Below are 63,295 nucleotides of genomic sequence, written 5' to 3' on the forward strand. Positions count from 1 at the left end.
AGACAATCCCTAAGCCAACGGAGTAATGCAACTGGGAACAGTGAAGAGTGAAATATGAATGTGAGGTTTTTATTAACTAAAAGACAGACTGGAGTTGTACATGACCATCTTCTCTCTTGCCCTCCTCTCACTCTCTCTCTGTTCACTGTTCTCCCTTTCTTTCTACCCAACCCTCCTGAACCCCCTTCCTCCACACACACACACTCACGCACACACGTCCCATCCCCCACCAGCAGCCCCCCCCTCTTGGTGTGGTGTGAAGGGCTGGGGAGGTACGTCGTGTGGCCAGTTGTTTGTTGTCACAGTCAATTATGGTGACGCACTGGAGCAGTGACAGCTCTCACTGGGTGGGAGAGGAGAAGGTCTCATAACCTAGGAGGAGGGATGAGGGAGAAGAAAGGAGGGAGGAGGGACGAGGAGGGAGAGAGTGGGGAGAATAGAAAGAGAATGCAGGGAGCGGTGGGGCAGGGAGGGGTGGTTGAAGTATGTAGATACAAATGTATGTATCTGTTGTCATGTTGATTTTAGCACTCTGTATAGCACATTGGTCAACGAAAGTTGTGTTTACTTGTGATCTCCGGTCCAGTTCAGAGATATTTCCTTAAAAACCTAAATCATTCACCGTATTTTGTCTTGAAGAGTGTTGAGAAGACTTCAGTCAAGTTTTCCCCTCCTGGTTTATAAATACATTAACAAGCACTTGGTGGTTGTGGTTTCTGCTCTCCTGCCCCGTCCAGGTTCTCCTGGAGAGAGGAGGTGCTGTAGACCAGGTTCTCCTGGAGAGGGGGTGCTGTAGACCAGATTCTCCTGGAGAGAGGAGGTGCTGTAGACCAGGTTCTCCTGGAGAGAGGAGGAGCTGTAGACCAGGTTCTCCTGGAGAGAGGCGGTGCTGTAGACCAGGAGAGGCGGTGCTGTTTGGGCCACACGTTGAGGGACAGGTCGTCCACAAGCTGCCGTTGTGCAACCGGCTAATTTACCAGCATGAGTGCAGAACGGCAGACAACAATGTAAATCTGTCAGTCTGGGCTCTCGAGGTATGCAAGCCACAACACAGGGTGGAGCGCCAAGCCAACCTGCTCACAAACCCTCCTCTGTTATCCTGTCAGAGCAGGAAACCTCAACACACACATACACACGCAAAACCACACACACAACCACACACAGTCACACACATTCTCACACACATACACACACACACACACACAACCACACAGACACCTTCACACACAAATGTAGAGTAGAGTTTATGATGTAATGGACACGGGGTAGGGTGAGGTGTTGGGTAATGTATACGGTGATGTGTTGTGAGTTTATACTTAAGATACAATGTTGTTGCACTGTGTCATTCAACACAAACTGTTCCTTAGCCTTAACCCCTGTAAGACTCTTAGAACTATGAACAAGTCCTGATTATCTCCTAAACATACTGCATGGGTTAGGTTCGGGGTTAGGGTTGGGCACGTTTGTACATTGCTTTGGATAAAAGAAAAAGAAGTGTATGTAAATGTGGGGCTGATCATGAGCAGGGAATGGAGACCACAGGCATGCCAAGGTCAGGGCTTTAAACTGGTGGTTTGGGGCGAGGGGTGATTTAGGTGCTGGGGTGGGGAGGGAGGTGTTGAGCGCTCTGCTGTTAATGACAACAGGACACAGTGTAAAGTCTCTAGCCTGGGCTTGGGGGGGGGGTCAAAGGTGAGACAGCACATTTACTGACCCTGTGATTTATTCCCTGCCCCCCCCCCACTATAAACACAAGGAGAGCAGTGCATGATGGGAAAGCAGTGAACCTCCAGCTCTGTCCTCTTGTTGTTCCAGATTCCAGAAGGTTCTGTGAGCCATTCTGATATGCAGGCAACTTACTGATATGTCTAGCAACCAGCATAAATTGTCTTATAGGTTAACTTTTGTTAACAAGAAGTACTTGGGCCTGACTTTCCGCAGGACCTGTAAACAGGAAGTACTTGGGCCTGACTTTCCGCAGGGCCTGTAAACAGGAAGTGCTTGGGCCTGACTTTCCGCAGGGCCTGTAAACAGGAAGTGCTTGGGCCTGACTTTCCGCAGGGCCTGTAAACAGGAAGTGCTTGGGCCTGACCTTCTGCTGGGTCTGTAAACAGGAAGTACTTGATCCTGACCTTCTGCTGGGCCTGTAAACAGGAAGTGCTTGGGCCTTGCTGCGAGGGTGAGCTAACCAGACCCAGTGCTGTGACTCAGCAGCCATGTCGAGGACTGAACAATGTTTAACTGTTCTTCCTGCTGCTCCAGACAGAATGACTCTGCAGACTGCCAAAGTCAGCACTAATGGATAACCTCTACCAAACTCCACTGAGATCTCACCACTGCATCAAACTTTGTGTCACTGCTGGCTAATGAATTTGTGGGACGTGACTACACTCCAGTATAGGACATGCCAAACTCAAGTTTGGGGAGGAATCTGCATATCTCAGCTGACAGGATCATCTTCACTGCAAAACAAGCAGACCATTTTACGTATGGCACTGGACTAAAACCACATTCAAATAATTCACATCTGAAAACAACAGGGTGTTGCTCACTAATGTTGGTTTCTGGGTCATCTCTGTTGGAACTGAATAACATACAGTGTCTAAAGAGGGGCCAAGCTATCTATGCCAAGTTCACTGTCAGGGCGTGGATTGTCAAACCATTAAAAACCACCATATAAAGGCTGCTTAACTCCAGCTGGAGCCAGCAGCTAGAAGCTCTGATAATCATAGCAATGATACTGTCCTTGTAGGATTCCAAACACGCTCTATACTTCTGCAAGCAGCACCTTCACGTGAGCATTGGACCCTTCACAATTCTGAAATGTCTGCTTCCCTTTCCATCTTCTAACCTCCTCCTGAGAGGAGTGTCTGTTTATAAACTCAAACAGAACACAATCAGACTGGTATCATGTGAGGATGACCAGTACATGGTGGCTGGCGGATGTGAATCAGTTTTCCGGCCCCTCAGGAAGGAGAGGTAGCTGCCAGTTGTTGATTGGCTCGTTTCAGCAGCTCCTCATTAGCATAGCAGCACAGTGTCCTCGCTGATGATGGAGAGGGAGAGCTCATATATTGACTAAAACCTCCAAGCATAGTTACTATGCTAGTAGCATAGCATAGGTTCTGCAATTCCTATTTATAACCTTTAAAAACTATTATTGGATAGTAAAAGTGTTCGTTTGAAATACAGATGAGTTGTTTGTCAGGGTTATCTCTTCTTCCATCCCCCGCTGGCAGGAGGGGGGGTAAAAGATGTGGGAGAGAGGGAAGACAACAGCAGGCTGTGTAGTGTTCCCTGCTCTGCTGCCTGGAGCCTGGAGCAGTGCTGGGCAGAAGCTAAGCATGATGAGGTTTCTCCTGGACTGTAAACCAAGGTGCCTGGATGGGAGAAGACTTGAACGTCCCTCTTGTGTTTAACACAAAAGAAGAAAACATCTCTCTCTCTCCCTTCCTCTGTTTCAACCCTGCTGCCACCTCCTCACTGGTGGCTTCACTGCTGGAGCCAAACACTGATGAAGCAAGAGAGAGCCATTCACATACCCCTGCCTTTCACTAACAGCCTTATTAGTTGCCCTCTTTAGAAAGAGTAGGAGAAGCCCCCTCCCTGGACTTCCATACTGGAAGAGAGAGAAAAAAGTTAGGGGAGATTAGCCTCTCTACCCTCTCTCCCTCTGTTCAACTCTGCTCTCTCTTTCAGAGCCCTTTAGAAGCCCAGAGCCAATGAGAGAGCCAGTTTGGAGTGGACTGCAGGGGCCTACTGCTGAGAAGAGCCTGGGGCCATTGTTGTCGGGGTCCCAGGAATGATCTTAACATTCACAGTGAGAGTCTGAGAGTCTACTGGGAGGGATCAACACATGTTTTCTTGAATCCGTATCTTTGCTCATCTGCAGTAACAACTGCTGTTCAGAGTGGCTTAGAGTAATTTGGTGTAGATACAAGAAATTCTGGCTGAAGTGAATTTGGTAGGCAAATGCTCAGAAGCTAGTTGATCCCAAATATGAATTAGTAAAACACCTCCTACTATGCGCTTATCGGTGTAACATTGATTCTGACCACGGGGCGGCGTTGTTACTGCGGGTTGCTCGTGGCCGAAAGGGAGAGGAGGGCGATACACGCATCGGACCAAGTTTGTAGTGAGCGCCGTAAGTTGAGCCGTCACCGCGGGCGTACGGAGCAAGGTTCGTCATTTCTTTGAGGCAGAAGCGTACAACGGGAGACACTGAGTTTTGATTGGCGGAGGAAGGCAGAGCCAAAATCACTCTCGCCAGGAAACGGGTCGAATTTCAGGGGGGAGTGACACCCACTGGAGTGAGGGAGGGGGGCAGTGTGTGGGGACGTAAGGAGGAGAAAAAATCTAGCTAGTAAACCTGACAAAGCGTCTGAGAACAGAACGAGGATTGTCGGGGGAGAAGACGCCGAGCCGCGAGGGACCGTATATTGATGGATTCTATGTACTTGGATAGTAGATCATCGTTCATTTCCGCGCTCTAGTTCTCACATTGTGAGATTTACATTTACAGTGCACTACTTTTGGAACACTGACATAAATGCCTGTAAAAGAAACTTGCTGAGGAAGTGAAGTTTCGGAAACCTATGTTTTTCTCTCTGTTTTCGGAGGATATATGCATTGAAACGCGGATTTCTTCAAGTGCAGTGGACTACTTAATATTTTGGAATACATGAACCAAATGTTTTCTGTTATTTGAGTCGGTTCTTTTGGGTTCTGCTGCTTTAAGCTTTGCATTTTTTGGTGCAGTGGGGAGTAAGAGGTACACATTCCTCTCTCGTTCCGGCCCGTGCATTCGGCTCTGTGCATGCAAACAGGAGATCTTAAACACTTTAGTCCGTCTTGGTGAGTATTTCAGAGTACTTTCCAACCGCCAGAATGTGTGAATATGTCGCGTAACGTCATGGCTTGGCTACCCTCTACCCTCTGACAGTCTGGTCCAGATGCAGACTAGTCACCGCGCATCTCCCGTCATGTCTGAGAAAGTTGAGCTGGTAGCTTAGCTTAACGTTGCAGTAGCTTTGCAGATTTTCGTAAATGTTTTTGTAAAAAAAAGAGAGAAAAAAAGCTAATGGTAGGCCTATAATATAGAATCTTTATCACACTTATTGTAATAAGCGTCAATGTAGGCCTTTACTTTTTCGTCTTCGACGTGTAGATTCTATGACTGTATTGTGTTTGAGAGAAAAAAGGCTACAAATGATGTATATTGAGCAAATCATAATTCAAGCAGACGAAAAATGGTATCACAGTATGCGCGCGGATATTTTCTTCTGGAGATCATAGATTTCATTGTAAGTAAGTTTCAGTCTTTAAAACATTGAAATACTTTCCCCTGGCTGGCATCATTCACTGTACACTCCTTAACAACTATTAACGTAATTTTTCTTGTAAAATGTTCTCCATTTCGTTTATGGTGCCAATAATGTCAGTTAATAATTTATTGTTAAATTGTTTACGTTAGCCTCCATTAATGGTGCCAATTATCCCGTGACCACAGTTGTTATTTCACTGCATTGAGATGGACCCCTAAATCACTGAGCGCTCTAAATGAGCCTTCATTGTAAAAAGAAAAAGCCAACTGATTTAAATTTCAATAGGAATTCAATCAGTGCCAAGAAATGTAATTCAGAAGCCCTGGTTTAAAGGGGGGATATGGAAACCTGTGGACTTGCATAGTACTCCAAGCCCTCAGGGATCCAAACCTGTTCGCCACCGAACTGCAGAATCCAGAATGAAACGTTTACAACCCAAGATAGCCTATGTTATGTAATGAAACAAACGTGCACACAAATGAAAAACTCCTTAAAGCCGAGGGAGGCTGTAACTGTAGCCTTTGTTTAACCTTGCTTGCGGTCTACATCTATTGTATATAAATATAATATTTGAGTCGTCAATGTGTCCCACGTCTTAACCAAGTTAACCAGGTTACTACAACATTTAGTCAGCCAAGACACGAGCTCTACATGCTGTCTCCAGCACGTGCATAAATCTGGCCTCCGTGATGTGATGCGCTTGTTCGGTCTTTTTTGAGGCCCATGATCGGTTTTCTCGAGGGTCACTAGAGATGAAACGGAGCCTCTTGACACCTTGGCGGTTTGCTCCCGTCAAATGACATGCATCTTTCGGGGTAAACTAATCAATACCTCGCAGCTGGAACAGAAGGCGCTCAAGGAAGCGTGACTTGGGTGCCGGTGCAGCAGGCTTCAACCCTCCCGAGACTCTTCAACCGGATTGAACCGCAGATGTCTAGCCAATACACTGTCGTAATCCTTAATGTCTTGTACTGAACGTGCTATTTAACGGTTTCCATTGATAAAATATTAATCTAAATTAATCGAAAGCAACAGGATTGATTAATCTGTGGTGCACTGGAAAAGTGGGACAAATATAGGCCGACCGGTGTTTAGGTGTAATCTGTGATCAGAAATATCATGGAATATATAATAAACGTTGACTGTTTAAGAATTAATTGTGTTTTCTCAAATAAGATGCTTGTAGACATATGCGGAATCTAAATGAAAATACAATTCAAGTTATAAAATAAAAGTTGAAAACAAAAAATACTCACCGCCAAAAAAACAAGTCATCGATTTTGGGTCTCATTGTAATTATGCAATTTAGCTTATAGTTGCATATACAAACAATTACTAAAAGTATTCTCAGCACGCCGTTTAGTCACTGGTCCTTCAGTGGAGTACATTGTTACAGGGAACAGCTGTCACAGTAATTAAGAGACAGTAGGAACGGTAGGTAGCTGTATTGTAGTTGACTGTGTGTGCATGTATTGTAGTTGTGTGTTGAGAGTGCATCAGAGTTTCGGTATGTCTGTGGCGAGGCTCGTTCGACAGCATTTCGAGAAACTAACCCTATCTCCTGCTTTCTAACAGTCGCTCGCTCTTATTCTTTCTCCTTTCGTATACAGAATATATATATATATACCTCTCTTTTGTTTCTCTTTTGTCTCTGTCACTTATTATTCTGTATGGGTGAAGTGAGAGGATGCCAGCACAATGTTTAGCAGAAGGTTATTGTACTGATTCTGTGTGGGTTGACATTATTTATCAAGTAATTAATTAATGTTTCTCCTTTTTCCTCACCAAATGCTTACCCAACCCTCCTCCATACTAAACCTGTCCTCTCCTCCATACTAACCCTGTCCTCTCCTCCATACTAACCCTGTCCTCTCCTTCATACTAACCCTGTCCTCTCCTTCATACTAACCCTGTCCTCTCCTCCATACTAACCCTGTCCTCTCCTTCATACTAACCCTGTCCTCTCCTCCATACTAACCCTGTCCTCTCCTCCATACTAACCCTGTCCTCTCCTTCATACTAACCCTGTCCTCTCCTCCATACTAACCCTGTCCTCTCCTTCATACTAACCCTGTCCTCTCCTTCATACTAACCCTGTCCTCTCCTCCATACTAACCCTGTCCTCTCCTCCATACTAACCCTGTCCTCTCCTTCATACTAACCCTGTCCTCTCCTCCATACTAACCCTGTCCTCTCCTTCATACTAACCCTGTCCTCTCCTTCATACTAACCCTGTCCTCTCCTCCATACTAACCCTGTCCTCTTCTTCATACTAACCCTGTCCTCTCCTTTATACTAACTCTGGTCTCCTTCATACTAACCCTGTCCTCTCCTCCATACTAACCCTGTCCTCTCCTTTATACTAACCCTGTCCTCTCCTTCATACTAACCCTGGTCTACTTCATACTGACTCTGGTCTCCTTCATCCTTTCATCCCAACACCCCTATCTCCCCTCTCCTCTGCCCTGCAGCCCAGGTGATTGCTGGGACTTCCAGTGGGTGACAGGCCAGACAGCCTGCAGTTGATGGTTGGGTGGAGCCCCTCAGATGGGATCCGTGTCCAGGGGGAGGCGAAGGAGGGGGCCATGGCGGGACCTGCGCCCCAGTAGAGGCATGGCCTCGTGGACATGGCTTATGGCAGCTGTCCTGCTGTCGCTGCTGACGGCCACCCTGGCCAGACCACCGTTCACTGCTACTGAGGAGGAGGAGGAAGGGGGGGCCACAACAGAGCCTGAAGGTACGACTCTGGGGGGGGGGGGGGGTGTTTGACTTGTTGACCTGACCAAAGAGTGGTGGCTTGGAGTTATAAAGGGTAGGTTGGAGTGGTGGCTTATGGTTGGGTAGATCTGGCTAATATAATTACACAGAAATGAAGTAGTTAAGGCTATGTTTTGGGGGGAAAGAGAGGGGAAAAAAATTTACTCACCTTTGGTATGTCCAAAATATTTACCACATGGCACACAGCTTAGTCTTAGTCATTGCCTGGCAAGTTAGCTCTGTCAGAGGCAGGGGCTGTGATACTGTGTGTGGTAGAAGAGGAGGAGGAGTGCGTAATGGGGCTGGGACAGTCTCTTCAGCCGCTTCTTTCTATTGCCCTGCTGCCCCAGAAAGAGAGAAATAAAAGAGAGATTAAATAAGGAGAACAGACACAAAAAGAGAGAGGGAGATAGAAAGAGAGACAGAAAGACATAAAAGGAGATAGAAAAAGAGAGAGAGGGAGATTGAAAGAGAGAGAGAGAGATAGGGGGCGAGAAAGAGTGCGTATGGTGGCACATGTGTTTTTTGAACTCTGCTCATAGTTTACGCCTGCCTAGCATGTCGAAACCTTTTTAGGTAGGAAAATATTTTCTTTATGTTTATGTCTCTGTGATGTTTAGCTGTTCAGTGTCTCATTGTCTCAGCTGAGACAATCACAGAGGAGTGATTTCAGAAGGAAACATTTTCTTCCTTTTGTTTTTTTTCCTATCAAACCCTGGGGCATGGTTTAGTTTTTTAGGCCTAGCTTCTTAGTTCTGTCAACTAGTAACACTTTCAGGGGCTATTTTGAAATGAATTTGGAACTGCTGGAAAAAGATTAAAACACCTTCTAGAAGTTTCTGTCCCTCTGATGGACACACACGTAGCCAGCAGCGTGTTTATCTATTGTGGGAAAATCTGTCCTCCTGGTCTGGGCTCTGAGGTCATTATTGTTGTTGTGATGGATACTACATCACATCCCTCTGTCTTTTTTCCACACTGTAATCAACCTGGACAACCAAACGCTTCCTCCCCCACCCAACCTCCACCCAACCTCCACACACTCTCACCTCCACCCAGCCTCCACCCAACCTCCACCCAGCCTCCACACACTCTCACCTCCACCCAACCTCCACCCAGCCTCCACCCAGCCTCCACACACTCTCACCTCCACCCAACCTCCACCCAGCCTCCACCCAGCCTCCACACACTCTCACCTCCACCCAACCTCCACCCAACCTCCACCCACCTCCACCCACCTCCACCCAGCCTCCACACACTCTCACCTCCACCCAACCTCCACCCAACCTCCACCCACCTCCACCCACCTCCACCCAGCCTCCACACACTCTCACCTCCACCCAGCCTCCACACACTCTCACCTCCACCCAGCCTCCACACACTCTCACCTCCACCCAACCTCCACCCACCTCCACCCAGCCTCCACACACTCTCACCTCCACCCTACTTCCACACACTCTCACCTCCACCCTCTAACACCTCGTCACACTCTCACCTCCACCCTCTAACACCTCCACACACTCTCACCCCCACACCTCCACCCATAAGTGAATTTACACAGATTTGCCTTCAGATAGGAGATTAGGGAGACTGCAGTCTAGAAGTCATGTGATTGAGGATTAAGCGGCTGGACCTGGGTCACATGATGAGGGCTGCATCAAAACTTGCCCTCAGCCTACCAACACACACGCACACACACACAAGACACACACATGCACACACACACACACACACGCGCACACACACACCAGACACACACATGCACACACACACGCACACTAGAGGAGGAGAGAGAGAGAGAGGGAGAGAGAGAGGGAGAGAGAGAGGGAGAGAGAGAGAGAGAGAGACGGAGAGAGAGAAGGAGAGAGAGAAGGAGAGAGAGAGGGAGAGAGAGAGGGGGAGAGAGAGAGAGAGAGAGAGGGAGAGAGAGAAGGAGAGAGAGAGGGAGAGAGAGAGGGAGAGAGAGAGGGAGAGAGAGAGAGAGAGGGAGAGAGAGAGAGAGAGAGAGAGAGAGAGATAGAGATAGAGATAGAGATGGAGATGGAGATGGAGATGGAGATGGAGATGGAGATGGAGATGGAGATAGAGGGAGAGAGAGAGGGAGAGAGAGAGAGAGAGAGGGAGAGAGAGAGAGAGAGAGAGAGAGAGGAAGAAGGATAGAAATAGAGTGTGAGAGAGATAGGTTGTACAAGTTAGGTATTGTTGTCAGTCCCTGCCTGGTCTGTATGGTCTGCTGTGTTTACCTTGTCCAGTATCTAGATGTATCTAGACCCTGTGATTAAAATACAGAGTGGGCTGAATAACAATGACATGGAGCCGGACAGCTGAACAGAGGTGTCTGTGTGTGAACTGTGATACACCACTGTGTGCCTGGGTTCTGCTATGGGCTCTTGTGAGTTAATGTGCACTGTGAACTATGTGTCAGGGGAACTGACAACACAGACATAAAGAAGGCAAGCTAACAATGGTTTAGCTGGAGCCAAGCTGGGATCAAACTTGTCAGGTCAGTAGAGCAAACGTGAACAGACAGACAACCTGTTCAATAGTCTCAGCTCTGGTGTTTTCTAACAAGATAAATAGATCGATTCGATCAATTAGGATGGACAAATGTACCTTGTGTTACTGGATGGCAGGGTGTGGACGAGGCTTGAGGCTGGGGTTCTTCTGGGATCTCTACAGTAGGATCACGGTTCTTCTGGGATCTCTACAGTAGGATCACGGTTCTTCTGGGATCTCTACAGTAGGATCACGGTTCTTCTGGGATCTCTACAGGATCAGGGTTGTAAAAGTATAAAGGTGTCAGACTGCAGCTGGCTTGTTAATGACAGGGTTTGTGTGTTGTGTGTGGCTTAGTGGCAATGAAACTGAACTCTCCCACTGAATAAACGCTGTGTGTCTGGCTCAGTGGGCAGTTAGCCTGCGCTACACAGAAAGGTTAAATATACTAGCCTCTAACGTTAGCCTGCGCTATACAGGAAGGTTAAATATACTAGCCTCTAACGTTAGCCTGCGCTAAACCGGAAGGTTGTATATACTAGCCTCTAACGTTAGCCTGCGCTACACAGGGCGGTTATATATACTAGCTTCTAGCGTTAGCCTGCTCTACACAGGGAGGTTATATATACTAGCACCTCCAGCCCTGAGGTGTGCTGGAGGTGTGACCTGCTCTTTGCTTTCTTTGGCTGCAGAGTCCAGGACACACCTTGTTCCCCTCTGCTCCTCCTGCAGAATCCAGGACACACCTTGTTCCCCCTCTGCTCCTCCTGCAGGACAGGAGGCCTGGAAGGAGCAGGCAGGACTGGAACCAGGAAGAGACCAAGTTTGAAATGTTCAGGTTTTCAGTGCAGCAGTGTGGTGCCCTGGCTGCCAAGAGGTCTGAGGGGGTAGCTGACCCCCACAGACCCCCCCAGCTCTGGGGATGATGTGTGACTAGTGGGGTGGCTGGACACAGGGCTTTTACCAAGGACACCACTGAGAGGCAGTTGACACAGCCGCCCTATTGTCATGACAATAAAGCTGTTTGGGATTTGAATTTGAAAGGGGAAGCGTAAGAATGGAGAGAGAGACAATAAGGAAGAGCCCTGGGATTTGACTGTGAGGATTGGGGAAGAGCGGGAAGAGGACAGTGAGAAGATGAAAGAAGAGAGAGGATATGAGGAAAGGGATGATAGGGTTGGAGTTAGCATGTATAATGAGCTGTATCTGTTTGTGTGGGTGAGTTGGGGCGGGGGTCATTGTAAATGTGTGTACTTATGGATATAGGTTTTAATCAGTATTCCTCTTCCGTAACCTAACCTACAGAACAGGAGATTCAGTTTAAAGCCAGGCTGGCATGATGGCTAGGAGGATCTCTCACGTGTTCCACTCCAGGAACACCTTTATGGAGCTTTCGGAGGAGACAGAGAGAGGAGACAGACAGACAGAGAGAAACACAGACCGAATTGTGTGGTGTGAGAACTGGTTGCTGCGTCTTACTGTGGTCAGAGATCCTTATTACTCCAGACAGGATGGTGTGAATGTGGAGAGGAGAGACAAATAAAGAGACAGGAAGGGAGAGAGAGACAGAAGGAGAGAGAGAGAGGTGTGAGATTGAGCCTGGCGAACTCTCACCTAATGGACACAACAATAATAACTGTCACTGACGAGGAAGAGGAGGCAGGGAGGAGGCAGGTAGGGCTGCAGAAAGAGAATGTCTGTCTCCCTCTCTCTCTCTCTTTCAGTCTGTGTGGAGTGAGAATTGAGAGAGGGAGAACTCAATGTATGGAAGGAAGACTGCAAGATAGGGAGGGAGGCTGTAGGCTGTTTGATTGGAACTGAGCGAGCTGTCTGACGAGGGGAGATGAGCCCCCCCTGCAGAGGGGGAGACAACACAGCCATGATGAGTTTCACCTTTTCACCTCACCATCCCACAGAGACAGAGGCTGGGGGCTGGAGGCTAGAGGCTGGAGGCTGGGGGCTGGAGGCTGGGGGCTGGTGTGTGTGTGCAGGTCCCCCAGGTTCCCATGAATAATCAGGCATGTTGGGGGTGTCAGCAGGGTGGGACGCGGTCGGGGTCAGGTCAGCAGGTCAAGGGGGGAGGGGGAGGGAGGGGGTGAATGAGGGAGAAGAGGGGCAGTGAAGGAGAAGACACAGGAGACAGATGGACCCAGAGGCAAAGAGCATCCAGAAGTATTGAGTGTGTGTATGTGGGTGTATGTGTGTGCGCGCTCACCTGCCAGGGTTAACTTTAGTGCTCCCTCCTCTATTGTGTGTGTATAGTGTACATTTAGTTTAATTTAGTTATATACATACATGTGTGTGTGAGAGAGAGAGAGTGCCATGGTGTCATCCTAGATGGGGTTCCTCTCCCAGCCCATATCAGCTTTCAGTGCTGGGCCTCAGAACTAGTCTTCTCTCCTAGCTATGTTGACAGACAGAGAGAGGGAGAGTGTGTGTGTGTGTGAGAAATTCCAGGTGTTTCTTAGCCGGGGGGGGGGCTCATATTGGGGCCCTAGGTGGCTGTATCTGCTGTCTCCCTATAGCGGAGGCCTGGGCTGCATCAGCAGAGACACATCTCAGCTCAGCATTAACAGGAAGCCCATCAGTAATAATGACATGGAAGCACAGTCATGAGGGCTCCCTGATCTGAAATTGGAACACTGCTTCCCCAGTCAACACTGCTACTCCTCCCAGGACGACACCCTCAGGCTGGGGGGATCTGGGGGAGGATTGAGGCTGGGTAGGATGGGGGTGGAGGGTAGGTGGGTTCTATATTTCCGGAGCGCTGGAAGTAAAGACTAGAGCTGAACCTGTTTAAAGGCTGGACACACTGCCTGCTGCCTGCCTGTAATGACTTTCACTGGACTTTCCCTTCCTGCTGAGGACTGGGGATGGGGAAACACACACACACACGCACACACACACACACACACACACACACACACACACACACACACACACATAAAGGGGGAGGAATGTTTAGGGAGAGGTGAGCGGAGATACAGGAAAGCTTGGGAGCATTTCTCCCTCTCTAATTGTCCCTATCACCCTCACCGTGAGGGCCTCACATGACTGCAGGTTCACTCCACTTCACTCCTCTCTCAGCTCCACCTCTTTCCTGAGTGAGAACACACACACGCACACACACACACACCCATGGATTATCTGACACACACACATGCACACAGAAAGACACACACACATACACAACAGTTTTGTAAAGGTTTTTGTTCAGCAATAAACAAAACTTAGACTGTCCCCAAACATTCTTATAAGGTTTTGAGATATGCAGACTAAGCTTATCCAGAGAGTCCTGAGTGTATGTGTGTGTGTGTGTGTGTGTGTGTACTGTACTATGCATGTGTAAGTATGTATCCATATGTCTGTATGTGTATGTGTATGTGCAGTTGTGTGTGTGTGTGTGTGTATTCCTGTGTCAGGGTCTGCATGAACTGGAGGGGGACACTGGGCCTGGCTTCAATATATACTACATGATCCAACATACTTTTCTGGCATAGTTACAGTGTCTAAATCAAAGCTGTTGCTGCATGTTCTGTCCTAACACCTGGACTTCCAGCCTCCAAGTGTGTTAGCTAGTACTGGATCTCCAGCCTCCAGGTGTGGTGGCTGGTACTGGACCTCCAGTTTCAAGGTGTGGTAGCTGGTACGGTTCTCCTGCTCCCCAGCCCTGCTCCTGGGCCATGTTGAGTACAGAGGAGCTGCAGATGATCTCAGATCCCAGAAAGACTTTGTTGCTCTCTGGAGTTCAGAAGTTTGTCGCTTTGGCGTGTGGAGAGATTTTAAACCAGATTCTCTGTGGCTGAGATACAGAGAGAGAGAGATACAGAGAGAGATGCAGAGAGAAGTCAGACCACTTTGAGGTCAAGGTTTTGCTGTCATAAACAAGGAAAAGAGAGAGAAGAGGTTCCCGCATAAACGCTTAATCTTTCAGACCTTTCCTGGCTGCCTAACCTTCTGACAGACATAGTTTTATATCTTTTTATTTAGTAGAGAACAGTTTTTCCTGCTGTACTCACTCACACACACACCTTGACTGTCTGTCTTGTGTGCTGAGAGGAGGCTGGGTCTTGTTCCCGGCCCTCTTCTGCTTGGGCTTACTTGCATGCTTCAGAAACAGGATCGTAAAACGAGACACTTGATATCCAGTGAAGGGGCATATATAGGGTGATTTGAAACTCTGGATTCATCAGTATTTACATTCGGTTTAACTTCTTTTTCTTTCAGTTGCTCTTGCTGAAGTTGAGTTCAGTGCATCCATGGGGTTATGTGGTGTTTTTTTATTTCTTACACTATTGCTTGTTTCTTTCCTCTCCCACCTTCCTTTCTGTCTCTCACTCATTCTTCGCACCCTGTCACCCTTCCTCGCCCTCTTCCCTCCTCCCTCCTCCCTCCATCGCTGCGCAGAACCTCCCACCAAATACCAGATCTCTAAGCCCAGGCTCTGCTCTCTCCTGCCGGGGGAGGTGCTGAAGCTGAGCTGCCCTCTGCCCCAGGGCAGCATCACCTGGACCAAAGATGGCACCTCCCTGGGGGCCAACAACCGCACCCTGATAGAGCAGGCGGTGCTACAGATCCGGGATGCCACGCCCCGGGACTCGGGGCTGTACGTGTGCAGCAGTGGCCTGGCTGGGGCCCCGGGTTCCGAGAGCCTTCAGCTCTGCTTCATAGTCAACATTACAGGTGAGTCAGGCCAGGCTAGGCCCAGGGCAGGCTAGGCCTGGGGCAGGCTAGGCCCAGGGCAGGCTAGGCCCGGGGCAGGCTAGGCCCAGGGCAGGCTAGGACCATAACAGGCTAGGCCCAGGGCAGGCTAGGCCCATGACAGGCTAGGCCCAGGGCAGGCTAGGCCCAGGGCAGGCTAGGCCCATGACAGGCTAGGCCCAGGGCAGGCTAGGCCCAGGGCAGGCTAGGCCCAGGGCAGGCTAAGCCCAACATGGAGCAACCTCCTCCTGTATGAAGATAGCTGAGGAGCTGAGCATAGCCGCTCTTCTGCCCCTGCTGTGTGAGAGACCTGCTGTGGGTGAGTGTGGCCGGAAGGGGAGGGGCCAGGAGGGGAGGGGCCAGGAGCCCTTGGCTGGAGCTGCTGGCTGGGGCCATGACTCACTGAAACACTCTTTACTGTGACAACATGTGTGTGTTTAGGGCTGTATCTACTCTATGTAGGCATGGGTTCTGCATATGCACTTGTGTGTACGGGGATGGGCACTTGTGGATTTGTATGTATCTGTCTATATGTGTATGTATGTGTATGTATATGTATGCACACGTGTGTTTGTATGCTTGTACACATATGTGTGTGTGTCCTGGAGGGAGGGGAGCTGGCAGTAATGGTGGTGCTCTCTGCAGATGCCATCTCGTCTGGGGATGATGAAGATGACAGCGAGCGCTCGGAGGACGTGGGGGCAGATGCAGCCGACCAGATGAGTGAGTATGGGGGCAGGGCTTCTCCTGTGGCCCAGATGAGACACACTGAAGCCCCAGAGCCACAGAGTCAGCCAAGTTGAGCAGTCGTGTGGTTCTGCTGTCTGTGGATGGGGAGGGCCCGTCCTGGCCGGGTAATCTGAGAGAGTTACTGTGCTGTGGCGGCCCTGTCTAAACTCTGACTGGGAGAGTGTGTTTGTAGGAGTCTGGAGCGCGTCTCCCAGCAAGGCTCCAGGGAACAGGAATCCTTCACATTCCTCTAGTCTGGTCAGTCAGCTGGACTGGGTTAGCGACCTGATGGGAGATGGCCTGGTGTGTGTGTTAGAGAGTGTGTGTGTGTGTTCGAGTGAGAGAGTGTGTGTTAGAGATAGAGCGTGTTTGTTAGAAAGAGCGTGTGTGTTAGAGAGTGTGTGTGTGTATGCTAGAGAGAGAGAGAGAGAGTGTGTGTGTGTGTGTGTGTGTGTGTGTGAATGTTAGAGAGAGAGTGTGTTTTAGAGAGATCGGTGTGTGTGTGTGTATGTTAGAGAGAGTGTGTGTTGGAGAGAGAGTGTGTGTGTGTGTATTTTAGAGAGAGAGTGTGTGTGTGTGTGAGTCACATGGCGCTGAAGTGAAGATGAGGGTTTCCACATATTGTTGAAATTCTCCACACGCACTGCTAGGCCCGCACTGCCTGAAAACCATGACATCTGGGGAAGAGGAACTGGAGGACGCAGAGCGGCTAAGAAAGAGTTAATGGTGGAAATAAGCTGCTCTGGCAGCTTGGTCAGAGTTTCATCTTGTGTATTTTGTCCTTGAAACAAAAAACAACAACATAATATTAAAGAAGGCGTGGAGCGGTGGTGGGGGGGGGGGCCTGTTAACTGGAGAGCTCTGGTTTGGATCAGCACCGTGGCTTTCTGTGTTCGCTGCTGAGTTTTGGCTGCAGGCCTAGTCTGGAGGTGGAGGAGAGGAGAGGAGAGTTTGTGTAGCGTTTAAGACCCACTGGGCTGGGTCTCTGTAGAGACAGGCTGGGCAATAACAGCCAAGAGGAGTTTGCAGGAGGTGGTCCTGCAAGGACGATCTTAGGGAAGGTGGAGGCCTGGGGCAGGGGGGGCCAGAGACAGGGGTACAGGGGTCAGGTGGGTTTGTGTCCTTTGAAGTTGTGCAACTCCGAACAAGGATCCTGGGAAACCCTCTGACACAGCTGCCAGGCTGGGGTCAGAGTTCACCCGGGGGAGACAGGCTCTGGATGGGCCAGTCCTCACCTCATCTGTCTCTCTGTCGGCTCCAGGAAGTGTGGACACAGTGAGTGGATGGAGGGGAAGAACGATGGGAGAGTGCACAGATAGTGAGAGTGAAGATCACTTAAGGAAGCCGCATCATAGTATGCATGCTGTGTCTGTGTCCTCCCTCTCCCCCATCTCCTTCCTCCATCCCCCTATCCCTCTCTGCTGTCTCTCCAGCTACATGGAGAGGACCTGAAGGAGGGCTGGACAGTAATGTTGCTCTCTTCGGTCTCTCCAGCCCTGCTGGGATCTGCATCTGCTTCTGCAATCACTGTCCCAGGTGGACAGAAAGGGAGGGAGGGAGGGGGAAAAGGAGGGAGAGGGGGCGGGAGAGGAGGAGGGAGAGGGAGAGGGAGAAAGGGGTAGAGGGAGAGAGAGAGGGGGAAAAGGGAGGGAGGGAGGGAGAGGGAGGGAGAGAAAGAGAGGGGTAGAGGGAGGGAGGGAGGGAGGGAGGGAGGGAGGGAGGGAGGGAGGGAGGGAGGGAGGGAGGGAGAGGGGCAGGGAGAGAAAGAAAGGGGTAGAAGGAGAGAGAGGTAGAAAAGGGAGGGAGAGGGAGAAAGGGGTAGAGGCGGAGGGAGAAAGGGGTAGAGGGAGAGAGAGACGGGGAAAAGGGAGAGAAAGAGAGGGGTAGAGGGAGGGGGAGGGAGAGGGGAGGGGGAGGGAGAGAAAGAAAGAAAGGGGTGGAAGGAGAGAGAGAGGAGGGGGAAAAGGGAGGGAGGGAACCACAGTTTACTGAGAGATCTCTAATTGAGACTGAGGGAGGGGGAGAAGGGATAGTAAGCGGAAGAAGAAGATAGTTGGAGGAGGAGCATTAGATAGTTGGGGGAGGAGCATAAGATAGTTGGGGGAGGAGCATAAGATAGTTGGGGGAGGAGCATTTCAGCGTGGTGTTGGGTATACAGTTAGAGGACAGCTGTGATGACAGAGTGCAGGTGAAGATGTGGGTGAGCTGGCCAGACAGTTTTCCCAGCGGAACATTATTATTATCCAAGTGTGATAAATATTACATGCTCCAACCTCTAAATAAACCAGACAGCCGTATAAACATAGATAACATGGTAACTGAAAAAAGTTGAAGAAGTCAGTTAGCCAAGTCAAGTAAAGTACAAAGGGGAAGTGAGGAGGGCTGTGGTGTAGGGGGAAGTGAGGAGGGCTGTGGTGTAGGTGGAAGTGAGGAGGGCTGTGGTGTAGTGGAAGTGAGGAGGGCTGTGGTGTAGGGGGAAGTGAGGAGGGCTGTGGTGTAGGGGGAAGTGAGGAGGGCTGTGGTGTAGGGGGAAGTGAGGAGGGCTGTGGTGTAGGTGGAAGTGAGGAGGGCTGTGGTGTAGTGGAAGTGAGGAGGGCTGTGGTGTAGGGGGAAGTGAGGAGGGCTGTGGTGTAGTGGAAGTGAGGAGGGCTGTGGTGTAGGGGGAAGTGAAGAGGGCTGTGGTATAGGGGGAAGTGAGGAGGGCTGTGGTGTAGGGGGAAGTGAGGAGGGCTGTGGTGTAGGGGGAAGTGAAGAGGGCTGTGGTGTAGGGGGAAGTGAGAAGGGCTTTGGTGTAGGGGGAAGTGAGGAGGGCTGTGGTGTAGGGGGAAGTGAGGAGGGCTGTGGTGTAGGGGGAAGTGAGGAGGGCTGTGGTTCTTATTCTCTTAGCTGTCTGTTTTCTCCATGCTCCATGCTACCTTGTTAACCTCATGCTAATGCTAACAATGGTAAAATAATAAATGGGCTGTAAATCTATCATGTACTGTTTACAGTATGGTTCTATGTCAAGATAAAAACGAAAATACTTTTTGTCAGTTGTGGTTATGAAGTTTGAGCATGTGTTGACTCAGCACTGTGTGTGTGTGTGTGTGTGTCTCCAGGGACACCCTACTGGACTTCTCCAGAGAAGATGGAAAAGAAGCTGCATGCTGTTCCTGCTGCCAACACCGTCAAGTTCAAGTGTGCGGCAGGAGGGCACCCGCGCCCACGTCTGCGCTGGCTGAAGAACAGCCGTCCCTTCCGCCAGGAGGACCGCATGGGCGGGTACAAGGTATTAGCACAGAGCATGCTGGGACCTTTAAACAAGACAGTCAGAGTTATCTCTTGTGGCAGCATCCTCCGAGAGTCTGGTCATTCTGGTTCCTGTGTTTTGGAATCCTGCTCCTCGGAGCAGCAAGGATGGAGGTATGCTGGCGGGGATTTGGACCTGCTCGCCCTTGTGTCTGTTGCTTCACTCAGGCTCTCACCAAAACTCTCACAGAGCAAGTTGGGTAGTGTCATAGTCGAAGGGAGTCAAGAAGAGAAATACTGAAGTCATTAAATTTTCAGGGAAAACTGGTCCTGCAAGCTTTGGCATCAAGAGAGTGTGATTCCTTTGTTCTGAAATGAGTTCAGTGATTAGATGAGTAGCTTCTGCTGCACTGGTTAAAGGTTAGGTGTAGGGTTAGGCTCACTGCACATTTGCACAAGATTTGAGAGGAGTCAGATGGCTGAGAGGTTAGGGAATCGGGCTAGTAATCTTAAGGTTGCCAGTTCGATTCTCGGCCGTGCCAAAATTGTCCTTGGGCAAGGCACTTCACCCTACTACTGTCTCGGGAATGTCCCTGTACTTACTGTAAGTCGCTCTGGATAAGAGCGTCTGCTAAATGACTAAATGATAGCTGACCTGTGGCTGAACTTGGGCATACAACATAGTTTGGTTGCTAAAGAGCCACACTGGTAACCCTAACCCTAAACAGCCACACTGGTAACCCTAACTCTAAACAGCCACAAGTTCCCCAAATGTTCCGCGTTGTTAATATCTCACAACATTTTTAAAGCAGCACTCATGACACTAGTGACAGCTCCTCATTAAACACTAGTGACAGCTCCTCATTAAACACTAGTGACAGCTCCTTATTAAACACTAGTGACAGCTCCTCATATAACACTAGTGACAGCTCCTCATTAAACACTAGTGACAGCTCCTTATTAAACACTAGTGACAGCTCCTCATTAAACACTAGTGACAGCTCCTTATTAAACTCTAGTGACAGCTCCTTTTTCAAACACTAGTGACAGCTCTTTTTTCAAACACTAGTGACAGCTCCTTATTAAACTCTAGTGACAGCGTCTTATCAAACACTAGTGACAGCTCCTTATTAAACACTAGTGACAGCTCCTCATTAAACACTAGTGACAGCTCCTCATTAAACACTAGTGACAGCTCCTCATTAAACACTAGTGACAGCTCCTCATTAAACACTAGTGACAGCTCCTTATTAAACACTAGTGACAGCTCCTTATTAAACTCTAGTGACAGCTCCTTTTTCAAACACTAGTGACAGCTCCTTATTAAACTCTAGTGACAGCTCCTTATCAAACACTAGTGACAGCTCCTCATTAAACACTAGTGACAGCTCCTTATTAAACACTAGTGACAGCTCCTTATTAAACACTAGTGACAGCTCCTCATTAAACACTAGTGACAGCTCCTTATCAAACACTAGTGACAGCTCCTCATTAAACACTACTGACAGCTCCTTATTAAACACTAGTGACAGCTCCTTATTAAACTCTAGTGACAGCTCCTTTTTCAAACACTAGTGACAGCTCCTTATTAAACTCTAGTGACAGCTCCTTATCAAACACTAGTGACAGCTCCTTATTAAACACTAGTGACAGCTCCTCATTAAACACTAGTGACAGCTCCTTATTAAACACTAGTGACAGCTCCTTATTAAACACTAGTGACAGCTCCTTATTAAACACTAGTGACAGCTCCTTATCAAACACTAGTGACAGCTCCTCATTAAACACTAGTGACAGCTCCTCATTAAACACTAGTGACAGCTCCTCATTAAACACTACTGACAGCTCCTTATTAAACTCTAGTGACAGCTCCTTTTTCAAACACTAGTGACAGCTCCTTATTAAACTCTAGTGACAGCTCCTTATTAAACTCTAGTGACAGCTCCTTATCAAACACTAGTGACAGCTCCTTATTAAACACTAGTGACAGCTCCTCATTAAACACTAGTGACAGCTCCTTATTAAACACTAGTGACAGCTCCTTATTAAACACTAGTGACAGCTCCTTATTAAACACTAGTGACAGCTCCTTATCAAACACTAGTGACAGCTCCTCATTAAACACTAGTGACAGCTCCTCATTAAACACTAGTGACGGCTCCTCATTAAACACTACTGACAGCTCCTTATTAAACTCTAGTGACAGCTCCTTTTTCAAACACTAGTGACAGCTCCTTATTAAACTCTAGTGACAGCTCCTTATCAAACACTAGTGACAGCTCCTTATTAAACACTAGTGACAGCTCCTTATTAAACACTAGTGACAGCTCCTCATTAAACACTACTGACAGCTCCGTGTCTCTGCAGGAATCCCTCCTGTCTGACAGAGCAGTTGGTCTTGCAGCACCTTGCTGTGTTTGGGTCTGGGATCCCTCTCTCTGAATTTCAACAAGCATCACATTCAGAGGTAGAATTCTGTGGGGAATACTGGACTGATATGGTTACCACCCTAGATATGTGCTGAGGTTAATAGAGGCGTGTTGTAGAGTAAGTGAGGGGATGATGCCAACCACAGTCTGTGTGTGTGTGTGTTCTAGTTAATGGATGATCGTTTACGAGGAAACGGATGTCTCTTTAAGGGGCGTTCAGAAGGAGAATGTGTTGATGTAGCTGGTAATGTTTCCCCTTATGGCCCTGTCTCTGTAAACAGTGTCATTATAGCTCAACTCCAGACAAAGACATCTGCACTCAGCGTTACCACGACTATACTAGCCTTAGAGCTAGCGTTACAGTTACCCAGGACTCATCTCTCACCATGAACTATATTATTTCCACCCCTGTCACACTGCCACCCTACTCCTCACCCAGCACGGCTCTCCCTCACAATCTCTTTTACTGTTTCTCTTTTACTCTCTCTCTCTCTCCCTCTCTCTCTCTCTCTCTCTCTCTCTCTCTCTCTCTCTCTCTCTCTCTCTCTCTCTCTCTCTCTCTCTCTCTCTCTCTCTGTCTCTCTCTCTCTCTGTCTCTCTCTGTCTCTCTCTCTGTCTGTCTGTCTCTCTCTCTCACTCTCTCCCTCCCTCCCTCCCTCCCTCTCCCTCCCTCCGTCTCTCTCTCTCCCTCTCTCTCTCCCTCCCTCCGTCTCTCTCCCTCTATCTTTCTCCCTCTATCTTCCTCCCTCCCTCCCTCTCTCTCTCTCTCTCTCTCTCTCTCTCTCTCTCCCTCTATCTTTCTCTCTCTCTCCCTCTCTCTCTCTCTCTCTCTCTCTCTCTCTCTCTCTCTCTCTCTCTCTCTCTCTGTGGTTTCCTTCATCTGTCAACAGTAAGTTAGTGTGTATACGTGTGTATATGCTGATTGTGTGTGTATATGTTATGTGTGTGTGTCTAGACGTGTATGTTTCTGAGATAGATTTGTGTGTGTATATATGTGTCATCTCGCCTGTCCCCCCCTGTCCCCCCCTCCTCAGGTGCGCCATCAGCACTGGACCCTGATCATGGAGAGCGTGGTGCCGTCAGACAAGGGCAACTACACCTGCCTGGTGGAGAATGAGTATGGAGCCATAAACCACACCTACACCCTGGATGTAGTGGGTGAGTTAGCCCCATTTAGCCCTGCTACTGTCTGGTTAGCCCTGCTACTGTCTGGTTAGCCCTGGTTAGCCCTGGTACTGTCTGGTTAGCCCTGGTACTGTCTGGTTAGCCCGAGTACTGTCTGGTTAGCCCTGGTTAGCCCTGGTACTGTCTGGTTAGCCCGAGTACTGTCTGGTTGGCCCTGGTTCTGTATGGTTAGCTCTGGTTAGCCCTGGTACTGTATGGTTAGCCCTGCTACTGTCTGGTTAGCCCTGGTTAGCCCTGGTACTGTCTGGTTAGCCCGAGTACTGTCTGGTTAGCCCTGGTTCTGTATGGTTAGCCCTGGTTAGCCGGTTGTCTATTGTCTGGGCTTATCTGTGACTTAACTGGGCTTAACTCTGTATGGCCACTATACATAACCTGGTCAGTGTGACGTCTGTGTGTGTGTGTGTTTGTACCTGCGTCGCTGGACAAACAGAACCACTGGGGTCAGCAGTGTTTCAACAAGGACACAGAGAGTTCAAACACAACTCTCTCAACCCCTGAACTTTGGAGCCAACACATGTGTGTGTGGGGGGGGGGGGGCGAAAGAGAGTGTGTGTATGTGGAGGGGAGAGTGTGTGTGGAGGGGAAAAAGTGTGTGCGTGTGTGTGGAGGGAGTCTGTGTGTGTTGAGGAGCGAGTGTCTTCTTGCTCAGCTTGCAGAATGAGTGGGTGGAAAGGTGGGTATTGAGAGGGAAGGGTGGGTATTGAGAGGGAAGGGTGGGTATTGAGAGGGAAGGGTGGGTATTGAGAGGGAAGGGTGGGTATTGAAAGGGAAGGGTGGGTATTGAGCGAGATAGACCATTGGGTCTGAAAGCACTCAATCTGTCTGTCTGACTGACTGCCTGTCTGTCTGCACATTTATACTTTGTTTTTTCTATAGCTGCACACACACATGCACTCACACGCACACACACACACACACACCCCTGTCCTCCCCTTCAGCAGACCCCTTGTCCTGGGATTAGCTAAAGCTTTCCTTCAAAGTTGCTGTTTGGTAGGTTCAGCTTTACTGCCCAGCAGGAAGCTCTCTCTCAGTCTCACTCCAGATTCACTCCCCCCAACCAGCTTTACTCTTTACTCTGATCCCGGGAGTGAATGGGGGACGGAGGGGGGCTCTGGGTACCGGGGGACGGAGGGGGGCTCTGGGTACCGGGGGACGGAGGGGGGCTCTGGGTACCGGGGGACGGAGGGGGGCTCTGGGTACCGGGGGACGGAGGGGCTGGGGGGTAATGGCAGGGGGGGGGGGGGGGGGGTAATAGCAGCCGGGGGGGGGCAGGGGGGGTAATGGCGGTGGAGGGGGGGGTGCAGGGGGGGGTAATAGCAGCCGGGGGGGGACAGGGGGGTAATGGCGGTGGGGGGGGGGGGCAGGGGGGGTAATGATAATGTTATCAGGCGTCTGGGTCCAGATGACCGGCAGGATCAGTGAAATCTGAAAACAGAGTTTGAGCAGCCTCTCCTGCTTTAACTGGCCTCTGGAGGAGTTTCATACATACAAAGCAGAGGGCCTACACACAGCGCCTCAGAACCCCAGCCCTGCCAGCCCGAAATACCTCCCTTACTTCATTGACAGATTGATTTAGATTTTATTCGGGTGAATGGATCCTGGTCAAGTAACTGCTACCGCACTTAGATTTTTTGTGTGCTGCAGGGAAAGGAAGAGGCTGTGCGTTTGTATGTATCTGTGTGTATTGTATGTATGTGTGTGTATGCATGTGTGTGTGTGTATGTGTGTGTATTGAGACAGTGCTGTAGTCAGGTCCAGTAGAACACTGCTTGGGGACTCCATGTTGTCTGCTCATGCTTTCAGTGCTGAGAGCAGGACAGGTAACTGAGATCCACCCCACTGTTACTGAAATCCACCCCACTGTTACTGAGATCCACCCCACTGTTACTGAGATCCACCCCACTGTTACTGAGATCCACCCCACTGTTACTGAGATCCACCCCACTGTTACTGAGATCCACCCCACTGTTACTGAGATCCACCCCACTGTTACTGAGATCCACCCCACTGTTACTGAAATCCACCCCACTGTTACTGAGATCCACCCCACTGTTACTGAGATCCACCCCACTGTTACTGAGATCCACCCCACTGTTACTGAGATCCACCCCACTGTTACTGAGATCCACCCCACTGTTACTGAGATCCACCTCACTGTTACTGAGATCCACCCCACTGTTACTGAGATCCACCCCACTGTTACTGAGATCCACCCCACTGTTACTGAGATCCACCTCACTGTTACTGAGATCCACCCCACTGTTACTGAGATCCACCCCACTGTTACTGAGATCCACCCCACTGTTACTGAGATCCACCTCACTGTTACTGAGATCCACCCCACTGTTACTGAGATCCACCCCACTGTTACTGAGATCCACCCCACTGTTACTGAGATCCACCCCACTGTTACTGAGATCCACCCCACTGTTACTGAGATCCACCCCACTGTTACTGAGATCCACCCCACTGTTACTGAGATCCACCTCACTGTTACTGAGATCCACCCCACTGTTACTGAGATCCACCCCACTGTTACTGAGATCCACCTCACTGTTACTGAGATCCACCCCACTGTTACTGAGATCCACCCCACTGTTACTGAGATCCACCTCACTGTTACTGAGATCCACCTCACTGTTACTGAGATCCACCCCACTGTTACTGAGATCCACCTCACTGTTACTGAGATCCACCCCACTGTTACTGAGATCCACCCCACTGTTACTGAGATCCACCTCACTGTTACTGAGATCCACCCCACTGTTACTGAGATCCACCCCACTGTTACTGAGATCCACCCCACTGTTACTGAGATCCACCTCACTGTTACTGAGATCCACCCCACTGTTACTGAGATCCACCTCACTGTTACTGAGATCCACCTCACTGTTACTGAGATCCACCCCACTGTTACTGAGATCCACCCCACTGTTACTGAGATCCACCTCACTGTTACTGAGATCCACCTCACTGTTACCAGCTAGGTGTCCCTTTGTCTCTCTGCCTGTTTTTATGTTCATATCTGTCAATGCCTGTCCCTCCTCATGTGTGCTTTAAGGCAACACTGTGTAGAGCCCCTGCTGTGTGTGTGTGTGTGTGTGTGTCACTGTAAACCCCAGCTGTTCCGCCTGGTCGGTTGTGGGGAGTGTTTCATGTGGTAGCAGAGAAAGCGGAACATGGTTGTGGTTTTCAAAAACCTCTGTCCTCCTCTTCTCTCTGTCCTCCTCTCCTCTCTGTCCTCCTCTCCTCTCCCTCCGTTGAAGGTTTTCCCTCATTCTCCATCTCTGTGCCTCATTCAGTGGGTCACTGTGGTTCTCTGGTTTGGGGTCAATCGGCCTTTAAGGAAACGCTTTTGACCTCCTCCCCCACCAAACCCCTTTCTCCATTTGTAAGTGAGTTGCTCTACAGATCTGTATTGTCAGCAGGTTGGTCGGAGCCATGCAGCATGGTTTTCTCTCTGGCAGTCCAGTGAGCCTCGTTCACACTAGCTGGTCCAACATCTCTAACTTGAACAAAGTATTTGCTGTATACAGTTCTTGTTCAGACAAAAGTTAGATCTGTGTTAGCAAGTCTAAACTCTCTTTTGCATTTAGAAACCCCACAAGTATTTATTTTTTCATATTGAACTTAAATGTAGTTTTTTGTGGAATTGTAATCCTACAGTAGACAGCTAGTGTTCAGGTCTGTCTTGTTGTTGTAAATACTGGTGGTGAGAGGGTGAGGGTTTGGCTACCCAACTCCCTTTCTCCTATAATACTGTGTGAAGAGAGAAATGAGGCATGTGAAAGAGAAAAGAGAGAGAGGGAGGGAAGGAGGGGGAAAGAGAGAGAGACAACAAACACCATGAGCCCTAGGAATGTGCAGGAAGAAGGAGAGAGGGAGAGGAGGGGGCGGAGGAGGGTGTAGAGAGAGAGGGGGAGGAGGAGGGTGGAGCCTCTGATCTGACTCCTGGTGGAGAACAGACTGGGCTCATGATGAGTCTCTACCTTTCTCTCTTCCTGCACTAAAACTCTTCTCTTTTTTTAATCTATTGTGATCTCTTTATTCCTTCCTCTAATACCCCCTCAGCCTTCTCTCCTCTCCTTTCTCTCCTCCTTCCTTATATTTAATCCCTCCTTCTTCAAATGATCCCCTGCCCTCCCCTACTGCCCTGGATGGATTGACGTCATTTTTGTATGGATGTGTGTGTGTGTATGGATGTGTGTGTATGGATGTGTGTGTGTGTCAGCAGGGGGTGCTGTCAAAGGGGGGAGGGCTGTTCTGTGATAGTGGAGGCAGGAGACTGTGTGAAAGAGCTCTTTGTTCTACAGGTCTTGCTCTGTTTGGATTTGCAGGCCAAATGTTTGCTTGCAAAAGAATGCAGATAGTTCGAGTCTGCCTGAGGCAGATAGTCTCAGTCAGGCTGCCTCAGTCAGGCTGCCTCAGTCAGGCTGCCTCAGTCAGGCTGCCTCAGTCAGGCTGCCTCAGTCAGGCTGCCTCAGTCAGGCTGCCTCAGTCAGGCTGCCTCAGTCAGGCTGCCTCAGTCAGGCTGCCTCAGTCAGGCTGCCTCAGTCAGGCTGCCTCAGTCAGGCTGCCTCAGTCAGGCTGCCTCAGTCAGGCTGCCTCAGTCAGGCTGCCTCAGTCAGGCTGCCTCAGTCAGGCTGCCTCAGTCAGGCTGCCTCAGTCAGGCTGCCTCAGTCAGGCTGCCTCAGTCAGGCTGCCTCAGTCAGGCTGCCTCAGTCAGGCTGCCTCAGTCAGGCTGCCTCAGTCAGGCTGCCTCAAGCTTAGCAACCTGCAGATCAACTCTAGTTCTTACATGTCAGACTGCTTCATGTGTTTTAGATGGCCTGACACACACGCACACTTACACACACACACACACACATACACACACACCTATACACACACACCTATACACACACACCTACTTACAAACACACACTGAGGCTACAGAACACCTGTGCTCAACAAAATTCAGTTTGTCTCCAAACATGGCCGTGCCAACGTCTTATCAGGAATATAACTCTCTGCTTGTTCCAGGAGACCTAACGCTCACCAGGATAAGAGATATGAGGCTGTGACATCACCTAACCTGCTGCAACATTCACACACCCACCTATACACACACCTACACACAAACACAGCACTCCAGTTAACCCCCCCCCCCCCCCTGTTTCTGTGTTCCTCAGAGCGCTCCCCTCACAGGCCCATCCTGCAGGCAGGGCTTCCGGCCAACACTACGGTCCACGTGGGGGAGGATGCTCGCTTTGTGTGCAAGGTGTACAGTGACGCCCAGCCCCACATCCAGTGGCTGCAGCACATCCAGAAGAACGGGAGCCACGTGGGGCCTGACGGACATCCTTACATACGCGTGCTCAAGGTAGGATCCCACCTCTCACTGGCTGTTCCTGGGACACAAGTAGGGACAGTAGTACCTGTGATACCTGGTTACCTGAGCTACCTAGCCTCTCTCTCTGGTTACCTGAGCTACCTAGCCTCTCTCTCTGGTTACCTGAGCTACCTAGCCTCTCCATTTTTGTTTTCTCACCTTAACATTTGATTACAGAGACTGTGTTTGCAGTTGAAGAGCTGTATATGTATGTAAATGTTTTGAAACTTGTTTTAAAATCTTGTTTTCTTCATGAGGAAGTTGAGCTTCATGTACCTGAATGTGACTGTGTTCCTGTGGGGCCCTTCAACCAGCCTGCTACTCTGCACAGCCTGAAGAATAACAGGCTTATGCCCCTTTGCTGCCCTGTGTGTGTGTGTGTGTGTGTGCATGCGTGGCCACCAGCGTTCGGGCATAAACAGCTCTGATGTGGAGGTGCTGACCCTGTCCAACGTGACGGAGGAGGATGCGGGGGAGTACACCTGTAAAGTCTCCAACTATATAGGAGACGTCAGCCAGTCTGGCTGGCTGACGGTGATCCCAGGTAACAGAGCCCTGAACCTCGACCCCTGACCCTGCTCCCTGCTGGCCTCTACCTGTCACTGACCTGCTGGTGTGCTGTGGTGGTCTGGTCCTGGTCCTGGTCCTGGTTCTGGTTCTGGTCCTAGTGGTCTGGTCCTGGGTTCTCTCCTACTATCTCAGCTGCTGTACTGTGACTGCTGCCATGGAAACACCTCTGGGTTTGCACACCCACATCCTGCAACACTTCCTTCCACCACCCCCCCCCCCCTCTCTCTCTCTCTCTCTCTCTCTCTCTCTCTCTCTCTCTCTCCCTCCATCTACCTGTTGTTCTCTCTCTACTCCTCTCTCACCTGGCAGGGTTCTCTCTCTCTCCTTATCTCTCTCTCTCTCTCCTTATCTCTTTCTTTCTCTCCCTCTCCTTATCTCTCTCTCCTTATCTCTATCCCTCCCTCCCTCTCTCTCTCTCTCTCTCTCTCTCTCTCTCTCTCTCTCTCTCTCTCTCTCTCCCTCTCTCTCTTTCTCTCTCCCTCCATCTACCTGTTGTTCTCTCTCTACTCCTCTCTCACCTGGCAGGGTGTTGTGTGCTGCAGTAGGGTGCTCTCCATGTCTCTCCCCGTGGTGTGTGTGTCTGTGTGTACCTGTGCATGTAACCAGGTCAATGGTGAACTGCTCATTGGTTGGTTGGTGAAGGGACCTGACAGTGTTGTCTTTTCTCCTAATGTGCTGGTACAGGGTGTCTATGTCTTCTCTACAGGGTATGTTTGTTTTGTATGCTCTCCACTCCCCCTTGGAAGCTCCCATCTTTATGGAGGATGAAGGACATCATCCAGCCCCTCTCTCTCCTGGTGTTCTGGGTCTCACTGTATCTCTCTGCTTCCTCCTCCTCCTTTTCCCCTCCCCTCTCCCTCCCCTCTCTTCACCCTTCCTTCAATCTCTAAACTCTTGACCTCCTCCTCGTCCTGCTATACTCCTCGTCCTGCTCCTCTTCTTCCTCCTCCTCGTCCTCCTCCTCCTCCCCCTCTCCCAGACCGCAGGTGTTAACACCACGGATAAGGAGATTGAAGTCCTCTTCTTGCCCAATGTAACTCTGGAGGATGCTGGGGAGTATACGTGCTTGGCTGGTAATTCTATTGGGATCTCCTATCACACTGCTTGGTTGACGGTGCTTCCAGGTATATACCCTCACATTCTGTCTTCACCCTCCTCTCCATCCTCTCCATCCTCCTCTGCCTCCTCCCCTCCTCCTCCTCCTCTCCTTCCCCTCCCCTCCTCCTTTCCTTATCTGCCGTGGGTTCATGTTATTTCCATGAAAACGGGAGGCAAGCAGCCCCTCTGGAGTGGAAGACACAAACTCCAATTTTAGATTATGTTAAATTACTCTTATGAACTAGCACAGGCAATTTCCAGTCCAGTGAAATGGGAGAGAATATATATTCTGTTATTCAGATGGGCGACCTGTTGAATACCTTGGCCAGAAGGCTGGACTGAACTGGGCTGATTATCACTGTGACCCTAACCTTGCCTGGCCAGAACATCTCAAGTGTCTCCATGCTCCACAGAGGGCTGCCTTCCTCCTTCCCTTCTTCATATGTCTCTCTCCCTGTCTCTCTCCCTGTCTCTCTCCCTCATCTTGACAATGGAGCATGTGTGTGTGTTTGTCTGAATGCCCATTGATGATGTGTTCAGGTGCTTCAGTAGATGTAGTTTAAGAATCAGGAAGTCACAGCCAGCCTAGCTTGACTTTCTCAGTGACCAGAGCTCATCCGTGTAATGTATGGAGAATGAATCATATCTGTATGCATTTGTTTAAGGTGTTTGTTACCGTTGTAAGTGTGTGTATTTTACATTTCCTCTATCTGTCTGTCTTTAGTTTGTCTGTGTCAAGTCAGTGTGTAACAGAGCACACAGGCTGCACATCTCCATGAGCCACATGTCTGGGAACCAGTTAGAAGGGAGGCAGCTAGACTCGAACCTAAACACACAACTGCTAAAGAAACACCCCTAGTGTCCACAGAAATACCAGCCCTGTTTCATCTCAAAACAACCAATCCTAATCACAGTCATGGGATTTGATCTGGAATAATATGATGTATTTGTTGCCCTGGCAGTAAGTGCATCTATGGTGCCTGTAAGTGTGTGAGGTGTGTGAGGTGTGTGAGGTGTGTGTGTGCTGGGGTTGTGGGACAGAGGTTCAGGAAGGTCCTACATGGATTAAACCACCACTGCACATGAGGCTTGTTTGAGGCCTGGATGACAGACATGCATAATGGAACAGGCTGCTGCTGCTATACACACACCCACACACACACACACACACACAGACCATTCCCTCCACATGAAGCTTAGGTCATATACAACCACAAAGGACACCACTCACTCACATGCGGTCTGAAGTGAAGCATGTATTGTTCCATGCATGCGCGTGTGTGTGTGTGCACACGTGTGTGTGTGTATGTAGCATAGAGAGCAGATATCAGCTCAGGCTGAATACAGAGCTCATTCAAGAAGCACTCCTTTTCAACACACTTCCCTTTTATGGTCAGTTCCATGTCCTGTCTACCTGCCCTGGGTCCTGTCTACCTTCCCTGGGTCTTAGCTGCTTGATGAAGAGGAGGGGGGAGTGGGAGAGAGTAGGAGAGAGTAGGAGGGCAGGTTTACACACTTTTTCTTGTTGTTTATGTTTGTCCATCTGGTGATGTCATTATTTATGTTCCATTTGTCCCTGTGTGTGTGTGCTTGTGTCATCATTACTATTGTTAGTCTGTTCTTGTTTGTCTATTAGATTTACCATGTTGTTCACGTGAAGGGTGTGTGTGTCTGTTCATGCATAGGGTGTGTGTGTTCATGTCTAGGGTGTGTGTGTGTGTGTGTTTATACTTGTGTGTGTGTGAGCTTTTTCGTCCCTGTGTGGTCTCCCGTAGGCAAGACTGACCTCCTCCTCCTGCCCTCCTCCTTCTCCTGACCTCCTCCTGCCCTCCTTCTGACCTCCCCCTGACCCCCTCCTGACCTCCTCCTCCTCTTCCTGACCTCCTCCTCCTCCTGACCTCCTCCTGACCTCCTCCTGACCCCCTCCTCCTCCTGACCTCCTCCTCCTCCTGACCTCCTCCTCCTCCTGACCTCCTCGTGACCTCCTCCTGACCCCCTCCTCCTCCTGACCCCCTCCTCCTCCTGACCTCCTCCTCCTCCTGACCTCCTCCTCCTCCTGACCTCCTCCTCCTCCTGACCTCCTCCTCCTCCCCCTGACCTCCTGCTGACCTCCTCCTGACCTCCTCCTCCTCCTGACCTCCTCCTGCTCCTGACCTCCTCCTCCTCCTGACCTCCTCCTCCTCCCCCTGACCTCCTGCTGACCTCCTCCTGACCTCCTCCTCCTCCTGACCTCCTCCTGACCTCCTCCTGACCCCCTCCTTCTGACCTCCTCCTCCTCCTGACCTCCTCCTGACCTCCTCCTGACCTCCTTGTGACCTCCTCCTCCTCACCTCCTGCTGACCCCCTCCTCCTGACCTCTTCCTGACCTCCTCCTCCTGACCTCCTCCTCCTCCTCCTGACCTCCTCCTGACCTCCTCCTCCTGACCTCCTCCTGCAGCCAACACGGACGAGCCTGTCACTGGCCTGACCTCTCCGGATTATGTGGAGATCGGTATCTACTGCGTGGGCGTGTTCCTGATCGCATGCATGGTGGTGATCGTGGTGGTGTGCAGGATGAGGAACACAGCCAAGAAGCCAGACTTCGGGGGTCAGCCTGCCGTTCACAAGCTGAGCAAGCAGATCCCCCTCCGCCGCCAGGTAACAGAAAGTAGATAAAGAGTTCCAAAGGCATCTAACACCCCTAGAGGAAGGTCAGGCTCCACACACACACACACACACACACGTAGTCTATATACACGTTATACACACACTGACACAAGTCTTTAGAGAACAAAAAACAGGTCTGTTGACACAAACACAGTTAACAGAACTGAATACTAAAATAATATATAAAAGTATTGGATCTTGCTCTGTGTTTGAGTTCTGCTGATTTGAAAGCTATGCAGAGAGAGCTATCTAGGGTAGGGACACCAGGTGTTGAAGTATCCTGCATGGGAGAGCAGCTAACGATTAGCACCGGCCCTCAGCCCCCCCCCCTTGCTGTGTGGTTAGCACTGCTAGCTAGCAGCTACGCTAGCTAGGGCCTCCACTAGCATCTTCCTGGTGAGTGCATCCTGCAGAGAGCCCCAGCAGTCCTGGGACAGAGGCGTCCAGTGCCAAGGGAAGGTAAGGCCGGAAGGAGGAGAGGACTGATGGACTGACCTGGTCACCCTGGCTGCAGGTCTCCTGCTTGTCAGTGTTTGATTGGAGCAATACTGAAATACTCTAAAGACATCTATAGTGAAAATGTGACATTCAAGTTACGGGAATTATTACCAGCCTTGCACACAAACCCATCCCGCCCACCCCCAACTCCCCCCCACATGCCCTACCCCCCCACATGCCCTACCCCCCCACATGCCCTACCCCCCCACATGCCCTACCCCCCCACATGCCCTACCCCCCCACACACACGCCCCTCTAGTCATGCCTTTGTAGCTCTTCCTCTGTGTTGTGCAGTCCCAGGTGATCAGCCATGCCTTCTTGCAGGTGTCTGCTGATTCCAGCTCCTCCATGAACTCCAGCACGCCGCTAGTACGCATCACAACACGCCGAAGCTCTGCCCACGACGACCCCATCCCCGAGTACGACGTCCCGGAGGACCCCCGCTGGGAGTTCTCCAGAGACAGGTGAGGGGGAAGGGGTCAAAAGGTGTTGGGTGGAAGGGCAATGGAGTATGTTTGTGTGTGGGCATAGACCTTTCCAACAATGTGACATTTCAGGATAAAAACAAGTAAACCCAGCTAGGTCAGGGTTACAGCATATTAAAGTCTAGTTTGGCCCAGCGATAGCTTGTGGCTGATTTGACTTTAATTAACATTGCCTTTGTAGTGTGCTAACAGGAAGTGTTATGTCAGGGGATAATGGGCTTTGGTGGGCTGTTGGGGGCTGTGGGAAGATGAGAGGGGCTGTGATAGCAGCTCCAGAAGTGTGTAAAGTTTGTTGTTAAAACGCAGCTCTGTAATGATTAACCAGTGATGGAGTACAGTGAGTCATTACTTGGTAATCTGACACCCTCACACATACACACACATACACATAAGTATACACCCCCCACCTCACACGCACACACATACACCGGTCAGAGTACTACAGGGTTAGAGCCCCACAGGGTCAGTGTCCTACAGATACCTACTGGGTCAGAGTCCTACTGGGTCAGAGACCTACAGGGTTAGAGACCTACAGGGTCAGAGTCCTACTGGGTCAGAGTCCTACTGGGTCAGAGTCCTACTGGGTCAGAGACCTACAGGGTTAGAGACCTACAGGGTCAGAGTCCTACAGATACCTACAGGGTCAGAGTCCTACTAGGTCAGAGACCTACAGGGTTAGAGACCTACAGGGTCAGAGTCTTACAGGGTTAGAGACCTACAGGGTCAGAGTCCTACAGATACCTACAGGGTCAGAGTCCTACTGGGTCAGAGACCTACAGGGTCAGAGACCTACAGGGTTAGAGACCTACAGGGTCAGAGTCCTACAGATACCTACAGGGTCAGAGTCCTACTAGGTCAGAGACCTACAGGGTTAGAGACCTACAGGGTCAGAGTCCTACAGGGTCAGAGACCTACAGGGTCAGAGACCTACAGGGTCAGAGACCTACAGGTTCAGAGACCTACAGGGTCAGAGACCTACAGGGTCAGAGACCTACAGGTTCAGAGACCTACAGGGTCAGAGACCTACAGGGTCAGAGTCCTGCAGGGTCAGAGTCCTGCAGGGTCAGAGACCTACAGGGTCAGAGACCTACAGGGTCAGAGTCCTACAGGGTCAGAGACCTACAGGGTCAGAGACCTACAGGGTCAGAGTCCTGCAGGGTCAGAGTCCTGCAGGGTCAGAGTCCTGCAGGGTCAGAGACCTACAGGGTCAGAGACCTACAGGGTCAGAGTCCTACAGGGTCAGAGACCTACAGGGATGCAGCTCGGAGAGGCTCAGTCTGGTGCTTCAGTCTGGACACACAGAGCCTCCTCAAAACCTCCGCATACTTGCCTACTGGAGCATGGTTGTTTGTGTGAGAGTTTGACAGTGTGGTCGTGTTTGTGTGAGACTTTACCTATATGGACCAAGCTCTCAGACCCTTCCTCACCAGAGAGTTTGACAGCACGTGTTAGGGCCAGAAAAAGTCACCAGTCATGTTTTCTTCTCAACTAAGGGCTGTCTGTTTGTAGACAGGGATAATTTGATTTGCTAATGAAAATATTTAAATATTTAGTTTTTTGGGGGTTTCTGAATGCATCCCTCTATGCATCCCTCACTCTCTCTCTTTCTATCCTCTTTCTGTCTCTAACACGCAATTGTGTGTCCTCCTCCCTCCCTCCGTCCCTGCCTCCCTCCCTCCCTTGTCATCTCACAAAGCCTGAGGGATTGTAGTGGAACGTTCTGGAATGCTAACGTTTGTGGAGGAAAAATAACATTGATTATGTGTGGTGGAGGGAGGGCAGAAAGGGTGCTGTTGATGGCGCCAGGGCTGGGTGTGAGGACAGATGGGGGATTGTGTTACCAGGCCTCAGCGCTACACCAGACGAGGCGGGTCTTATGCCTGCCAGTCAAACTAGGGTCCTGCAGAGGAGCAGGGCCATGAGGGATGGACAGTTTGATCGGCCAATCAGCAGCAGGCATTCACAAGGCACTGTGGTGAAAACCCTCTGGTTTACAGCTGGTCACTCCTGTGGGTAATGTGACAAGCATAAGAGGTTTAAGGACTTGTTAAAATAAGCTATTGAACAGGTCAGGGCAGGATCCATATTTAGAGAGAGGTGTTTCTCCTATCTTTCTAGTCTTATTAGGCAGTCATCATCTATGGCACTGTCCATATACACTATCCCAATAAAGCACTCGAGTTCAAATCCAAGGGAGGGAGATTAGAAAACTGACTCCCTCTGAACATCTCTCTCTCCCCTTCTCTCTCGCTCTCTCCCTGTCTCTCAAACCTGTTTATTTTGGTCTGCTATAAAGAGAGGGAGAGGGAGAGAAGGGGAGGGAGGTGTGGAGAGAGTGAGAGGGAGGGAGAGAGAGGTGTGGAGAGAGGGAGGTATGGAAATAAGGAGAAGGAGGGCGAGAGAGGGAGAGTGGGAGGGGTGGAAAGAGGGAGGTGTGGAGAGAGGGAGGGAGAGGGAGGTGTGGAGAGAGAGAGAGGGGGAGTGAGGGAGAGGGAGGTGTGGAGGGAGGAAGAGAGGGGCAGGTGTGGAGAGAGAGAGAGAGTGAGAGAGAGAGAGATAGAGAGGGAGGTGTGGAGAGAGAGAGAGAGTGAGAGGGAGAGAGAGAGAGAGAGATAGAGAGGGAGGTGTGGAGAGAGGAAGAGAGAGGGAGGGAGAGGGAGGTGTAGAGAGAGAGAGTGAGAGAGAGAGAGAGAGGGGGGGAGGGAGTTGTGGAGGGAGGAAGAGACAAGGAGATGTGGAGAGAAAGGGAGAGAGAGAGAGAGAGAGAGAGAGAGAGAGAGAGAGAGAGAGGGAGGGAGAAGCAGATATGGAGAGAGAGAGAGAGAGAAAGAGAGAGAGAGAGAGAGAGAGAGAGAGAGAGAGAGAGAGAGATAGAGAGAGAGAGAGGGAGAAGGAGGTGTGGAGAGAGAGGAAGTGGCTCCTGTACCTGTTAATGTTGTTAGGGTTAGGGTTAGTAGTCAGTGTAGTCTCTTGCTACCAAAGAGCAGCTGAGATCTTGCTTGTTTTCCAGCCCTGATCCCAGTGATTCATCCCTATAACATTTTTCTCTCCCCTCTCTTCCCCCTCCCCCCCATCCCCAGGCTGACCCTGGGCAAGCCCCTGGGGGAGGGCTGCTTTGGCCAGGTGGTGATGGCCGAGGCCCTGGGCATTGACAAGGAAAAGCCCAAGGAGGCCGTGACCGTAGCAGTCAAGATGCTGAAAGGTAGGCGCTTCTGTAAGTGTACCCGGCTCCACGTGCACCTCACACCTCCCACACCATACCTCACCTCAAACCTCCCTCTCCATACCATACCTTTCAATACCTCTCCTCACACCATACCACACCTACCAGTCTCTCTGTGCTATGACACTAGACCATCCTGTCAGTCTCTCTGTGCTATGACACTAGACCATCCTGTCATGATTCTGTGTAACGAACCATGGAAGATAGTAGTAGTTATGTAGGCACGGTGGGGGGGTCACGGAGGGGTCACCCTAGGGGGTCAGGGGTCAGGACTGGGGTGTTGACAGTGTCTCTCATCCCTGCAGACGATGCCACTGAGAAGGACCTGTCAGACCTGGTGTCGGAGATGGAGATGATGAAGATGATTGGGAAGCACAAGAACATAATCAACCTGCTGGGGGCATGCACACAGGATGGTGAGTGTGTGTGTGTGTGTGTGTTTACACAGGATGGTGAGTGTGTGTGTGTGTTTACACAGGATGGTGAGTGTGTGTGTGTGTTTACACAGGATGGTGAGTGTGTGTGTGTGTGGTCTTGTTAACTACCTTTATAGGAACCGAATGTCCTCAGAAGTATGGTGAAACATGCTAAACATGCAACGGGGCTCAGGGACACAGCACACATACTTTAGTCAGGTTGTTTTAGGGTCAGAATCAGAATGACATTAAAGGGTTAGGTTAGGGTTAGGGTTAGGGTTAGGGCTTCAGGTTAGGAATAACACCATTTTGAATGGGAGTGAATGGTCAGGCCACTCTGGGATAGACAAACAAACTGGTGTATGTATATATTTATATGTGTGTATATGTATGTGTGTATATGTGTATATATGTGTGTATATGTGTGTGTGTATATGTGTATATATGTATGTGTATATATGTGTATATATGTGTGTGTATATCGGGGATTATCTTATCTTATATATAATATATATATATATATATGTGTGTGTGTGTGCAGGTCCCCTGTATGTGATTGTGGAGTATGCCTCCAAGGGGAACTTGAGGGAGTACCTGCGCGCCCGTCGGCCCCCAGGGATGGACTACTCCTACGACATTGCCCGCTGCCCTGACGAGCAGCTCACCTTCAAGGACCTGGTCTCCTGTACCTACCAGGTGGCCCGGGGGATGGAGTACCTCGCCTCACAAAAGGTACACACACACACACACATTCATACAAACACAGACACACAAACACACACGCAGGCTGTGTGAGACCAAACTGGGGAGAGAGGGGAGAGACGTGTTTTCCCAGTGTCCTGCCGGCAGGAGAACAGACAAGTTAACCCAACTCCCCTCACGCTCTCTCTCTTTGCTGGAATGTGACAGAGCACACACGCACAGACAGATACACACACACACACACAGACAGATACACACACACACACACACTTGCTTCTACACATGCCCTTGCACGCACAGCTATGCTCACAAACACTGCGTGTATGTGTGTGTAGTGTGTGTAGTGTGTGTCTGTAGTGTTTGTTTGTGTGTGTGTGTGTGTGTGTGAGAGTTCATGCCAGTCAGTCAACCCTCTGCTGCTTCACGTGTTCCTAAGGCCTCACATTCTTCATAAACATAATTTCTAGCAAAGTTCACCCTCCATTTTGGTGCCATATTGCAGTGAAGTAACCTTATCATGCCCTCCCTCCCTCCCTCCCTCCCTCCCTCAGTGTATCCATAGAGACCTGGCGGCGAGGAATGTCCTGGTGACGGAGAGCAACTTCATGAAGATTGCAGACTTTGGCCTGGCCAGAGACGTCCACAACATTGACTATTATAAGAAAACCACCAATGTGAGTTCCACCCCTGACCACCAGCTAGGTCAGGTGGAAGGAGAGTCTAATTGTCTTAAGAGTCCATCCCTCCATCCACCCCCCTGTTGGTCCCTCCATCCTCCCCCCTGTTGGTCCCTCCATCCTCCCCCCTGTTGGTCCCTCCATCCTCCCCCCTGTTGGTCCCTCCATCCTCCCCCCTGTTGGTCCCTCCACCCACCCCCCTGTTGGTCCCTCCATCCTCCCCCCTGTTGGTCCCTCCTTCTCTGGGACCTGGTTACCTCTCCTGTCCTGGATACAGTTGGGTAACCAAACCCAGTTCCACTATGGAACCTGTTCCGCTATGGAACCTGTTCCACTATGGAACCAGTTCCTACGCAACTGGCAGGAATCGGACCGGATTAGAACGCACATTTTTGGTTCCTCATTTCGGTTCCACTTAATGTGTCGACTGAAATATTTTCCCTCTGTCGCTCCGAAACGGACGTAAAAATATCACACTTTCCCTGTAGTCTACCGTTAGCTAGCTACCGTAAATGTAGGCTACTTTTAAAATGCCATATTTTCCCTCTGGGCTCAGCAAAACGGACATAAAAGCATAATAATAATTCACTGCACGTGATCGCTAGTAAATGTATTACACTTGCTCTGTTAGTCCATAAATAGCTAGCTAGCTTTTAGTGCATTTAAAATGCCTTAAGTGAAGCGGTCAAAAGTGTGGCTAGTGTGTGTATTTCACAGCCATGGATTGCATCATCGCAAAATGCAACAAATGTTTGAAACGATTACGTGCAAAGGGGAAGCACGTTAAATTTATTGAAACATGCGGCGACACACGGGATGCTTCTTAAAGCAGAGGGGTGCACCGTGTTTGACAGCTTGCGGACAGCAGTCCCTGGCCCCGGGACAGCCTCCCCAATTTGTCTGCCCTTTCAAACTCATACCTGTGTGTACAGGCCTCTTTGAAACCATCTGAGAGTTTTCTCCTGTGCAGGACATGCCATAAGTCAGGAGAGGTGTCGTATCTTGTCAGAGAAGGCAAATATGGTTGTTTTTCTGCAAAATAACTGCTAAAGTTTAAAGCTGGTTTAGTTAGCATACCAACACAACATGTATTTTGTTGTTACATGTTAATAGTGTAACTGTTATTTATTGTTAAATTATTGTAGTTGTGTGTTAGGTGACTTAGGGTTACTTATTATATATTTAAGAAAGCTACTTAAAACATTAATATATTCCATTAAACTCTATAAAAGAGCCTTTTTTTAATGTAATTTTTCAGTTTTCAAGAATAGGAATCGGAATTGTTTTTAATGTACCGGTTCGGAATTGTAAAAATCCAAATGAAATCCAACCCTAGTCTTGGACCATGTCTCTCTCTCGCTGCCTGTCTGCTAGTGAAGCTGAGCGCTGCCCTGCGACCTGATGCATGCAGTCTATACTGACAGATTAAGAAATTAAAGACCGCAGGAATGTCTGTTCATATTGTATGGTACCCCTTGACCTCTACATTTACATTTAGTCATTTAGCAAACGCTCTTATCCAGAGTGACTAACTGTAAGTACAGGTACATTCCCCCCGAGGCAAGTAGGGTGAAGTGCCTTGCCCAAGGACACAACATCATTTGGCACGGCGGGGAATCGATCCGGCAACATTCTGATTACTAGCCCGACTCCCTCACCGCTCAGCTACCTGACTCCCTCTGCGTGTGCGTGCGTGTGTGTTTAGGGTCGTCTCCCGGTGAAATGGATGGCTCCAGAGGCGTTGTTTGACCGAGTGTACACACACCAGAGTGACGTGTAAGTACCTTATTGTCTCTCTCCTTCCCTGTTTCTCTCTTTCTCTCTCCTCTCTCTCTCCTTCTCTCTGTCACTCAAACACTCCTTCACACATTGACATGTATTCATTGAGCAGACGCTTTTATCCAAAGCAACTTACAAGAAAGAGTTTTACAAAAAGTACATAGGTCAATGATCATAAACAACGAGATGGCCCCAAAAACATTGCGGGCAGCCAAAACATGAAGCATACATTGTGCAAAAACACACACCATCGTGAACTTACATGATCAGAGACTGTTTTTATTACACAGGTGAAAGTCAGCCTCTGGCTTCTTACTGCAGTTGTAGAGTTAAGAAGATAGACGGGGGCTGGAGGGGGCCAGGGAGGTGTTTGGGTTGAAAGTGAGGTTTTGGGGAGAGATAGAGGAGGAGGGGGCCAGTCTGTGGCGAAAGTGAGGATTTCACGCTAGACTTGCAGCCAATGCCGTGTTACTAATCTGCCCTGCTTCAAAGGCCCTTGAAGCAGGGCAGAACCCCCCTCCCTGCCCCTCACGGAAGTCTCCCCGAACACTAACCCAACCTAGCCCTAACCCTAGCCCTAACCCGAACACTAACCCAACCTAGCCCTAACCCTAACTGCTGGGAGACAGCAATGTAGCGTGGTAGCAAACACACTAACCCACTTTAGTAATCTGTTACAGGAAATAATTTATGTGTTTATATGTGAACAAATGCTGTCCCACAGGGCAGCCCTCCAATCAACATCCAGGGAGACCTGGGGGGGGCAGTCCAAGCACAACCCTTTGTGCTCGGCTCACCACTAATGATGCTACATCACTCACTTTAGTAATTGGCCTTGGGGGAGTGGGGGTGTTAGAGGGGGGGGGTTACATGAAAACCAAACCAAAGGCACAAACAATCCATACATGACATCAGATTAAATTATTACATGAATTCAAATGGAATCTGTGCCGTGTTCTTTTGACAGGTGCACCCAGGGGAACACGGCAGTGTTGGGTGGGACCTGGATGAGTTCATGGGACAGGGAGCCATAGTGGGCCCCTTAGCCAAGGGAGAGGGCTGTTGTCAGGCTACCGTGAAGCCATGTGGGGGGTCTGATATACCGAGGGGGAAGGGCTAGTTAACCCCCCCTCCTTTTTCAAAGCCTTCAGCCGCTCAACCTTTCATCTCCATCTCTCTCTTCTTCCTCTCTCCTCCTCCCAGCCCCTCTCCCCGGACCAGTTCAGAATCAAAGCCTTGTATGGATATCGATCAGGGGTTTTTAAATTAATATTCCTGTTGTTTTCTCTCTGTTAGGACCATAAATATACATGCTGTTGTTTTGTAAGCCCAAGTGCTTCAGAGGTATACGTCAGTCGGGATGCTCGAGGCCGAGCTCCTGCTGTAGGTGATGCTGTAAGCTGTGCCGTGCTGCCTGACTATCTAGTCATCACTAAACATTACAACTGTGTATGTACACGTTAGGACTGTGTGGCTTTATGTTTGATTAGAAACACACCATTAATGCAAATACAGGCAAGATTTCTTGTCATTGTTACTGATCCTGTGAATGAGGACAGGACAAACCCAGGCTGCTGGAACAAACAGATGGGAGGGTTAGGGTTAGGGCTAGGGTTAGGGTTAGTGTTCGGGTTAGTGTTCGGGTTAGGGTTAGGGTTAGGGTTAGGGTTAGGGTTAGGGTTAGGGTTAGTGTTCGGGTTAGGGTTAGGGTTAGTGTTCGGGTTAGGGTTAGGATAGGGTGGATAACCAGAGGAGTGGCCTCATAGGGTCACTAACATGGGAGTGTGTGATGTGTTTGTCTGTGTGTGTTGGCCACTCTAAGTGTGTAATAATACACTCTTTGTTATTGGCACCACTGCCAGGATCATTCATTGATGCTCTGTAGAAATAAGCCCTCGTAGTGGGAGTTTATTCTTGTGCAGATAAGCCTGATGATTTATGTAATCAGCTTGGTGTTAGGGTAACTGAGTGGACCGGATACAGTTTAGTAGAGGATGTTGTTACCAGTGAACTAACGATCACCACAGGCCCCGGAGCACTATCTGCTGTAGGCGCTGTTTGTCTTAGCCTGGCGTGTGACTGGACAAAGGCTTCAGTGTGCCTGTCTGCTCGAAGGGACAAAGGCTGTCTGTGAGCTTTTAGTGCTGGTGGCACTGCCCTCCAGCAGAGAGGGGGGGTGCTGCCCTCCAGCAGAGAGAGGGGGGGTGCTGCCCTCCAGTGGAGAGAGGGGGGGTGCTGCCCTCCAGTGGAGAGAGGGGGGGTGCTGCCCTCCAGTGGAGAGAGGGGGGTGCTGCCCTCCAGCAGAGAGAGGGGGGGGTGCTGCCCTCCAGTGGAGAGAGGGGGGTGCTGCCCTCCAGCAGAGAGAGGGGGGGTGCTGCCCTCCAGTGGAGAGAGGGGGGGTGCTGCCCTCCAGTGGAGAGAGGGGGGGTGCTGCCCTCCAGTGGAGAGAGGGGGGGTGCTGCCCTCCAGCAGAGAGGGGGGGTGCTGCCCTCCAGTGGAGAGAGGGGGGGTGCTGCCCTCCAGCAGAGAGAGGGGGGTGCTGCCCTCCAGCAGAGAGAGGGGGGGTGCTGCCCTCCAGCAGAGAGAGAGGGGGGGTGCTGCCCTCCAGCAGAGAGAGGGGGGGTGCTGCCCTCCAGCAGAGAGAGAGAGGGGGGTGCTGCCCTCCAGCAGAGAGAGGGGGGGTACTGCCCTCCAGCAGAGAGAGAGAGGGGGGTGCTGCCCTCCAGCAGAGAGAGGGGGGTGCTGCCCTCCAGCAGAGAGAGGGGGGGTGCTGCCCTCCAGCAGAGAGAGAGGGGGGGTGCTGCCCTCCAGCAGAGAGAGGGGGGGTGCTGCCCTCCAGCAGAGAGAGGGGGGGTGCTGCCCTCCAGCAGAGAGAGGGGGGGTGCTTCCCTCCAGCAGAGAGAGGGGGGTGCTGCCCTCCAGCAGAGAGAGGGGGGGTGCTTCCCTCCAGCAGAGAGAGGGGGAGGGGGGGTGGATGGGTAGAAAGAGGAGGGAGGCAGGTGTTATATCTGCCTCAGCCTCAGGGAGGCTGCTGCCCCGGATGAGAGCAGGAAGTAGGGGCAGAGATGTTTGGGTAGCAGGTGCTCAGGTTTAGGTCAGTTGTATTCAGCTGAAGATGGATATGTTCAGATGACATACATCAATCAGTCACAAATTTTCTGTGTGTGTGTATGTCGGCAGCTGGTCGTTTGGGGTTCTGATGTGGGAGATCTTCACCCTGGGGGGGTCTCCCTACCCTGGCATCCCAGTAGAGGAGCTCTTCAAGCTGCTGAAGGAAGGCCATCGCATGGACAAGCCTGGCAACTGCACCAATGAGCTGTAAGACACACACACAGTCACACACACACACATACTGCCCCTCACACACACTGCCTTACACACACTGCCTCACACACACTGCCCCACACACACACTGCCCCACACACACACTGCCTCACACACACTGCCCCACACACACACTGCCCCACACACACTGCCTCACACACACTGCCCCACACACACACTGCCCCACACACACACTGCCTCACACACACTGCCCCACACACACACTGCCCCACACACACACTGCCCCACACACACTGCCTCACACACACTGCCCAACACACACACTGCCCCACACACACACTGCCTCACACACACTGCCCCACACACACACTGCCCCACACACACACTGCCCCACACACACTGCCTCACACACACTGCCCCACACACACACTGCCCCACACACACACTGCCACACACACACACTGCCTCACACACACACTGCCCCACACACACACTGCCCCACACACACTGCCTCACACACACTGCCCCACACACACACTGCCCCACACACACACTGCCCCACACACACTGCCTCACACACACTGCCCCACACACACACTGCCCCACACACACACTGCCTCACACACACTGCCCCACACACACACTGCCCCACACACACACTGCCCCACACACACTGCCTCACACACACACTGCCCCACACACACACTGCCACACACACACACTGCCTCACACACACACTGCCCCACACACACACTGCCCCACACACACTGCCTCACACACACTGCCCCACACACACACTGCCCCACACATACACTGCCTCACACACACTGCCCCACACACACACTGCCCCACACACACTGCCTCACACACACTGCCCCACACACACACTGCCCCACACACACACTGCCCCACACACACACTGCCACACACACACTGCCCCACACACACACTGCCACACACACACTGCCACACACACACACTGCCCCACACACACACTGCCACACACACACACTGCCCCACACACACACTGCCACACACACACACTGCCACACACACACTGCCCCACACACACACTGCCCCACACACACACACTGCCACACACACACTGCCCCACACACACACTGCCACACACACACTGCCACACACACACACTGCCACACACACACACTGCCACACACACACTGCCACACACACACTGCCCCACACACACTGCCCCACACACACACTGCCCCACACACACACTGCCCCACACACACACTGCCTCACACACACTGCCACACACACACTGCCCCACACACACACTGCCACACACACACTGCCCCACACACACACTGCCCCACACACACACTGCCCCACACACACTGCCACACACACACTGCCCCACACACACTGCCCCACACACACACTGCCCCACACACACACTGCCCCACACACACACTGCCTCACACACACTGCCCCACACACACACTGCCCCACACACACTGCCTCACACACACTGCCCCACACACACACTGCCCCACACACACACTGCCACACACACACTGCCCCACACACACACTGCCCCACACACACACTGCCACACACACACTGCCCCACACACACACTGCCCCACACACACACTGCCCCACACACACACTGCCACACACACACTGCCCCACACACACACTGCCACACACACACACTGCCCCACACACACACTGCCCCACACACACACTGCCCCACACACACACTGCCACACACACACTGCCCCACACACACACTGCCCCACACACACACTGCCACACACACACTGCCCCACACACACACTGCCACACACACACTGCCACACACACACACTGCCCCACACACACACTGCCACACACACACACTGCCCCACACACACACTGCCACACACACACTGCCCCACACACACACTGCCACACACACACTGCCCCACACACACTGCCCCACACACACACTGCCCCACACACACACTGCCTCACACACACTGCCACACACACACACTGCCACACACACACTGCCCCACACACACACTGCCTCACACACACTGCCCCACACACACACTGCCTCACACACACTGCCACACACACACTGCCCCACACACACACTGCCACACACACACTGCCTCACACACACTGCCACACACATACACTGCCACACACACACTGCCTCACACACACTGCCACACACACACACTGCCCCACACACACACTGCCCCACACACACACTGCCTCACACACACTGCCCCACACACACACTGCCTCACACACACTGCCACACACACACACTGCCACACACACACTGCCTCACACACACTGCCACACACACACACTGCCCCACACACACACTGCCCCACACACACACTGCTACACACACACTGCCCCACACACACACTGCCTCACACACACTGCCACACACACACACTGCCACACACACACTGCCTCACACACACTGCCACACACACACACTGCCCCACACACACACTGCCCCACACACACACTGCCTCACACACACTGCCCCACACACACACTGCCTCACACACACTGCCACACACACACACTGCCACACACACACTGCCTCACACACACTGCCCCACACACACACTGCCTCACACACACTGCCCCACACACACACTGCCTCACACACACTGCCACACACACACACTGCCACACACACACTGCCTCACACACACTGCCCCACACACACACTGCCTCACACACACTGCCCCACACACACACTGCCACACACACACACTGCCACACACACACTGCCACACACACACTGCCCCACACACACACTGCCTCACACACACTGCCACACACACACACTGCCACACACACACTGCCTCACACACACTGCCACACACACACACTGCCCCACACACACACTGCCCCACACACACACTGCCACACACACACTGCCCCACACACACACTGCCTCACACACACTGCCACACACACACACTGCCACACACACACTCCCTCACACACACTGCCACACACACACACTGCCCCACACACACACTGCCCCACACACACACTGCCTCACACACACTGCCCCACACACACACTGCCTCACACACACTGCCACACACACACACTGCCACACACACACTGCCTCACACACACTGCCCCACACACACACTGCCTCACACACACTGCCCCACACACACACTGCCTCACACACACTGCCACACACACACACTGCCACACACACACTGCCTCACACACACTGCCCCACACACACACTGCCTCACACACACTGCCCCACACACACACTGCCACACACACACACTGCCACACACACACTGCCACACACACACTGCCACACACACACACGCGTCTCCCCATCCCCCAGTCTTGATCAGGTCTATGCCCTGCCATCCCCTAGCGCCCTTGTCAGCTGGCTGCTCTGCATCAATGTTCTCATTCACCGTAGTCCCCAGAGCTGACGGTACTGACAACAGGGCTACAGTGCTTCCGTTAACCTCTCTCCTCTCACTCCCTCCTCCCTCTCCCTCTCCTCAGGTACATGATGATGAAAGACTGCTGGCATGCTATCTCCTCTCACAGGCCCACCTTCAAGCAGCTAGTAGAGGATCTGGACCGCATCCTCACCTTGGCCACCAATGAGGTGAGACCACACACACACCACATCCCTGAGACAAGTTGTGCCATTGTTCACTTTTCACGGTGTCTCAGACAGCCAGGCAGCTAGCAGGTGTAACCCAGCAGCTAGCAGGTCTAACCCAGCAGCTATCAGGTTTAACCCAGCAGCTAGCAGGTCTAACCCAGCTACTAGCAGGTCTAACCCAGCAGCTAGCAGGTCTAACCCAGCAGCTAGCAGGTCTAACCCAGCAGCTATCAGGTTTAACCCAGCAGCTAGCAGGTCTAACCCAGCTACTAGCAGGTCTAACCCAGCAGCTAGCAGGTCTAACCCAGCAGCTAGCAGGTGTAACCCAGCAGCTAGCAGGTCTAACCCAGCAGCTATCAGGTTTAACCCAGCAGCTAGCAGGTCTAACCCAGCTACTAGCAGGTCTAACCCAGCAGCTAGCAGGTCTAACCCAGCAGCTAGCAGGTCTAACCCAGCAGCTAGCAGGTCTAACCCAGCAGCTAGCAGGTGTAACCCAGCAGCTAGCAGGTCTAACCCAGCAGCTAGCAGGTCTAACCCAGCAGCTAGCAGGTCTAACCCAGCAGCTAGCAGGTTTAACCCAGCAGCTAGCAGGTCTAACCCAGCAGCTAGCAGGTCTAACCCAGCAGCTAGCAGGTCTAACCCAGCAGCTAGCAGGTCTAACCCAGCAGCTAGCAAGTCTAACCCAGCAGCTAGCAGGTTTAACCCAGCAGCTAGCAGGTCTAACCCAGCAGCTAGCAGGTCTAACCCAGCAGCTAGCAGGTCTAACCCAGCAGCTAGCAGGTCTAACCCAGCAGCTAGCAGGTCTAACCCCTAGATATCCGCTCGGCACTGAAGAAGGCTTGGCTGAAGAGGTCTGTGAATGAAAGTCTTATCAGGGCTTGGTGGAACCATGGAGTGCCTAAGTTGTCCCAAAATCCCAACTTTGAGTTTGAACTTTTGAAATGTAATAAAGCGCCTTTTTCATTGCCCCCCCCCCCTTCCCCAAACCACTGGCAGATGTGGAGCTCTGTGGTAATGTGAGCCTCCTTGTGTTGAGCTGGGAAAATGGAAGCCAGCGCTCCTTTTGGACCAAAGCAGAAACTCTCATAACCACAACTGCCACGAAAGACATGTTGAAAAAAAGAAAGCAGAGACCAAGATGAAAAGATAAAAAAAGATGACCACAAAATGCTTTATCAAGTCAGAAATTAATAATAGAATTGTAGGGTTTGAGTCTTCCCTGGGTTCTTGGCGGGTGTTGCCAGAGTGCTGAGGTATTTTTTCAGCCGTTTTTACTTTTTCCAGCCTTCCCGCGCTGCTTGAATCCCGCGTTCCAATTTCAGATGTCAGGTTTGTTTTGATTGTGCTGCAGAGTGACGAGAAGCTCAGCGCCTGGCTCCCTGCAACCCCCCCCCTCCCACCCTCTCTCTTTCCCTCTGTCTCTATCTCTCTCCCAGCCTCTCTCCCTCTCTCTCTGTCTCTCCCACCCTCTCTCCCTCTCTCTCTGTCTCTCCCACCCTCTCTCTCTCCCTCTCTCTCTGTCTCTCTCCCACCCTCTCTCCCTCTCTCTCTGTCTCTCCCACCCTCTCTCCCTCTCTCTCTGTCTCTCCCACCCTCTCTCTCTCCCTCTCTCTCTGTCTCTCTCCCACCCTCTCTCCCTCTCTCTCTGTCTCTCCCAGCCTCTCTCTCTCCCTCTCTCTCTGTCTCTCTCCCACCCTCTCTCCCTCTCTGTCTCTCTAGACTCACCATGGTCTCACTAACCCAGACACATTGAATCACTTTGTAGAGACAAGGTCAGCCCTGCTCTGTGGAACGTTCCCTTCAGCACCATTTATCAACTATTATTATAGCAAATATTTTTATATGGGTCCAATTTTATGATTATTTTCTCTCTTGGCATTGCCAACTTTAATGTGAAGCATCCGGGGGACTTGGTATGGATGTACATGTGTATATAATAATGAAGATGAACCCCTCGCTCCATGTCTTTCATCTCTATATGGAGACTCCCTGTCTGTCTGTACCCTGTCTGTCTCCCTACCTGTCTGCATCTGTCTGTCTCTCTTATCTTATTTCTGTCATGAAGGTTTTCTATTTGCTGTCAGGCTACCCTCCGGTAACCCCTAACCCCTTCCCTTCAACACTTGTGTGTGTCTCTCCCTGCTGGCTGCAGGAGTACCTGGACCTGTGCTCCCCAGCCGAGCAGTACTCTCCCAGCAGCTCCTGCTCCTCTGGGGACGACTCTGTGTTCTCCCATGATCCTCTAGCGGACGAACCCGGCCTCCCCAAGTACCAGCACATCAACGGGGGCATCAAAACATGAGAGCCCCCCAACCTGCACCATGAGCCCCCCAACCTGCACCATGAGCCCCCCAACCTGCACCATGCCTCCTCCCCCAACCTGCACCATGCCTCCTCCTCCAACCTCCTCCTTCTCCCCCCTCCATAACCTCCTCTCCCCTCCCCCCTGTCTGGATCTTATGGCCAAATGGACCTGGACAAGACTGGGCAGGTGACAGTGCCGTTGGCAATGTCAACACACACCGTCATACATAAGCTCTTACAGATGTGTTGAAGGGCTGAGGAGCAAACAGGGACCTGAGAGTCTTCCCCTTGACTGACTGAATGAAGAACTGGCCCCTTTATAGCCCTGCCTTTAAGAGCCCCACCCCCAAGCCCCATCCCCTGGATAGTCCCATCCCCTGGATAGTCCCAGCCCTGGATAGTCCCAGCCCTGGATAGTCCCAGCCCTGGATAGTCCCAGCCCTGGATAGTCCCATCCCCTGGATAGTCCCAGCCCTGGATAGTCCCATCCCCTGGATAGTCCCAGCCCTGGATAGTCCCAGCCCTGGATAGTCCCAGCCCTGGATAGTCCCATCCCCTGGATAGTCCCAGCCCTGGATAGTCCCAGCCCTGGATAGTCCCAGCCCTGGATAGTCCCAGCCCCTGGATAGTCCCATCCCCTGGATTGCTGCCCCCACCCTTTCAGTTGTTTAACTCTTGTTGTTGTTCCAAAAGTTTTGGAAATATGTTTCTTCCATGATTGCATTCCATTGGCTGGCATTCCAAGACTTTGTTTGTTCCCAGAGGAAAGATGGACCTTAATAAACTGAAAAAGGAATGGAAAACAGAGGAAGAGAAACAGGAAGAGAATTGAAAGAAAGCCTAACTAACAAACATACAGATGGATGGACTGAGGGGAAGAGACACTGCCTCTTGTTTATTTTGTAATATTGTCCAATTTCTTTTTACTTTACTCTCTTGATACACCCACGCAATTATTCATATGGAGAAAAACAATACATAGTAAACTGTATAGTGCTGGGTATATCTGTAAATATATTCAAATATGTATAAATATATATTATATATTTACAGTGAATTATTTTTTGTATGGGCTCCAGAATAATTAGCCCTTTCCTTGCTCTCTCTTGAGGTTGAGACAGAGGGCATGTTGGGCAGGTTCTTCCACAGACCAACACATAGCAGACACACCTGGCTCTCGCTCAGTAACACAGTGGACTTTTGGCTTTCAGGGACAGAGGTAGCATGTTAATTTATTGACTTGTGTTTTTTTGAAAGTGAATAAAAAAGTTGAAAACTACAAAAATAGTACAAAATAAATAATGATATTAATGATGCCAATAATAAAGAATAAATAATCCATTATGTATTTCAAAATGATCTTTCATAGGTAACAGAGAAAGCTATTTTTAGTGGGTTTGAAAGATCCTTGTTTTGTATGGTTTATATATGAATGTGAATATTAAGTTAAAATTGAAATTCTGTACATTTTATAGTCGTCTAATCCCTTTCTTACGTAGCTGGTGCAGTTTTTATCCAGTCAATTTACTCTTTCTTAGGTTTGCATTTGAAATTAGATGATTTCTGGATATTTATATAAAATAAATAAAAAAGATTCTGAAATTACCCACTAGCAATCTGTAACCTCCTGTAGATGGAACATAGACTAAATTCACACAAGATAATTGAAAGTGAAGGGAAACGAAAGTATTAAATCATTCAAGTGTTTTTCTTCTTTTTTTTTACCGGACCAAGTTGAAAATGTTCTGTTAAATGTTCCTACCACATTGGCAACATTAAAGATGGAAAAGCATATCTGGGTCTATGTATTTCACTCCTCCACTTTATAAAGTAGAATGTTATGCTACGTGCTACGGCTCCTACTCCTACCTGTAGGGTGTGTGTTTGTTTGTTGTGTCTCACGCCCCGGCGTCGATGTTCCTGTGTGTTCCTGTGACGGCGATGATGTTGGAGTGCACGCCCCGGCGTCGATGTTCCCGGAACTGGTGCGGCTGAGTCTGATTGGGCCAAATTAGGCTGATGATGTAGTCGGGTATAAATGTTATGGCGTATGGAGAGAGAGGAGGGAGTCACTCTGGGCGTTCGTCTAACCTCCCATCTTGAAGGGAGATGGTGTAGAGGACCCATGGGTATACTCCTCAGCACGTAGGTAACTCATGTTATATACAGCAGTTTAGGAACAATTCCGCCTGCACCTTTTGTAACCTAGAGTGTAGAGTAGTCAGGTTAAAATTAAACTGTGAGCAGGTAGCTGGTGGGTTCCAACAGGGCCGGTTCGGTCCTCAGAGTAGTGCACCTTGTTTTAGGGTTAGGGTTGCACCTTCCTATGTGAACACTTGTCTTGTGGAGCTGTTCAAATAAATGTACATAACCTGTCCCTAAGACCCCCTCTGTATTGCTGTTTACTAAACTTTTTATTTTCCTATTTACTTTAACTTGTGTGAAAAAGTGTATCTGTACTTCTACTTGAGTGAAGGATGTGTGTACTTTTGCCATCTCTGTATGGTACACTACAGTACTGTGTTCTATGGATACAGTAGTATAGTACATTGTTGCATATGGTTCAGTTTATGGTTGTATTTTTTTTATTTTGTCTTGGTTCACTCAATTACCAGGCGTTGACTTGCTCACACACACACGCACACACACACTCCCCCTCCCCCGTCCAGGCTCAGGCCCCCGGCGCCAGCCGCTGAACGTGCTCCCTCTTGCCTCCCTCTTGCCTCTGGAACGGGAGCCAGGAGGGAGATGGCAGGAAAACCTTTCTATTTTTCCAGAAAAAAAAAAAAGAAAGAAAAAAAAACCCTGAAGGAAGAGAGGCAGGGTAAGTACCCTCCTACCTGGAGGAAGAGAGGCAGGGTAAGTACCCTCCTACCTGGAGGAAGAGAGGCAGGAAGAGAGGCAGGGTAAGAACCTTCCTACCTGGAGGAAGAGAGGCAGGAAGAGAGGCAGGGTAAGAATCTTCCTACCTGGAGGAAGAGAGGCAGGAAGAGAGGCAGGGTAAGAATCTTCCTACCTGGAGGAAGAGAGGCAGGAAGAGAGGCAGGGTAAGAACCTTCCTACCTGGAGGAAGAGAGGCAGGAAGAGAGGCAGGGTAAGAACCTTCATACCTGGAGGATTCGTTAGGAAAGGAGGGGCAGATAAATAGAGATATAGAGCAAAAAGGAGAGGTGGACTGATTACCAGACTAGCAATTTCAAATTGTTATCAACATGGTAGCTCAGCCCCTCTCCATTGTTTTGTGGGCTGCACCCTTCACCCCCCCCCCCCACACACACACACACACACACACACACACAGGACAACCAGGAAGTCAACTCATGCAACTTGAGAAAGTTGTGATTTCAGGACCACACACAATGACACATCAATCAAGCTAAAAGCTCACAATTCAGTCATTGTTGGAGTTAAATACCACTTATATTGTCTTTGACCCTCACCCCCTTACGACCTCACCCCCTCAACATTACCCGCTCACCCTAACAGAACAAGGGCACTGGAGACCAGGTTGGTCCTGAGAGAGTCCACACACAACAGCTGAACTGAGATGCCAACATCGCTGTCCGAAAGGCGGGCCGGAGCCTATGGGGGCTGGTGTGCACCAGCCAGGTGCGTCCCTTCTCTAGAGCCCCCCTGGACCCCCCCCCCCCCCTCCCGGACCCCTCCAGCACCGCCCCAGCCCAGCCATCTGCCAGGGGGCTGGGTGTTTGCACAAGGCCTGGCCTCTGGAATGTCAACATGGAGCTTTGTGTGAAGCCCTGAGCGGCCCTAGGGGCTGGAGATAAGAGCTTACCAACCCAGCCCAGCAACAGGAAGAGAAGGTTGACTTTGTAAACTGCAGTTTAACTGCTTCCACTGACCGCAGAGCCCTTTACTAACAGTGATCCCCCCCATAACCCCCCCCATCCCCAGCCGAGCATGACAGCAGAGAGTCATTATGAGGCAGTCCCGGTGGTCACATAATTGTGTTAAATACATTAATTATTGTTTGGTAGCTCCAACCCCTGGCCACACTGTGCCCGTGTGCAGCTCTAGAGCTGCTGGATGGGCCATCCATCATGGCGGCGTGTTCAGAGCGGGGATGGGGTGGATGAGAGATACTGAGAGGGTCGTGGCTAGGTCACAGGGACGGAGCCTCTGCTGCTGTTTTATTAAGGAGTTTGCAAGACTTCTGTCTCTTTCTGCATGTGAGAATAAACAAAACGATGTGTGTGTATATGAGTGTGGGTGTTTGTATATGTGTGTGTGTCTGTTGGAAGTGTTTTTTTGCTCATGGGATCCTCCAGTGCTGTTGTGTTTTAGAATGTTCTACTTTCCACTGACGTGCTGAACTCAGGCTGTTGGATCACTGGAAACCACTCAGAAACAAACAAATAGAAAAAGCAAGATCCAGCCCTAAACAGTTTAGACTACTCAGGACACAATGGAGTCTTCCAGAAAATGGGGGAACAGAAACCTCAGATTTTGAGCAGCAAGCGGGAGGAGCTGGTTCATATGACCAGCCTGTCACTCCTACTGCAGCAGGGCACTTTGACCAGGAAGTCACCCACACATCACCCTCCAGGTGCAGTACAGGATGGTCAACGCTTTCTTGTTGTTACATTGGATTGTACAAGAGACTTTCAAATGTCAAGGAAGATGTGCTAACCACTCAGCAAAATACTCCAGATGATGTCATATTCCCTAGTCTCTTGTCTCATGTTGATAATGTCAGGTGTATGATGTCAGAGGTGCAGCTCTCTGGCTCAATACCCATGATGTTTAATTGTACCAGTTGAAGAGAAACACACTAGTACAACAACAACATTATTCTGCGTCCCAAAATCTAAACCCTACAGATGTGGCAATCAAGCATTTTCATAATAAAACTGTAGAACCTTACCCCCACTAGTTTAATAAGTTCCAGGGTTCAAAGGTAACTCAGGTCCACTCCAATTCTCTCTCATTTCGAATTAACATCATGTTGTGTCATGACAGGAGAGGGATTACAGTTCCTGTCCAGCTCCAGCCTCCCCTGTCCCACATGCCACAAGGACCTCTGGACAGAGATCTAAGGCTGTGCAGATACTAGACTGAACCGGACCAGTCAGCTGTCATGAGCAAACATCAACCCTGGCCAGTAAAAACCCAGTAAAACTAGTACCCACAAATGTCGTTTAATTGGAAATGTGCAGAATCATCAGAGCAGTTCCCTTGCAGGATGCCAGAAGGAGGAAGAGGAGGGAGGAGAAGGAGGAGGGAGAGGAGAGAGGGGAAGAGGAAGAACAGGGAGGCAGCATTATTTACTTCCTGGGAGTCAGGGGAAGGAGATAGGGGTTAAGTCTGGAATTCATGGACAGTTCTATACCTCGGCCTGGCAGTCACACGCTGTTCAACATGTGGTCAGACTGACCGGATGGCTAGCACACCTCTCGCAACACAGAACAATCAGATGGAAACCAGCAACAGGGTGACAGGGAGTACAAAGAAGTGGGGAAAAAAACACATGAAAATCTAGTAAAAGATGTTCTCTCCTCTCTCTCTCTCCCTCCTCCCTCCTCTCTCTCTCTACCTCCCTCCTCTCTCTCTCTCCCTCCTCCCTCCTCTCTCTCTCTACCTCCCTCCTCTCTCTCTCTCTCCTCTCTCTCTCTACCTCCCTCCTCTCTCTCTCTCTCCCTCCTCCCTCCTCTCTCTCTCTCCCTCCTCCCTCCTCTCTCTCTCTACCTCCTCCCTCCTCTCTCTCTCTACCTCCCTCCTCTCTCCTCTCTCTCTCTACCTCCCTCCTCTCTCCTCTCTCTCTCTACCTCCCTCCTCTCTCTCTCTACCTCTCTCCTCTCTCTCTCTACCTCCCTCCTCTCTCTCTCTCCCTCCTCCCTCCTCTCTCTCTCTACCTCCCTCCCTCCTCTCTCTCTCTACCTCCCTCCTCCCTCCTCTCTCTCTCTACCTCCCTCCTCTCTCTCTCTCTCTCCCTCTTCCCTCCTCTCTCTCTCTACCTCCCTCCTCTCTCTCTCTCTCTCTCATCTCCCTTGCCGCTCTCTTCTACTATCCCACCGTTGTCAGTTTGACTGTTTTTATAATCCAAAAGATTGATGATCACCATGACAATGCCATGGTGACAGACATAAGGTATAAATCACAGAGGAGGTCTCTCCCCCTCCCGCATCACCCTCCCCAGCTAACAAGGAGACCAGTGTTTCTGGGACCTTGCACAGCTCTCCCTCACCCTCTGCCAGACAATTAGTCAATTTCAAATCTACTTTCAAAGTTTTCTGCCTTCTTTCTCTTTTCTTTCACACCGTGCTTCTCTTTCCTCTGCTCTGACACTCTTTAAACATTCTTTCTTGTTTTCATCTCACACTCCCTTTCCTGTCTCTCTCTCTCTTTCTCTCTCTCTTTCTCTCTCTCCCCCTCTCTCTCTTCCCCCCCTCTTTCTCTGACTTGAAAGCATGGGTACAGTTTCTTTTTCTGGAGCTAATTGTGTGTTACTGACTCTTTTTGAGTAAAGTACCTCTGATTGTTGTGGAATGTCTTGCTCCCTCTCTACCCCCCCCCCCCCCTCTCTTTTTATTTCTCTTCTCTGTTGTGAAGGTGGAGGTTATTAGGGTTAAGGTTAGGATTAGGTGGGGGAGAGGTGATTGTGAAGGCGGGGGAGGGGTGATTAGGGTTAAGGTTAGGTGGGGGAGGGGTAATTAGGGTTAAGGTTAGCGTTAGGTGGGGGAGGGGGAGGGGTGATTAAATAAAAGTGTTCCCCTGAGTGCTCCTCGGTATCTGCCCCATCACAACAGGAGTTCTCTCTGTCCTGCCCGGGCATGACTGTGTAATTACAGCTTCTGACTTAATCACTCTACTTCTCCAACCTCCTCCCTCTCTCTCTCTCTCTCTCTCTCTCTCTCTCGCTCTCTCTCTCCTTATTCTCCCTCTCTCTACCTCTTTGTCGCTGTCTCTCTCTCCTTCTCTAATGGATTGTTGTTTTTCTCAGAGACGGGGGGGGGGGTGGACAGAGAGAGTTAGTGTAGTTCTGACATGCAGCAGAACAAACAGGGTGGTGCAGGGCTGGCCTCCAGGCAGGAGAGCACAGAGTCAGGGTTCACTGACAGGTTAGCCACCATTGCTACAAGGCCTTTCTGTCTCACAGTGTTGTTTGTCTGAAGTCATGGATGATTTGCTTGGCATTATAGAACTGCACTGCAAACTGATGTCTTCATCCTGCCCCTGTGCAGTGTACTAAAACAGCATCATGATTTGGTTTATGTCTCCATGGCCCTCTCACTCTGTCAAACTGAATCTGGACATGGAAAATATGAATTGGATGAAGCTGATCCTTGGCCCATTACTCTGCAGTGAAGGCATTCCCTCCCAGACTTTGTGAGGGACTGGGCCTTGCTTGAAGAGAGAGGGGGCAGAGGGAGGGTGGAGGCCCCTGAAAAGGTGCTTTGTGCTGAGCTTCTAAGACCAGAGACTGGGCCTGTCAAAGGTTGTGGTTCTAGGCCAGTGGCCAGGCACTTAGACCCCTAGCCTGGCACCAGCCTAGACACCATCTGGGCTGAGCTGTTCCACACCAGGCTGAGAGGCTGAGCAGAGCTAAGCTGGGACAACCACACTGCAAGAGGCTGGGAACCCCCACCCCCAGAACCACTCTAGAACACAGAACCTTTCTCCTGCAGCAGAAAAGCTGAACTGAACCGGACCTGGGTCAGAACTCTTTAACTTGACACAGCACTCATCGGACCCACTACTACCTCAGGACACAGGCTCTTGAGTCTTAGAGATCATTAAACAAGAGAAAAAGCTGGAACAATCAAGATCATCACAAGTGATTTATGATGTTTATGCAGAGCCAGACTTGGCTGTCAACACAGTAAACCTTGCCTGGTGGAGGACGCTGCCAGCACAATTAAAACCATTAAGTAAGTCCTCAGACAAGCTGTCTCCCTCTCATCCTGGTCACGCTCACACTGGCCCCAGAAGAGCGTGGCAGACGTACACAACAAGTACACAGCAATACATAGGAGAGTAAAGCTTCTCTCTTCCAACTGGGGGAGATAATTTATGGTGCATTTAGCATGAGAGGAAAAAATGTAAAACACATTGAGTTGGGTGTTTTGGGGGGGCGGACCCCCCTCTCTGTGACCGTTAAAAACTCTCCTTCTGGAGACATTCCAAGCCAAGCACATTATGGGACAAAATCTTTTCATATGAACCTCTGTCACGCAAAAAAACATCAATAAGCCTCATCCTCTCCTCTTCTCTTCTGGAACAGACCAGAAACGTTATCCTGCAGCTTTGAGAGACTCGATTAGACTGGATCCCCCAGGCCCTTCTGCCTGCATGAGAGAGGGGGGAGAGAGAGAGACAGTGAGAGTAGAAAATAAAGAGTGAAAGCAAGTTATTTTGTTAAGATGGAACCGTACTGTTTCAGAGTCCAGTTATTAAAAAACTCTAACATTGATTTCTGACAAACCAAAATAACTACATGTGCAGGCAAATGTGAAGGAACACAGCCCTCTGCTAGCTCATCAATATATCAGTAACAGCTCTGAGCATGGGCCTTCTGACGGTTTGTGTGTGTGTGTGTGTGTGCGACTGCTTCACATGCTGTTTACTGTAGTGTTAAGTATGTGCTTGTCCAGTGTCTGTGCTTTAATCCTACCTCAGTCCCACTGCGTCCCAGAGAGTGTGTAGAGACAGGGGTGATGGCAGACTGGCAGCATCAGTCAAACGCCACGCTCAGCCTCTCAGACAGTGGAGCATTCACAGGAGAGAGGAGAGAAAGAAGAGATAGAGGAGAGGGGGAGAGAGAGAAAAGAGGGGGGAAGAGAGGAGAGGGGGAGAGAAAGAGGAGAGGGGGAGAGAGAGGAGAGGGGGGAGAAAGGGGGGGGGAGAGGAGAAAGAGAGAGAGAGGAGAGGGGGAGAAAGAGAGAGATCGAGGAGAGGGGAGAGAAAGAGAGAGGAGAAGGGAGAGAAAGAGAGAGAGAGGAAAGAGGAGAGAAAGAGAAAGAGAGGAAAGAGGAAACTTGCGGTAGGTTCTGTGTTTCGATTTCACCCCCTTCTTTTCTGCCTCTGTTGTTATTTCATGACACCTTGTAAACAGGCTTTATGGTCCCGGGACTCAAAGCCCCCCAGGACGGGTGGGACGGGGGCTCTGAGCTGTGGACGGGGCTCTGAGCTGTGGACGGGGCTCTGAGCTGTGGACGGGGCTCTGAGCTGTGGACGGGGCTCTGAGCTGTGGACGGGGGGCTCTGAGCTGTGGACGGGGCTCTGAGCTGTGGACGGGGCTCTGAGCTGTGGACGGGGCTCTGAGCTGTGGACGGGGGGCTCTGAGCTGTGGACGGGGCTCTGAGCTGTGGACGGGGCTCTGAGCTGTGGACGGGGCTCTGAGCTGTGGACGGGGGGTTTGCAGGAGTTTTGCCGGAGCCCGGCTCAGTACAAGTGACAAGAGAGTATCTCCAGAGAGCCATACCAGCGCAACTGTAAAAGTCTTTAATCCATAATCTCTCTCGCTCCCACTCTCTCTCTTCTGCTTGCTCTATATGTGCCTACAGGTTTGAACACGCACTAAAGCTAAATATCTAAGTCATAAAAACTTCAAGTATGAGCAACTTTGAGACTGTATTATATAATGTAGAGTATAAAACTACTAACCAGGGCTTCAACAGCAGTAAGATAATAAAGGAGATAAATAGACTCTCTCTCTCCCTCCGTCTCTTACAGTAATCAGCAGGAGAGGGTTCTTCAGACATAGCTGTCTTTTCAACATGGACGTCAGCTCAAAAGCAAACAAGCCTCTACTCTGGATTCCACTACTCTGGATTCCGTTCGGATTCCTCCTCTCTGCATGCATTTTGTCCATGCCAATATCCACATTCACATCCAAACCAGAACTCAAATAAACACAAGAGAACACACACTCTGGTTGTCATGGTTCCTGGCCGGTGCCCTGGGCAGTGAAAGAGCAAGAAAACTGTCTAACAAAGACCCAAACCTCAGACTCAGCCTTTAGCCCAGCGTCTCAGCTCCAACACCCAAACCACAAAACAAGGGACACAACCAGTACACATACATACATACATACATACATATATTCATTCACAAACTCACTGAAATTCCTTATTTTCCTTCCCCCCCACACATCCAGTATACTCTAAATGTATCTCCAGTAGCGACACAGGAACACGGCAGGCCTTGCGCAGTCACAGATGGACACGTATCCCAAATTGAATCTTCATAATGACCTACATAAATCATGGCAAAGGTAAATATGAGTTTGTAGGGAAGATGAATCATGTCTGATAAATTAAATCTACTTAATTGGGCAGGCGGACGGAGGATGAGCAATGAGCCAAAGCAATTCCCAAGATCTAATTTCCAACAGGCTCTCATGTGACATTGCTCTGTGGTGAAATGCAGGGGATATTCACACACTGATCCAGAGAGACAGAGTTCCTCCCTGAACTTCAGCATGATTGATGCTCTGACACGTGTTCTACTTTACCTGTGCTTATGTGAGAGAATGTTTCTGCCTGTGTGCTTTGTGATAGTGTGTGTGTCTGTGAGTGTGTGGTAGAGGTATGCAGTTTCCTGTGTGGCATAGTCTCCAGGTTGTGTGTGTGTGTAGTCTCCAGGTTGAGCTTTAGGAGTATATTTACGATGGAGGATGTTTGGTCTTCCTCCAGCTTCAGGGCAGGAAAAGTTGTGAAATATGTGTTAGCAATAAAAACACCAGCATGTTGTATTTAAATTGCATGGACAAACAGTAACACACACACACATGCGCACGCACACACACACACACACACAGACATCTATTCATGCACAGCTGAAGGACACTATTTGCTTGTACCATCATTGCACTCTAGCAGTAGGAGAGAGAGAGAGAGAGAGAGAGAGAGAGAGAGAGAGAGAGAGAGAGAGAGAGAGAGAAAGAGAGAGAGAGAGAGAGAGAGAGAGAGAGAGAGAGAGAGAGAGAGAGAGAGAGAGAGAGAGAGAGAGAGAGAAATATTCTGTACCATTCTTGGCTACATGTGCTACAGGCCTGTTAAATTATTTCCATGGAAGAATGCAGAAAGTATAAAAAGCTAAAAAGCATGAAATGTACAGATTGTCCAATAACACACTGGGCCCTTAACTATGATGTAATTGACTGCCTTGTTCATTAAAACGAGAAGCCATTTTACCCTTAATTAAGGAAAAGAGAGAGAAGAGAGAGAGAAGAATTCCAAAGTTTCAGGGATTAGTATTGCCCTGGTTGGGCTGGCTAGTATTTTCCAAAGCTGGGCTAGCTAGTATTGCCATGGTTGGGCTAGCTAGTATGGGCTTGCTAGAATGGGATGGCTAAGATGGGATAGCTAGTATTTCCCATGGCTGGGCTAGGATGGGCTAGATAGTATGGGCTAGCTATTGTGGGCTAATTTGTATGGGCTAGCTAGGATGGGCTAGCTAGGATGGGCTAGCTAAGATAGGCTAACTAGTATGGGCTAGCTAGGATGGGCTAGCTAGGATGGGCTAGCTAGGATGGGCTAGCTAAGATAGGCTAACTAGGATGGGCTAGCTAGGATGGGCTAGCTAAGATAGGCTAACTAGTATGGGCTAGCTAGGATGGGCTAGCTAGGATGGGCTAGCTAAAATAGGCTAACTAGTATGGGCTAGCTAGGATGGGCTAGCTAGGATGGGCTAGCTGGTACTACCACTCTAGCCTTCCCCATGCAGGAACACCAAAGGTGTGTGTGTGTGATTGCTTGTTCAGTAGTAATAGATGTAGTGTGATCGCTATGAATACAGGAGTGTGAAAGCTGTGTGTGTTTCTGTGAGAGTCCCCAAGGTGACCATGGCGTGTCTTACACAGTGGACACACTGTCTGTCCTGTAAGAACCCTGTGGATGGGCTCCGGTGTCAATAACACGCAGGGAGAGATACACACCTGCTCACCCATGTTCACACTCCTTCTGGGAGAAATGTGCCACTCTATTGTGAAGGGAAAAACACAGCATTTTGAGGCGAGTAGAGTGGGGGCTGACGGGAGTAGAGCCAGCCAGCTGGGTACAGACAGTACGGTGCCACGTGCTCCAGGAAGCGATAATGGTCGGTGCAAACTCTGATGGCATTCCCAACACGCAAATGAGATAGTGGTGTGGTTGGGACAGGCAACCCCTGGGCTCACCTGGGCTCACCTGGGCTCACCTGGGCTCACCTGGGCTCACCTGGGCTCACCTGGGCTCACCACACAAGGTCCACCAGGAACACACTGGGGACCCACATCACATACCCAGGGCTGGCCCTGCTGGAGACACACTCACTGACCATGGTGTGTGTGTGTGTGTGTGTGCATGTGTGTGCAGTGATTGTTGGGAACTTAGTGAAGCGAAGGACAAGTAGTGCATGTCAGAAGTACAGTAGGAGATCATGGATCAGAAGTATGTCCGACGAAGCGGATCACCTCTTCTGATAAGTATCACCCTATCTGTATTCTATTCCACCTAGAACATCTTCATAGCTAGCATGTGTTTCTTTGGCATTCACGTTTATTACACCACTTGTAGATGTAGATATGTCGCTAAGTATATATGGTCCACTTTTAACCTTCACTACCTATCCAGATCTTCTCCACCTGCCCTCTCTCTTTCTGTAGCGCTCTGGAACTGCCAGTCTGCTGTGAACAAGGCAGGCTTCATCCCGGCGTTTGCATCCCAGGCTTCTCTTCACGCCCTTGCGCTGACAGAAACATGGATCCGCCCAGAGAAAACTGCAACTCCAGCTGCTCTCTCCGTCAACCACTCCTTCACTCACTCACCCCGCTCGACCGGGCAAGGTGGTGGGACAGGTTTACTTCTTTCCCCACATATTAAATACACATCCACCCCACTCTCTGTTACTGCCAAATCATTCGAACACCATTATGTGATGCTAAATGATCCTATCAAAAGCACTTTTAGTTGTCCTCTATCGCCCACCACGGCCGCTAGCTGACTTTGTGGAGGAGCTGGACATGCTACCCCCCCGATAGTCCTTGGGGACTTCAACATCCACCTCCAAGGAACGCAGGCTGCTGACTTCTTGTCTCTCCTGACTTCCTTCGACCTGACGCTGCTGAGCACACCGGCGACCCACAAGGCAGGCAAACAGCTAGACCTCATCCAGACACGTAACTGTATCACTGACTTAACCTCTGTAACCCCACTGCACATTTCTGTATCACTACTTTATCCAATTCTCTGTCTCTCTCCCTCCAACTCCTCATACCTCCCCACCCCTCATAACTTTCCGGCGCAACCTCCGCTCCCTATCCCCCTCCCATTTCTCCTCCATTGTAACTTCCCCCCTCCCTCCCATTGACGAGTTCACATCCCACCCCACCGACACTGCCACTAACACCTTGTTATCCACATTAACTGCATCACTTGACAGTCTCTGTCCCCTGTCAACCAGGCCTGCATGATCTTCTCCCTCCTGCCCGTGGCTCACAGATGTTATTTGTGATTAACGGTCCACTCTTCGGGCAGCTGAGAGGAGATGGCGCAAGTCCAAAGACGGTTTGGACCTTGATCAGTATCATACCCTTCTTAAATCCTTCTCTGCTTGCATAACTGGTGCTAAAACTTCTCTTACTTCTGGCATTTTCCCCTCTGCCTTCAAACAGGCTAGAGTTAGCCCTCTACTCAAAAAGCCCTCCCTTAACCCAGCTGTCCTCCAGAACTACAGACCAGTATCACTGCTACCTTTCTTTAAAAAAACAATTGAACGCGCTGTATCTAACCAACTGTCAAACTTCCTCTCTCAGAACAAC

At 50.4% G+C, this 63,295-nt stretch overlaps 1 protein-coding gene across 8 annotated transcripts; it reads left to right on the forward strand.

Annotated features, from left to right (window-relative positions):
• The first annotated feature begins 4,347 nt into the window (after positions 1–4,347).
• Positions 4,348–51,328, forward strand: fgfr2 (fibroblast growth factor receptor 2). Of its 8 annotated transcripts, none has more exons than XM_084667010.1 (18): positions 4,348–4,854; positions 7,796–8,061; positions 14,985–15,260; positions 15,924–16,001; positions 19,106–19,275; positions 22,699–22,822; positions 28,021–28,211; positions 28,626–28,764; positions 32,326–32,531; positions 33,357–33,496; positions 36,598–36,731; positions 37,046–37,156; positions 37,698–37,888; positions 38,410–38,532; positions 40,241–40,311; positions 43,495–43,632; positions 47,127–47,232; positions 49,385–51,328. In XM_084667010.1, exons 2-18 carry the CDS (start codon positions 7,872–7,874, stop codon positions 49,532–49,534), a joined length of 2,538 nt encoding a protein of 845 aa, XP_084523136.1. In that variant the 5' UTR covers positions 4,348–4,854; positions 7,796–7,871; the 3' UTR covers positions 49,535–51,328. The 8 variants fall into 8 exon arrangements, with proteins under 8 accessions (XP_084523136.1, XP_084523139.1, XP_084523134.1 ...); XM_084667013.1 differs by having other exon boundaries at positions 32,326–32,525; positions 36,598–36,719; XM_084667008.1 differs by lacking the exon at positions 28,626–28,764 and adding an exon at positions 29,770–29,914.
• Positions 51,329–63,295: the final 11,967 nt, after the last annotated feature.

Source organism: Hypomesus nipponensis, chromosome 11, assembly GCF_054491055.1.
Source record: "Hypomesus nipponensis isolate SF chromosome 11, ASM5449105v1, whole genome shotgun sequence".
In the NCBI taxonomy this organism is placed as follows: domain Eukaryota; kingdom Metazoa; phylum Chordata; class Actinopteri; order Osmeriformes; family Osmeridae; genus Hypomesus; species Hypomesus nipponensis.

Excerpts from the sequence above, each read along its gene's own strand:
- fgfr2 (XM_084667008.1), top strand. The coding sequence starts at position 7,872 with ATGGGATCCGTGTCCAGGGGGAGGCGAAGGAGGGGGCCATGGCGGGAC. Across the intron at positions 22,823-28,020 it reads CTACACCCTGGATGTAGTGG|AGCGCTCCCCTCACAGGCCC; the intron begins GTGAGTTAGCCC and ends TGTGTTCCTCAG. Across the intron at positions 28,212-29,769 it reads CTTACATACGCGTGCTCAAG|ACCGCAGGTGTTAACACCAC; the intron begins GTAGGATCCCAC and ends CCCCTCTCCCAG.